This window comes from Pelophylax lessonae, assembly GCF_965119305.1.
Source record: "Pelophylax lessonae genome assembly, chromosome: 1".
In the NCBI taxonomy this organism is placed as follows: Eukaryota; Metazoa; Chordata; class Amphibia; order Anura; family Ranidae; genus Pelophylax; species Pelophylax lessonae.
The window spans coordinates 746,078-814,664 of record NC_138768.1 but is presented as its reverse complement, the minus strand read 5'-3'; the positions used below and the strand labels follow the sequence as shown (position 1 = coordinate 814,664).

The window sequence follows — 68,587 nt, the reverse complement described above, 5'->3', positions numbered from 1 at the left end:
ATGGGATTGTATGGTTGGGGAGGGTATAGGATTGTGTATATGGGATTGTATGGTTGGGGAGGTATAGGATTGTGTATATGGGATTGTATGGTTGGGGAGGGTATAGGATTGTGTATATGGGATTGTATGGTTGGGGAGGGTATAGGATTGTGTATATGGGATTCTGCAGGTATGGTTGGGGTGGGTATAGGATTGTGTATATGGGATTTATGGTATATGGGATTGTATGGTTGGGGGTATAGGATTGTGTATATGGGATTGTATGGTTGGGGAGGGTATAGGATTGTGTATATGGGATTGTATGGTTGGGGTGGTATATGGATTTATTATTGTATGGTTGGGGAGGGTATAGGATTGTGTATATGGGATTTGTATGGTTGGGGAGGGTATAGGATTGTGTATATGGGATTGTATGGTTGGGGTGGGTATAGGATTGTGTATATGGGATTGTATGGTTGGGGTGGGTATAGGATTGTGTATATGGGATTGTATGGTTGGGGTGGGTATAGGATTGTGTATATGGGATTGTATGGTTGGGGCGGGTATAGGATTGTGTATATGGGAGTGTATGGTTGGGGTGGGTATAGGATTGTGTATATGGGATTGTATGGTTGGGGAGGGTATAGGATTGTGTATATGGGATTGTATGGTTGGGGTGGGTATAGGATTGTGTATATGGGATTGTATGGTTGGGTGTGTATATGGGAGTGTATGGTTGGGGTGGGTATAGGATTGTGTATATGGGAGTGTATGGTTGGGGTGGGTATAGGATTGTGTATATGGGATTGTATGGTTGGGGAGGGTATAGGATTGTGTATATGGGATTGTATGGTTGGGGTGGGTATATGGGATTGTATGGTTGGGGTGGGTATAGGATTGTGTATATGGGAGTGTATGGTTGGGGTGGGTATAGGATTGTGTATATGGGATTGTATGGTTGGGGAGGGTATAGGATTGTGTATATGGGATTGTATGGTTGGGGTGGGTATAGGATTGTGTATATGGGATTGTATGGTTGGGGTGTGTATATGGGAGTGTATGGTTGGGGTGGGTATAGGATTGTGTATATGGGATTGTATGGTTGGGGAGGGTATAGGATTGTGTATATGGGATTGTATGGTTGGGGTGTGTATATGGGATTGTATGGTTGGGGCGGGTATAGGATTGTGTATATGGGATTGTATGGTTGGGGAGGGTATAGGATTGTGTATATGGGATTGTATGGTTGGGGAGGGTATAGGATTGTGTATATGGGATTGTATGGTTGGGGTGGGTATAGGATTGTGTATATGGGATTGTATGGTTGGGGTGGGTATAGGATTGTGTATATGGGATTGTATGGTTGGGGTGGGTATAGGATGGTGTATATGGGATTGTATGGTTGGGGCGGGTATAGGATTGTGTATATGGGATTGTATGGTTGGGGTGGGTATAGGATTGTGTATATGGGATTGTATGGTTGGGGAGGGTATAGGATTGTGTATATGGGATTGTATGGTTGGGGTGGGTATAGGATTGTGTATATGGGATTGTATGGTTGGGGTGTGTATATGGGAGTGTATGGTTGGGGTGGGTATAGGATTGTGTATATGGGATTGTATGGTTGGGGTGGGTATAGGATTGTGTATATGGGATTGTATGGTTGGGGTGTGTATATGGGAGTGTATGGTTGGGGTGGGTATAGGATTGTGTATATGGGATTGTATGGTTGGGGAGGGTATAGGATTGTGTATATGGGATTGTATGGTTGGGGTGGGTATAGGATGGTGTATATGGGATTGTATGGTTGGGGTGGGTATAGGATTGTGTATATGGGATTGTATGGTTGGGGTGGGTATAGGATTGTGTAGATGGGATTGTATGGTTGGGGAGGGTATAGGATTGTGTATATGGGATTGTATGGTTGGGGTGGGTATAGGATTGTGTATATGGGATTGTATGGTTGGGGAGGGTATAGGATTGTGTATATGGGATTGTATGGTTGGGGAGGGTATAGGATTGTGTATATGGGATTGTATGGTTGGGGTGGGTATAGGATTGTGTATAGGGGATTGTATGGTTGGGGTGGGTATAGGATTGTGTATATGGGATTGTATGGTTGGGGAGGGTATAGGATGGTGTAGATGGGATTGTATGGTTGGGGTGGGTATAGGATTGTGTATATGGGAGTGTATGGTTGGGGTGGGTATAGGATTGTGTATATGGGATTGTATGGTTGGGGAGGGTATAGGATTGTGTATATGGGATTGTATGGTTGGGGAGGGTATAGGATTGTGTATATGGGATTGTATGGTTGGGGAGGGTATAGGATTGTGTAGATGGGATTGTATGGTTGGGGAGGGTATAGGATTGTGTATATGGGATTGTATGGTTGGGGAGGGTATAGGATTGTGTAGATGGGATTGTATGGTTGGGGAGGGTATAGGATTGTGTATATGGGATTGTATGGTTGGGGTGGGTATAGGATTGTGTATATGGGATTGTATGGTTGGGGTGGGTATAGGATTGTGTATATGGGATTGTATGGTTGGGGAGGGTATAGGATTGTGTATATGGGATTGTATGGTTGGGGAGGGTATAGGATTGTGTATAGGGGATTGTATGGTTGGGGTGGGTATAGGATTGTGTATATGGGAGTGTATGGTTGGGGTGGGTATAGGATTGTGTATATGGGAGTGTATGTTTGGGAAGGGTATAGGATTGTGTATATGGGATTGTATGGTTGGGGTGGGTATAGGATTGTGTATATGGGATTGTATGGTTGGGGAGGGTATAGGATTGTGTATATGGGATTGTATGGTTGGGGAGGGTATAGGATTGTGTATATGGGATTGTATGGTTGGGGAGGGTATAGGATTGTGTATATGGGATTGTATTGTTGGGGTGGGTATAGGATTGTGTATATGGGATTGTATGGTTGGGGTGTGTATATGGGAGTGTATGGTTGGGGTGGGTATAGGATTGTGTATATGGGATTGTATGGTTGGGGTGGGTATAGGATTGTGTATAGGGGATTGTATGGTTGGGGAGGGTATAGGATTGTGTATATGGGATTGTATGGTTGGGGAGGGTATAGGATTGTGTATATGGGATTGTATGGTTGGGGAGGGTATAGGATTGTGTATATGGGATTGTATTGTTGGGGTGGGTATAGGATTGTGTATATGGGATTGTATGGTTGGGGGTGTGTATATGGGAGTGTATGGTTGGGGTGGGTATAGGATTGTGTATATGGGATTGTATGGTTGGGGTGGGTATAGGATTGTGTATAGGGGATTGTATGGTTGGGGAGGGTATAGGATTGTGTATATGGGATTGTATGGTTGGGGAGGGTATAGGATTGTGTATATGGGATTGTATGGTTGGGGAGGGTATAGGATTGTGTATATGGGATTGTATGGTTGGGGTGGGTATAGGATTGTGTATATGGGATTGTATGGTTGGGGAGGGTATAGGATTGTGTATATGGGATTGTATTGTTGGGGTGGGTATAGGATTGTGTATATGGGATTGTATGGTTGGGGTGTGTATATGGGAGTGTATGGTTGGGGTGGGTATAGGATTGTGTATATGGGATTGTATGGTTGGGGTGGGTATAGGATTGTGTATAGGGGATTGTATGGTTGGGGAGGGTATAGGATTGTGTATATGGGATTGTATGGTTGGGGAGGGTATAGGATTGTGTATATGGGATTGTATGGTTGGGGAGGGTATAGGATTGTGTATATGGGATTGTATTGTTGGGGTGGGTATAGGATTGTGTATATGGGATTGTATGGTTGGGGTGTGTATATGGGAGTGTATGGTTGGGGTGGGTATAGGATTGTGTATATGGGATTGTATGGTTGGGGTGGGTATAGGATTGTGTATAGGGGATTGTATGGTTGGGGAGGGTATAGGATTGTGTATATGGGATTGTATGGTTGGGGAGGGTATAGGATTGTGTATATGGGATTGTATGGTTGGGGAGGGTATAGGATTGTGTATATGGGATTGTATGGTTGGGGAGGGTATAGGATTGTGTATATGGGATTGTATGGTTGGGGAGGGTATAGGATTGTGTATATGGGATTGTATGGTTGGGGAGGGTATAGGATTGTGTATATGGGATTGTATGGTTGGGGTGGGTATAGGATTGTGTATATGGGATTGTATGGTTGGGGAGGGTATAGGATTGTGTATATGGGATTGTATGGTTGGGGAGGGTATAGGATTGTGTATATGGGATTGTATGGTTGGGGAGGGTATAGGATTGTGTATATGGGATTGTATGGTTGGGGTGGGTATAGGATTGTGTATATGGGATTGTATGGTTGGGGAGGGTATAGGATTGTGTATATGGGATTGTATGGTTGGGGAGGGTATAGGATTGTGTATATGGGATTGTATGGTTGGGGTGTGTATATGGGAGTGTATGGTTGGGGAGGGTATAGGATTGTGTATATGGGATTGTATGGTTGGGGAGGGTATAGGATTGTGTATATGGGATTGTATGGTTGGGGAGGGTATAGGATTGTGTATATGGGATTGTATGGTTGGGGAGGGTATAGGATTGTGTATATGGGATTGTATGGTTGGGGAGGGTATAGGATTGTGTATATGGGATTGTATGGTTGGGGTGGGTATAGGATTGTGTATATGGGATTGTATGGTTGGGGAGGGTATAGGATTGTGTATATGGGATTGTATGGTTGGGGAGGGTATAGGATTGTGTATATGGGATTGTATGGTTGGGGAGGGTATAGGATTGTGTATATGGGATTGTATGGTTGGGGTGGGTATAGGATTGTGTATATGGGATTGTATGGTTGGGGAGGGTATAGGATTGTGTATATGGGATTGTATGGTTGGGGAGGGTATAGGATTGTGTATATGGGATTGTATGGTTGGGGTGTGTATATGGGAGTGTATGGTTGGGGAGGGTATAGGATTGTGTATATGGGATTGTATGGTTGGGGAGGGTATAGGATTGTGTATATGGGATTGTATGGTTGGGGTGTGTATAGGATTGTGTATATGGGATTGTATGGTTGGGGTGGGTATAGGATTGTGTATATGGGATTGTATGGTTGGGGTGTGTATAGGATTGTGTATATGGCATTGTTTGGTTGTTTTTTATTGGTTGAGCCAATGATGGACTTGTGTCTTTTTTCAACTTGACTAACTACCGTGTTTCCCTGAAAATAAGACCGGTCTTATATTCATTTTGGCTGCAGAAAACACACTAGGGCTTATTTTCAGGGGATGTCTTATGTACGGTATATATAATGATGATCCCAAAGTGATTGTAACCCTAAAATAAATAAATATTCCGATCCTCGGATAGACAGCACAGTGTGTGTTGTGTCATTCAGCCCTCTCTATGTTCTAAAAACCTGGAATAAAACAATAGAATTAAAAAAAAAGTTCTCTCCCTGTCAGCTCAGGATCGGCATTATGACAATCTGTAATCCCAAAAATAAACCTTGGATAAAGTCCTTGTAAAATGAGGTCATCGATTTTGTAAAAAGATTTAATGTGCAGCGTGTCTCCTTTTTGTAACTTTATTGTGGAAAATACTTTTGTTTACCGCGCGCCGGGCGCTCACGTGACCCTCCGGAGCTCTACTTTCCCTCTCCAACTACTGCAGAGGGAGGGGCTGAGATCAAGGATTTTACTAGGGCTTATTATCAGGGAAACAGGGTGTGTAATATTCCACCACAGGGACAGCCTAGTCCTCCCCTGGAAGACCTTGGTGGAAAAGACTGAGGGAAGGGAGAATCTGACATCCTATTCATCCCTCTTCCATTCCCTGTAGGCTTCTGTGGACGGATCTTGCCAGGAAGGTTGAAGGTTGAGATGGATGGAATTTGGTGGACATTTATCTTATTTTTTCTTTATCTGCTAACCTGGAAGATTTCTATAGAGACCTCAGACATGATTAATGAAACGTCTGATCACCACCATAGCCCAGCCAGTGGTTCCCAGTGTTCCAGGAATCTTCTCCTTCTGGGTCGCCTGCATCATCTACTGACCATATAAACCCAGTGCAAGCATCTATCCTAAAATCTTCATTTACAAGACGAGGGAAAGAAGGAGAACCATAGAGTGGAGAATACAGATTTATTAAGAACAAAGGGGTAAAGTACCCTTATAAAATATGGAGTGGGTGTGCAGTGTCAGGGCGTCACACCTAAAGAAATCCTAATCATCCATGGGAAGAAACTGCATTCACTGCCATTAAGGGCATTGGTCTGGCACTGAGTGCCCCCAAAATATGGTTCTGCCCATTTACATCAACAGGTCACAGGAACACATTTCTGGGATAACGTCTTCTTCCTCACCCTGAACCTGCTGGATTACCCTATGGGACCCTATATTACCCTAGATTACCCTATGGGACCCTATATTACCCTAGATTACCCTATGGGACCCTATATTACCCTAGATTACCCTATGGGACCCTATATTACCCTAGATTACCCTATGGGACCCTATATTACCCTAGATTACCCTATGGGACCCTATATTACCCTAGATTACCCTATGGGACCCTATATTACCCTGGATTACCCTATGGGACCCTATATTACCCTATGGGACCCTATATTACCCTGGATTACCCTACGGGACCCTATATACCTGGATTACCCTACAGGAACCTATATTACCCTACAGGACCCTATATTACCCTAGATTACCCTATGGGACCCTATATTACCCTACAGGACCCTATATTACCCTGGATTACCCTACGGGAACCTATATTACCCTACAGGACCCTATATTACCCTGGATTACCCTACGGGACCCTATATTACCCTACGGGACCCTATATTACCCTGGATTACCCTACGGGACCCTATATTACCCTGGATTATCCTATGGGACCCTATATTACCCTGGATTACCCTACGGGACCCTATATTACCCTGGATTACCCTACGGGACCCTATATTACCCTACAGGACCCTATATTACCCTGGATTACCCTACAGGACCCTATATTACCCTGGATTACCCTACAGGACCCTATATTACCCTGGATTACCCTACGGGACCCTATACACCTGGAGTAACCTGGTAGTCTCAGGGTGAAGAAAGGAAGTCATGCCCAAAATGTGTCCCTGTGACCCTAAACAGAACTGGATGAAGGCAGAGCTGAGATCACTATTCACCTAGCCAAGGTTTCTATATCTTCTGTGCCTGTGGCTTGTGTGTGGACGAGCGTTTCTCCAGCCTCTGAACACAACAGAAAGAAGACTTTTCATAAGGACTCTGCACTCCCAAATCAGACTTTGTAATTCTATTCCTAATACATTTCTGACACCACAAGGCTCTGCTCTCCCTCCCTCTCCACATGGACAGCTGGTGGAGTCATTGGGTTCCCCTCCTGTGAGCTGGCTGCAGTACATAGTAACAGTGTCTATTATGTCTACATCGATCGGTATTAGAGGTACAGATAGTTACAGTGTCTATTATGTCTACATCGATCGGTATTAGAGGTACAGATAGTAACAGTGTCTATTATGTCTACATCGATCGGTATTAGAGGTACAGATAGTAACAGTGTCTATTATGTCTACATCGATCGGTATTAGAGGTACGGATAGTAACAGTGTCTGTTATGTCTACATCGATCGGTATTAGAGGTACAGATAGTTACAGTGTCTGTTATGTCTACATCAATCGGTATTAGAGGTACGGATAGTAACAGTGTCTATTATGTCTACATCGATCGGTATTAGAGGTACGGATAGTAACAGTGTCTATTATGTCTACATCGATCGGTATTAGAGGTACAGATAGTAACAGTGTCTATTATGTCTACATCGATCTGTATTAGAGGTACAGATAGTAACAGTGTCTGTTATGTCTACATCGATCGGTATTAGAGGTACAGATAGTTACAGTGTCTATTATGTCTACATCGATCGGTATTAGAGGTACACATAGTTACAGTGTCTATTATGTCTACATCGATCGGTATTAGAGGTACAGATAGTTACAGTGTCTATTATGTCTACATCGATCGGTATTAGAGGTACAGATAGTTACAGTGTCTATTATGTCTACATCGATCGGTATTAGAGGTACAGATAGTTAGTCTGATTCCCTCTAATATGATCCTTCTAGTCTTCCTTCTCACGTGTTCTCTTACTCTTCTCCTCTCTACACCCCATAGCTTATATGTATCACCCTCACTCCTACCTCTCCCTATTACTGCATCATCACCTCCTGCAAATACCGAGCCCACATGCTGACCTGAAGATACACTTGCAGAATCAGGCCTGATCATTACAGCCTTGACTAGCTGATGACACCAGAAACCTCAAGAGTCTTTGTCGTGCTCTTGAGTGACTGTTATGTAAAACCAAATCCCTGCAGAATTTTACCCTATACAAATCTGCCCCCCCCCCCCCCCAATTCCTGCCTCCATGCTACCAAATAAACCTACTTTGTCACTCCCATTAGCACTCTGTCATCCAGTCCTTGCTGGCACTTCTCTACCTTTAACTCTACTTTCTTCCCCACCACCTTCACCCACTGACTCACCCTCTGCCCAAGAGATTGGCAATCACTTCAAAAACCAAATGGATGCAATATGTGAGAAAATCTCCACTATACAGATCTCTTCCCCACCTAACAGCACATTCAACACTTCTCTCTTCTGACCCGGCTCTACTCAAGAGGTTTCCAAACTTTTCCCAGATGCCCACCTAAGCAATTGTCCCCTAGGTCCTGTTCCCTAAGAATTACTACAGTCACCCTCTTCCTCTGTCCTATGCTTTCTCCCTCCAATATTCAATCTCTCCCTATCTACTGGCACCTTCCCCTCCCCTCTCACCCCCATCCCTACTCCCATTTACCCATCCCACATTTCCCATTTACCCAACCCACATTTCCCATTTACCCATCCCACATTTCCCATTTACCCATCCCACATTTCCCATTTACCCATCTCACATTTCCCATTTACCCAACCCACATTTCCCATTTACCCATCCCACATTTCCCATTTACCCATCCCACATTTCCCATTTACCCATCCCACATTTCCCATTTACCCATCTCACATTTCCCATTTACCCATCCCACATTTCCAAAGACCCATCTCCTCGCTCCCATTTACCTCTAAACTTTTAGAATGTGAAGTCTACAACTGTCTGGGCTCCTTTCTCATTGACAACAACCTTCTTCACCCCTTACAGTCCGGCTTTTACTCACAACTCTCTGCAGAGGCTTCCCCACTAAAACTCACTAACAATTTTATAACTGCTAAATTCAATGGCCACTACTCCATACTTTTACTGCTAGACCTTTCTGTGGCCTTTGATACTGTTGATCACCCGTTCCTTCTCAATAAGCTCCACTCCCTTGGCTTCCAAGATTCAGCTCTTTCCTGGTTCTCCTCTCCCAAGGCTCTGCTCTATCCTGGTTCTCCTCTCCCAAGACTCTGCTCTATCCTGGTTCTCCTCTCCCAAGGCTCTGCTCTATCCTGGTTCTCCTCTCCCAAGGCTCTGCTCTTTCCTGGTTCTCCTCTCCCAAGACTCTGCTCTATCCTGGTTCTCCTCTCCCAAGGCTCTGCTCTATCCTGGTTCTCCTCTCCCAAGACTCTGCTCTATCCTGGTTCTCCTCTCCCAAGGCTCTGCTCTATCCTGGTTCTCCTCTCCCAAGACTCTGCTCTTTCCTGGTTCTCCTCTCCCAAGGCTCTGCTCTATCCTGGTTCTCCTCTCCCAAGACTCTGCTCTTTCCTGGTTCTCCTCTCCCAAGGCTCTGCTCTATCCTGGTTCTCCTCTCCCAAGACTCTGCTCTATCCTGGTTCTCCTCTCCCAAGACTCTGCTCTATCCTGGTTCTCCTCTCCCAAGGCTCTGCTCTATCCTGGTTCTCCTCTCCCAAGGCTCTGCTCTTGGACCCCTTCCCTTCTCTATCTACACCTCCTCTCTCAGTCACTTGATAACCTCCCTCAGCTTCCATTACCATCTCTACTCCTCATCCTCACCTAACTCCTTCTGTCTCCTATCGCAATACTTGTGACATCAAAATTGTGTGATTTCCATTGCAACTTCACAGTGTGACTTGAAGTGACTTTGATGCGACTTTGGATGAGTGCGACTTTGCTTCGACTTAATGGAAGAGAAAAAAGCACAGCGCCTTCTTAGTGCAGCAGTAGACAAATTTAATATAAATGTGATAAAAACGTACTCACAAGGGTAAGCTTGGTAAAAAGCTTTTAAAATAAATGTGGACGTCTGTGCATCTCAGTCCTGGGGGTCCTGGATGGTGGTGTCCTCGCTGGCTGGCACAGTAAGAAGATTCCTGGGAGGTAGTACAAAGCTTCCCTGGTCTGTGGAACGCAGGGGAACAGCTCCAACAGGCCGTGATGTCACTTCCTGGTCACGAGGCACAGACATAAACAGCAAAGCTTTGCGGAGCATGCGCTCCTTCTTCAGGCCTGAAGTCACCCCAGGACTGAGATGCACAGACGTCAACATTTATATTAAAAGCTTTTTACCAAGCTTACCCTTGTGAATACAGATTTATCACATTTATATTAAATTTGTCTACTGCTGCACTAAGAAGGTGCTGTGCTTTTTTCTCTTCCTTTATCTCCAGAGTTGCTTCTACCTCCTCCACCAGCAGACGCTATAGTGAGCAGCATTCAGATTAACTCTCTTGACTGCCCCCCCTCCCCATTATACCCACCAGTTATTAAGGTGACATTGCAAACTCCTTTTTTGCACCAATTATTTTGTTGTTGTTGCTTCGACTTAATGACCAATGATAACATACATGGTGTGACACAAGTTATTTTCCTGCCGCAGTGTTGGCTATGGTTAGGTCAAGTGTTAGGCTAGGGTTAGGGTTATGGCTATGGTTAGGACAAGTCTTAGGTTAGGGTAAGGGTTATGACTAGGGCTAGGGTCATGGGTTAGGGTCATGGCTAGGGTTAGGCAAGGGTCACAGCTAGAGTTAGACTAAGGTTAGGGTTATGGCTAAGGTTAAGGTCATGGCTAAGGTTTTGGCCAGAGTTAGGGTTAGGGCTAGGGCAAGTGTTAGGATAGTGTTAGGGTTATGACTAGGGTTATGGCTTAGGTTAGGGCAAGTGTTATGGCTAGGGTTAGGCTAGGGTTAGGGGGTATGGATAGGGTTGGGTTATGGCTAGGGTTAGGCTAGGGTTATGGCTAGGATTGGGCTAGGGTTAGGGTTATGTCTTGGGTTAGGACTAGGGTTAGAGTTTTGGCTTGGGTTAGGCTAGTGTTATTGTTATGGCTAGGGTTAAGCTATGGTTAGGGTTTTGGCTAGGGTTAGGGCAAGTCTTAGGTTAGGGTAAGTGTTATGGCTAGGGTAAGGCTAGGGTTAAGCTAGGGTTAGGCTATGGGTAACGTTATGGCTAGGGTTATTGCTTGGGTTAGGCTATGGTTAGGGTTATGGCTAGGGTTAGGCTATGATTAGGGTTATGGCTAGGATTGGGCAAGGGTTAGGGCTAGGGTTAGTGTTTTGGCTTGAGTTATGGCTAGGGTTAGGGTTATGGTTAGGGATAGGGTTATGGCAAGTGTTAGGCTAGGGTTTGGGTTATGGCTAGGGTTAGGGTTCTGGCAAGTGTTAGGCTAGGGTTTGGGTTATGGTTAGGGTTAGGGTTCTGGCAAGTGTTAGGCTAGGGTTTGGGTTATGGTTAGGGTTAGGGTTATGGCAAGTGTTAGGCTAGGGTTTGGGTTATGGCTAGGTTTAGTGCTAGGCAGATTAAACCATATACTAGCGAACACATACACAAAAAAAAGGTTGCTTTCAAATCTTGTAAGGCTATTTAAAAACAGCTGCTCTGCGCCCCGAGCCCACCCTTTTCTGAAGCCTATTAGAGCCTCTGGCTCTAATCACGTGCTTCATAAAAAAAAACCCATTGAACTCCCTGCATCCGGCGCCCCGCATGTAGATTAGGGGGCCGAACGCATGGATAGGGGGGGGGCCGCACCCCTGCGCCCCATATGCACCAGCCGCCACTGGTCAAAAGCTTGTAGGCTTTACCTCCGTAACATATCTAAAATATGTCCCTTTGTAACCAATGATCCCACGAGATACTCATTCACTCCCTTGTTAACTCTTACTCTCACTATTGACTCATGAATGCTGCTGTCACACTCATCTACCAACCAAATGGTAAGTGTGTGCCACCCCTCTCTGCCAATCCCCCCATGGGCCTCCATTCAGTGTCCTCCACCCTTCTCCGCCAATCCCTCCACTGGCTTCTGATTGTCCAGCGAATTTAATTAAAAAAACTAACAACATACAAAGTCAATCGTAATTTTGCTCCGAGCTACATCGCCAAGCTTGTCTCCAAATATCACCCAAACCATCCTCTCCATTCCTCTCGAGACCTCCTGCTCTCAAGCTTTCTTGTCGCCTTCTCCCATGCTCGTCTCCAGGACTCTCTACCTGAATCTGCCTATCTACTCTCTTCAGGGAAGCCTATCCCACCTCCATCCAACAACTGAACTATTAATTCTTCCATCAGCTCATTCCCCACAGTTATTACCTTATTCTACCACTTGCCCCACCCATTTAGATTGCAAGCTCTTAGGAGCAGGGCCCTCTAGTATTTTATTGTATTTTAACAGTACTGTCTCCCGTCATATTGTAAAGTGCTGTACAAACTGTTGGCACTTCTATAATAGAAGTAATCTGTCAGTGACACCATATGGGCCCTGTGTTGTCACTCACCTGGTTGATGTAGGCTCTGGCAGGCAGAGGGTAGTTCCTCCCATTAATGGATATGATAATGTCTGGAAGATGGCTGATGGTGTCACAGTTCACATGATACTAAAACAAAAAGTTCAACATATTTGTGGCAATCGGTGCCGAATTCAAGAAAGTCAAAAGCACTTCACATCCTCTCTTCCACCATCCATGGCCATGTTCTCTGGTACTGAGGAACCCCCTCTATATCTCCTCTCTTCCACCATCCATGGTCATGTTCTCTGGTACTGGGGAACCCCCTCTATATCTCCTCTCTTCCACCATCCATGGCCATGTTCTCTGGTACTGGGGAACCCCCTCTATATCTCCTCTCTTCCACCATCCATGGTCATGTTCTCTGGTACTGAGGAACCCCCTCTATATCTCCTCTCTTCCACCATCCATGGTCATGTTCTCTGGTACTGAGGAACCCCCTCTATATCTCCTCTCTTCCACCATCCATGGTCATGTTCTCTGGTACTGGGGAACCCCCTCTATATCTCCTCTCTTCCACCATCCATGGTCATGTTCTCTGGTACTGAGGAACCCCCTCTATATCTCCTCTCTTCCACCATCCATGGTCATGTTCTCTGATACAGATGAACCCCCTCTATATCTCCTCTCTTCCACCATCCATGGTCATGTTCTCTGATACAGATGAACCCCCTCTATATCTCCTCTCTTCCACCATCCATGGCCATGTTCTCTGATACAGATGAACCCCCTCTATATCTCCTCTCTTCCACCATCCATGGTCATGTTCTCTGATACAGATGAACCCCCTCTATATCTCCTCTCTTCCACCATCCATGGTCATGTTCTCTGATACAGATGAACCCCCTCTATATCTCCTCTCTTCCACCATCCATGGCCATGTTCTCTGATACAGATGAACCCCCTCTATATCTCCTCTCTTCCACCATCCATGGTCATGTTCTCTGATACAGATGAACCCCCTCTATATCTCCTCTCTTCCACCATCCATGGTCATGTTCTCTGATACAGATGAACCCCCTCTATATCTCCTCTCTTCCACCATCCATGGCCATGTTCTCTGATACAGATGAACCCCCTCTATATCTCCTCTCTTCCACCATCCATGGTCATGTTCTCTGATACAGATGAACCCCCTCTATATCTCCTCTCTTCCACCATCCATGGCCATGTTCTCTGATACAGATGAACCCCCTCTATATCTCCTCTCTTCCCCCATCCATGGTCATGTTCTCTGATACAGATGAACCCCCTCTATATCTCCTCTCTTCCACCATCCATGGTCATGTTCTCTGGTACTGGGGAACCCCCTCTATATCTCCTCTCTTCCACCATCCATGGCCATGTTCTCTGATACAGATGAACCCCCTCTATATCTCCTCTCTTCCACCATCCATGGTCATGTTCTCTGGTACTGGGGAACCCCCTCTATATCTCCTCTCTTCCACCATCCATGGCCATGTTCTCTGATACAGATGAACCCCCTCTATATCTCCTCTCTTCCACCATCCATGGTCATGTTCTCTGGTACTGGGGAACCCCCTCTATATCTCCTCTCTTCCACCATCCATGGTCATGTTCTCTGGTACTGAGGAACCCCCTCTATATCTCCTCTCTTCCACCATCCATGGTCATGTTCTCTGATACAGATGAACCCCCTCTATATCTCCTCTCTTCCACCATCCATGGTCATGTTCTCTGATACAGATGAACCCCCTCTATATCTCCTCTCTTCCACCATCCATGGCCATGTTCTCTGATACAGATGAACCCCCTCTATATCTCCTCTCTTCCACCAACCATGGTCATGTTCTCTGATACAGATGAACCCCCTCTATATCTCCTCTCTTCCACCATCCATGGTCATGTTCTCTGATACAGATGAACCCCCTCTATATCTCCTCTCTTCCACCATCCATGGCCATGTTCTCTGGTACTGAGGAACCCCCTCTATATCTCCTCTCTTCCACCATCCATGGTCATGTTCTCTGATACAGATGAACCCCCTCTATATCTCCTCTCTTCCACCATCCATGGTCATGTTCTCTGATACAGATGAACCCCCTCTATATCTCCTCTCTTCCACCATCCATGGCCATGTTCTCTGATACAGATGAACCCCCTCTATATCTCCTCTCTTCCACCATCCATGGTCATGTTCTCTGATACAGATGAACCCCCTCTATATCTCCTCTCTTCCACCATCCATGGCCATGTTCTCTGATACAGATGAACCCCCTCTATATCTCCTCTCTTCCACCATCCATGGTCATGTTCTCTGATACAGATGAACCCCCTCTATATCTCCTCTCTTCCACCATCCATGGTCATGTTCTCTGGTACTGAGGAACCCCCTCTATATCTCCTCTCTTCCACCATCCATGGTCATGTTCTCTGATACAGATGAACCCCCTCTATATCTCCTCTCTTCCACCATCCATGGTCATGTTCTCTGATACAGATGAACCCCCTCTATATCTCCTCTCTTCCACCATCCATGGCCATGTTCTCTGATACAGATGAACCCCCTCTATATCTCCTCTCTTCCACCATCCATGGTCATGTTCTCTGATACAGATGAACCCCCTCTATATCTCCTCTCTTCCACCATCCATGGCCATGTTCTCTGATACAGATGAACCCCCTCTATATCTCCTCTCTTCCACCATCCATGGTCATGTTCTCTGATACAGATGAACCCCCTCTATATCTCCTCTCTTCCACCATCCATGGTCATGTTCTCTGGTACTGGGGAACCCCCTCTATATCTCCTCTCTTCCACCATCCATGGCCATGTTCTCTGATACAGATGAACCCCCTCTATATCTCCTCTCTTCCACCATCCATGGTCATGTTCTCTGGTACTGAGGAACCCCCTCTATATCTCCTCTCTTCCACCATCCATGGCCATGTTCTCTGGTACTGGGGAACCCCCTCTATATCTCCTCTCTTCCACCATCCATGGTCATGTTCTCTGGTACTGAGGAACCCCCTCTATATCTCCTCTCTTCCACCATCCATGGTCATGTTCTCTGGTACTGGGGAAACCCCTCTATATCTCCTCTCTTCCACCATCCATGGTCATGTTCTCTGATACAGATTAACCCCCTCTATATCTCCTCTCTCCCACCATTCATGGTCATGTTCTCTGGTACTGGGGAACCTCCTCTATATCTCCTCTCTTCCACCATCCATGGTCATGTTCTCTGGTACTGGGGAACCTCCTCTATATCTCCTCTCTTCCACCATCCATGGTCATGTTCTCTGGTACTGGGGAACCCCCTCTATATCTCCTCTCTTCCACCATCCATGGTCATGTTCTCTGGTACTGAGGAACCCCCTCTATATCTCCTCTCTTCCACCATCCATGGTCATGTTCTCTGGTACTGAGGAACCCCCTCTATATCTCCTCTCTTCCACCATCCATGGCCATGTTCTCTGATACAGATGAACCCCCTCTATATCTCCTCTCTCCCACCATTCATGGTCATGTTCTCTGGTACTGAGGAACCCCCTCTATATCTCCTCTCTTCCACCATCCATGGTCATGTTCTCTGATACAGATGAACCCCCTCTATATCTCCTCTCTTCCACCATCCATGGCCATGTTCTCTGGTACTGAGGAACCCCCTCTATATCTCCTCTCTTCCACCATCCATGGCCATGTTCTCTGATACAGATGAACCCCCTCTATATCTCCTCTCTTCCACCATCCATGGCCATGTTCTCTGGTACTGAGGAACCCCCTCTATATCTCCTCTCTTCCACCATCCATGGTCATGTTCTCTGGTACTGAGGAACCCCCTCTATATCTCCTCTCTTCCACCATCCATGGTCATGTTCTCTGATACAGATGAACCCCCTCTTTATCTCCTCTCTTCCACCATCCATGGTCATGTTCTCTGGTACTGGGGAACCCCCTCTATATCTCCTCTCTTCCACCATCCATGGTCATGTTCTCTGGTACTGAGGAACCCCATCTATATCTCCTCTCTTCCACCATCCATGGTCATGTTCTCTGGTACTGAGGAACCCCCTCTATATCTCCTCTCTTCCACCATCCATGGTCATGTTCTCTGGTACTGAGGAACCCCCTCTATATCTCCTCTCTTCCACCATCCATGGCCATGTTCTATGATACTGAGGAACCATCTCTATATCTCCTCTCTTCCACCATCCATGGCCATGTTCTCTGGTACTGAGGAACCCCCTCTATATCTCCTCTCTTCCACCATCCATGGCCATGTTCTCTGATACAGATGAACCCCCTCTATATCTCCTCTCTTCCACCATCCATGGCCATGTTCTCTGGTACTGAGGAACCCCCTCTATATCTCCTCTTTTCCACCATCCATGGCCATTTTCTCTGGTACTGAGGAACCCCCTCTATATCTCCTCTCTTCTACCATCCATGGTCATGTTCTCTGGGACTGAGGAACCCCCTCTATATCTCCTCTCTTCCACCATCCATGGTCATGTTCTCTGGGACTGAGGAACCCCCTCTATATCTCCTCTCTTCTGTCATTGTTGATCATTATCCCACTCCACCTCCATTTTAACCCCCCTCTACCTCCCTTTAACCCCCTCTCTATTACCCATGTTTACGAAAAGCTCCCTCTCTGCCTCCCCTACTCCACGATCAGCACCCCCTCTGCCTCCCCTAAAACCCCCATGTCCATTAATGGTACCCCCTCATCTCTCCCCCAAAAAAACTGTCTATGGTAAGCTCCTTCTCTGCCTCCCCTAAGAAACCCCAGTCTATGATCAGCACTCCCTCATCTCCCCTAAAACCCCCCAGTCCATGATTATTGCCCCCTCTGTCTCCCATGAAACCCCAAAGTCCATGACCATCACCTCTTCTGTCCCCCCTAAACCTCCAGTCAATGATCATCACCTCCTCTGTCCCCCCTAAACCCCCAGTCCATGATCAGCACCCTGCCTCCCCTACACTTTACCCCACAATCCATTCTCCCAATCATCAACTTTTAATCAGTTTCCTTCCATTTAATTTTGCAGCCCACCTATCCCCCCCCCCCCCCCAAAGTCTATGATCCGATGATAATCTGCCCATGATATAGAAGGTTCCGGGTTTAGGTATTTTCCATATGGGACCATATGGTACTAAGAATATATGCTGGGTTAATGGCCCTGAATGGGCATTCATAGAAGAGATACAAGAAGTGGATTCATTCATGCAGGGAGATATGAGAAGGGTGTTCATTCATGTAAGTAGAGATATGAGAAGGCTGTTCATTCATGCAGGGAGATATGAGAAGGGAGTTCATTCATGTAAGGAGATATGAGAAGGCTGTTCATTCATGGAAGGAGATATGAGAAGGGTGTTCATTCATGGAAGGAGATATGAGAAGGGTGTTCATTCATGTAAGGAGATATGAGAAGGGAGTTCATTCATGTAAGGAGATATAAGAAGGGAGTTCATTCATGTAAGGAGATATGAGAAGGGTGTTCATTCATGGAAGGAGATATGAGAAGGCTGTTCATTCATGGAAGGAGATATGAGAAGGGTGTTCATTCATGGAAGGAGATATAAGAAGGGAGTTCATTCATGTAAGTAGAGATATGAAAAGGGTGTTCATTCATGTAGGGAGATATGAGAAGGTTATTCACCAGTCCGTATGTATCCGGTGTTGCTCCGATAGCTCTTTGGATCCCACTGATGGCGTCTGGATGACCAGCGATGACAGATGTCCCCGTGTCCACTATAGCTTGACATCCCTCTAGACAGGCCACCACCTGACCATCCATGGTAATACTGAGAGAAGGGAAAATGGCTTTACTCTGTATAACGATCAATGGACATTACATTGGCTCATACTAAGCTGTCTATAAGGGGTAGTCCAGGCTCATACTAAGCTGTCTATAAGGGGTGGTCCTGGCTCATACTAAGCTGTCTATAAGGGGTAGTCCTGGCTCATACTAAGCTGTCTATAAGGTGTAGTCCTGGCTCATACTAAGCTGTCTATAAGGGGTAGTCCTGGCTCATACTAAGCTGTCTATAAGGGGTGGTCCTGGCTCATACTAAGCTGTCTATAAGGGGTGGTCCTGGCTCATACTAAGCTGTCTATAAGGGATGGTCCTGGCTCATACTAAGCTGTCTAAGGGGTGGTCCTGGCTCATACTAAGCTGTCTATAAGGGGTGGTCCTGGCTCATACTAAGCTGTCTATAAGGGGTATTCCTGGCTCATACTAAGCTGTCTATAAGGGGTGGTCCTGGCTCATACTAAGCTGTCTATAAGGGGTAGTCCTGGCTCATACTAAGCTGTCTATAAGGGGCAGTCCTGGCTCATACTAAGCTGTCTATAATGGGTAGTCCTGGCTCATACTAAGCTGTCTATAAGGGGTAGTCCTGGCTCATACTAAGCTGTCTATAAGGGGCAGTCCTGGCTCATACTAAGCTGTCTATAAGGGGCAGTCCTGGCTCATACTAAGCTGTCTATAAGGTGTAGTCCTGGCTCGTACTAAGCTGTCTATAAGGAGTAGTCCTGGCTCATACTAAGCTGTCTATAAAGGGTAGTCCTGGGTCATACTAAGCTGTCTATAAGTGGTAGTCCTGGCTCATACTAAGCGGTCTATAAGGTGTAGTCCTGGCTCGTACTAAGCTGTCTATAAGGAGTAGTCCTGGCTCATACTAAGCTGTCTATAAAGGGTAGTCCTGGGTCATACTAAGCTGTCTATAAGTTGTAGTCCTGGCTCATACTAAGCGGTCTATAAGGGGTAGTCCTGGCTCATACTGGTTGTCTATAAGGGGTAGTCCTGGCTCATACTAAGCTGTCTATAAGGGGTAGTCCAGGCTCATACTGGTTGTCTATAAGGGGTAGTCCTGGCTCATACTAAGCTGTCTATAAGGGGTAGTCCTGGCTTATACTAAGCTGTCTATAAGGGGTAGTCCAGGCTCATACTGGTTGTCTATAAGGGGTAGTCCTGGCTCTTACTAAGCTGTCTATAAGGGGTAGTCCTGGCTCATACTAAGCTGTCTATAAGGGGTAGCCCTGGCTCATACGGTTTGTCTATAAGGGGTAGTTGTAGCGGAGTAGCAGTATGATCAATGATATTTCCACTAGTAGTCAGACACAGCATACAATAATTCTGGTAGCGTATAATATTCCCAACCCTCCAATAACCAGACGACACATAGCTTGGAGGTCAAACACTAGAATGCCTTGTTTATTGAAAACACAAGGGATCTACACTCTCCCAAAACCCCTCCCTCTTCGAGACATTCCACACACAAAGCTGAACATCCCATAATAACCTTACTCTGCCAGACAGAAACAATAGGACAATAGAAGGCAGGTATTTAACAATAACAAACCCCAACCCATCTCCTGAGGGACACTGCTCAGAAATATGATAGTCCCAAGTGAAAGAGTTCTCACTCTCTCCACACAACCCACACTACAAACACTTGGTTCTTAAAGGTATACACATGCAATAAACATAATGCATACACGAAGGACAATATACAGTGGCTGTGTTTGCCACAATGCTCCCCCAGAACCAAACCGGCATATACAGTCTGATCCTAACGGATCGGCTTGGGGATGTCCGGGGAATACTCACAGGTCATTTTTCCAGTTCAGTCTGTCACGATAACCCGTCAGCATTGCCATTCTGTTTTCCGGGGCGGTAGTGAATAGTAAAGTCATACGGTTGTAACGCCAAACTCCAGCGCAACAATCGGGCCTTGTCCCCTGCCACTTGGTTTAGCCATACCAATGGGTTGTGATCCGTGAGTAGGGTGAACTGTTGTCCATACAAGTAGGGCTGAAGCTTCATTCCCTGGGGAGAAGCTCTCTGCTCAAGTAGGTTACGGGTTGTTCTCTGCCATCTTCTCCAACCGGGCTCAATACTGTTCTTAACTGTTCCAAACATTGAAGCGTCTGGACCTCAGAAGGCCATTAGGTCTCCGGGATGTTGGCCTGGGATCTAGACTGGCCGGAACGCTGAGGGCAACTGGCCTAGATCGTTCCCCAGTAAGATGTCGGTGGGGAGCTCCCGTATCAACCCCACATCAATCAGACCTGACCCGGCACCCCAATTCAAGTGGATCCTTGCAGTGGGTAGTCGGTGTACTGCTCCCCCTGCCATCCATACCACTGCTGAGCCTCCGGTTCGGGCGGCATCTGGAACCAGGTGTCGCTTGACCAAGGTGATAGTGGCTCCCGTGTCTCGGAGACCTTGAGCGGGCATTCCATTTAACTGGACCGATTGTAGATGATGCTGTTGGTTCTCCGTAGCGGCTTGCACCGGGTTAGCTTCATGAAGGGTACCCCATTGCTCCTCGGTGTGTTTGAACCTGGGTACGACTGGGGAAACCTCTGTGGGATAGTAGGGGACCGTTGTCCGTGCTGAAGGGGGAACAAAAGCTGGTCAGCTCCCACAGGTCGTTGCCCAAAATAACGTCTGCGGGTAAATCCTGCATCATGCCCACCTCCACATTCCCTGACCCAGCTCCCCAATTCAGGTGTACCTTGGCAGTGGGAACTTTTAAAATGGCTCCCCCTGCTACTCGCACAGCTACAGAATCCCCAGTGGATTGTCTAGATGCAATAAGGTGATTCCGGACCAACGTGATGTTAGCCCCAGAGTCATGTAACCCTTCTAGTTGTCTCCCCTCCAGGTGAACAGCTTGTCGGTGGTTTTGTCAATTGTCCGATGCCGCTTGGATGGGGTTAACCTCGTGTAGGGTGCCCAGGGGTTCCTCCATTTGGATTGCTGTGGAGGGTTGTAATGCAGGGGCTGCTTGGTAACAGTGTACAGCGGCTCAAGGTGCTGGTGTGTAGCCCTGATTCGGCCAGGGCTGACGAGGCCGATTTCGGGGACAGTCTTTCTGTATGTGCCCCATTTGGTTGCAGAGATGGCACCGGGTATGGGCTCGTGGTTGGTACCTGGGGTACTGACTGTTACCTCCTCCTGAACGCGGGTGTGCTGGTTCGGTGACTGCTGGTCGGTGATAAGGTTGCTGGGCAGGCAACTACCCTAGGTGGTGGTCATTGTTCCCGTCTAGTGTCTTGGTGCTCATCTGCTAATTTAGCAGCCTCTGGAAGGGTGCAAGGTTTACGGTCCCTTATCCAGAGCTGCATTTCTTGAGGTAGTCTCCGGAAAAACTGCTCCAACTATAATTGCAAGACATCCTCTCGTGAAGTGGCTTGTGCTGCATCTAACCATCCGGTGGCCGCCCTGTGCAAACGATGGGCAAACTCAGTGTGGGAATCTTGGTCCTGCTTTTTAAGATGCCGGAATTGGAGTCGGTATGCCTCGGAGGTGATGGCATACCTGGTCAAAATCGCCTGCTTAACTTTCTGGTAGTCCCGGATGTCGGCATTAGGGACTGCCCAATACGCATCAGCCGCCCGGCCAGACAATTTCCCAGCCAATATCTGTACCTGATCCTCTGGGTCAATGTTATGTAACTGGCACAGCCTCTCGAAGTCTTGCAAATACCCATCTATTTCTCCCTCCGTGTCCGTGAAGTTTTTAAATGCCTGGTACGGTATTTTGGGTTTACCTTGCAGCATGCTGAGTGGAGTTGGATGTACTTGGAGAGGTTGTGGCTGGGGCCCCCTTATGGCCATGATGTATTCATGTACGTCCGCTGCAACCCGTTCATGGGTTTCCATTGATGGGGTACTTGGATACAACGCTATCCTGCTGAGAAATTCCAGTTCAAATTCTCGGTCTGTTTCTGGCCTTGCATCCATGGCTGCTCTGTCTTCTTCCATGAGTTCTTCGATCAGTGTCGCCTTGGTTTTGTTGCTGGCTATCTTGCCTCTTGCCTCCAGCAATGCTTTCAATGTCTGCCGCTTTAGCCGTGTATAATCCGTTCCTATTCACCAGCCTTTCGTGTAGTTTTACGTACTGCCGAACTCCGGTTTCATCTGAATGGTTTCTTTTCTCTTTGTTCGCATGAATACTGCCGAACGCTGCTTTGCTGTGTGGATAAAGATCCCATCGCTTTCCACCAATTGTAGCGGAGTAGCAGTATGATCCACGTTATCTCCACTGGTAGTCAGGCACAGCATACAATAATCCTGGTAGCGTATAATATTCCCAACCCTCCAATAACCAGACGACACATAGCTTGGAGGTCAAACACTAGAATGCCTTGTTTATTGAAAACACAAGGGATCTACACTCTGCCAAAACCCCTCCCTCTTTGAGACATTCCACACACAAAGCTGAACATCCCATAATAACCTTACTCTGCCAGACAGAAACAATAGGACAATAGAAGGCAGGTATTTAACAATAACAAACCCCCACCCATCTCCTGAGGGACACTGCTCAGACATATGATAGTCCCAAGTGAAAGAGTTCTCACTCTCTCCACACAAACCACACTACAAGCACTTGGTTCTTAAGGTATACACATGCAATAAACATAATGCATACACGAAGGACAATATACAGTGGCTGTGTTTGCCACAGTAGTCCTGGCTCATACTAAGCTGTCTATAAGGGGTAGTCCTGGCTCATACTAAGCTGTCTGTAAGGGGTAGTCCTGGCTCATACTAAGCTGTCTGTAAGGGGTAGTCCTGGCTCATACTGGTTGTCTATAAGGGGTAGTCCTGGCTCATACTAAGCTGTCTGTAAGGGGTAGTCCTGGCTCATACTGGTTGTCTATAAGGGGTAGTCCCGGCTTACACTGACTCATGTATTAGGAATAGGCCGCTCATACTGATAGCTCTGCCAGGAATAGGCCTTATGATATCGAGTTTTCTATAGGAGTTGGGTCTGGCATATAAAAGAGATATGATTGGCTTATACTGACCTGTGTAGTAGGGAAGGGCTTAAGCTTACCTGTCTATTGTAATCTGCCAGTATTTCTGATGTGTGATTGGCACCCAGTGCAGATTTCCGGAGTACAGAGAGTCATCAATTCCGCCAAACACAACACTTCCACTTCCACTGAAAAACAGCAAACCCAAATTTCATTCATCGCCTCCTCATTCACTGGGTGGAGCTCATGGAATAATAAGGGTGGAGGTGATAGACTAATATGGGTGGAGCTAATGAGAATATATGGGCGGAGCCCATGGAATAATATGGATGGTATTCCACACCTCCTCATTCCTGAATTTACATTCTCTCTTCCCCTCTGCCTTATTCCAGTGCCCAGGCAAAGATCGGAAATTGTTCCCCATCCCTGCCCCCCCCCCTGGCACCCGGCTCCCCGGAGGTGTCACTGAAAAGAAAAAATTGTCTCTGTGTTAATGATGTGACTGGCCACAACCCAACTACAATGCTCCTCTCCCACCCCCAGTACAGAGCTTTCCCTTCCTTCCACACTCCGCCTTATACAGAGCTCCTCTCCCACATCACCCCAACTCCCATACCCCAGTACAGAGTGTCCCCCTCTTCCCACCTCCACCCCCATACAGAGTTCCTCTCCCACATCACCCCAACCCCCGCTACAGAGCTTTCCCCTCCTACCACACTCCACCTTGTACTGAGCTCCTCTTCCACATCAACCCCCATCCCCAACTACAGAGCTTCCCCCTCCTCCCACACTCCACCCTTGTTCAGAGCTCCTCTTCCACATCAACCCCCACCCAAATCCCCCAGTACAGAGCTTCCTCCTTCACCCCCCCCCCCTGTACACAGTTCTTCTTCCACATCCCCCCAACCCAGTTCAGGCGTCCTGTGCAAGCTAATCTTGTGCCCCCCCCCCCCCATCCTCACTCCTCGCCCCCTGGTCACCTAAACATACACAAATATTCTCCCGCCGCTTGTAAGAAGAATTAAGTGGCTGAACTGCCACTATGATTGTTCTAATGGTGAAGGGAATAATGATATCTGAATGATGCCTTAAGCTGCAGGCATCATTCAGATATACCCAGCCCAGGACGATGCAGGGTCTGCAGGCATGGTGTATGAGATGCAGGGCTGTGGGCAGGGTACAGAAGATGCAGTGCTGTGGGCATGGTACAGAAGATGCAGTGCTGTGGGCAGGGTACAGAAGATGCAGTGCTGTGGGCATAGTACAGAAGATGCAGGGCTGTGGGCAGGGTACAGAAGATGCAGGGCTGTGGGCAGGGTACAGAAGATGCAGGGCTGTGGGCAGGGTACAGAAGATGCAGGGCTGTGGGCAGGGTACAGAAGATGCAGTGCTGTGGGCAGGGTACAGAAGATGCAGTGCTGCGGGCAGGGTACAGAAGATGCAGTGCTGTGGGCATAGTACAGAAGATGCAGGGCTGTGGGCAGGGTACAGAAGATGCAGGGCTGTGGGCAGGGTACAGAAGATGCAGTGCTGCGGGCAGGGTACAGAAGATGCAGTGCTGTGGGCATAGTACAGAAGATGCAGGGCTGTGGGCAGGGTACAGAAGATGCAGGGCTGTGGGCAGGGTACAGAAGATGCAGGGCTGTGGGTAGGGTACAGAAGATGCAGGGCTGTGGGCAGGGTACAGAAGATGCAGTGCTGCGGGCAGGGTACAGAAGATGCAGTGCTGCGGGCAGGGTACAGAAGATGCAGTGCTGTGGGCATAGTACAGAAGATGCAGGGCTGTGGGCAGGGTACAGAAGATGCAGGGCTGTGGGCAGGGTACAGAAGATGCAGGGCTGTGGGCAGGGTACAGAAGATGCAGGGCTGTGGGCAGGGTACAGAAGATGCAGTGCTGCGGGCATAGTACAGAAGATGCAGTGCTGCGGGCAGGGTACAGAAGATGCAGGGCTGCGGGCAGGGTACAGAAGATGCAGTGCTGTGGGCAGGGTACAGAAGATGCAGTGCTGTGGGCAGGGTACAGAAGATGCAGTGCTGTGGGCAGGGTACAGAAAATGCAGTGCTGCGGGCAGGGTACAGAAGATGCAGTGCTGCGGGCATAGTACAGAAGATGCAGTGCTGCGGGCATAGTACAGAAGATGCAGTGCTGCGGTCAGGGTACAGAAGATGCAGTGCTGTGGGCAGGGTTTCAGAAAATGCAGTGCTGCGGGCAGGGTACAGAAGATGCAGTGCTGCGGGCATAGTACAGAAGATGCAGTGCTGCGGGCAGGGTACAGAAGATGCAGGGCTGTGGGCAGGGTACAGAAGATGCAGTGCTGTGGGCAGGGTACAGAAGATGCAGTGCTGCGGGCAGGGTACAGAAGATGCAGTGCTGCGGGCAGGGTACAGAAGATGCAGTGCTGCGGGCAGGGTACAGAAGATGCAGTGCTGCGGGCAGGGTACAGAAGATGCAGTGCTGCGGGCATAGTACAGAAGATGCAGTGCTGTGGGCAGGGTATAGGAGATGCACCGTGTACCTATCGGGCCAGCCGCGGCCATTTTTTTTTTCAGGTGCCGGTACCGCGATGCTGCGTTGATCTTCAGCCAGCCCCAGGGCAGGGGTACTTGTCCTAGCAGCGCCTGCTGTAACTCGTCGGATGAATCTCGTCCTGTGAGTAACAGACTGCGAGCTGTGATGGCCGCATGGTGCCCCTGTTGCCCATGGCGCACAGCTCGCACACCCCAAAGGCTGGCCCTGCCCCCAGTACAGAGCTTCCCCTCCTCCCACACTCTCCCTTGTACAGAGTTCCTCTCCCACATCACCCCACCCCATCCCCCAGTACAGAGCTTCACCCACACCCCCCATGTACAGAGTTCCTCTCCCACCCCCACCCCTCAGTACTGAGAGCTTCCTCCTCCTCCCAGACTTCCCCTTGTACAAAGCTCCTCTCCCACATATTACCCCAACACCCATCCCCCCCAGTACAGAATGTCCCCCTCTTCCCACCCACATCCTCCTTGTACAGGGTTCCTCTCCCACATCACCCCACCCCCAACCCCAGTACAGAGCTTCCCTCTCCTCTCACATTCCAACTTGTACAGAGCTCCTCTCTCATATCAGCCCACCCCCTCCCGCAGTACAGAGCTTTTCCTTCCTCACACACTCCACCTTGTACAGAGCTCCTCTCCCAAATCCCCCCATCCCCCAGAACAGAGCTCCCCCCCTCCTCCCACACTCCCCCTCGTGTGGAGTTCTTCTCCCACATCATTCCTACCCCCGTCCCCCAGTACAGAGCTTCCTCCTACACTCCCCCTTATAAAAAGCTCCTCTCCTACATAACCCCCCACACTGATTTCCCAGTACAGCGCTTGCCCCTCTTCCCACACACCCCTTTGTACTAAGCTCCTCTCCCACTTCATCCCCTGCCCCCATCTCCCAGTACAAAGCTTCCCCCTTCACCTCACCCCCCCGTACAGCGTTCCTCTCGTACATCACCCTAACCCCAGTACAGAGCTTTCCTTTCTCCCCACACTTCCCCTTGTACAGAGCTCCTCTCTTCAAATCCCCCCCATCCCTCAGTACAGAGCTTCCTTCTCCTCCAAAATGCCCCCCCCCCCTCATACGGAGTGCTCTCTGCACATTCCCCCCTTGTACAGAGCCCCTCTCCCACATCATCCCCATCCCCCATTAAAACGCAGCCCCATCCTTCCCCACTACCCCCAGTACAGAGCTTTCACCTTTTCCCACACTCCCCCTTGTACAGTGCTCCTCTCCCACATCACCCCCACCCCCATCCCCCAGTACAGAGCTTTCACCTTTTCCCACACTCCCCCTTGTACAGAGCTCCTCTCCCACATCACCCCCATCCCCATCCCCCAGTACAGAGCTTTCACCTTTTCCCACACTCCCCCTTGTACAGAGCTTCTCTCCCACATCACCCCCATCCCCTTCCCCCAGTACAACTCTTCCCCATCCTTCCCCACTACCCCTTGTACAGAGCTTCTCTCCCACATCATCCTCTGCCCCCATTCCCCAGTACAGAACTTTCCCCTCCTCCCACACTCCCCCTGAAACACATCCGGGTTTAGATTCATCAAAGGCCATGTGATTGCTTTAAATGTCTAATGGGTGGGTTCCACCTATGGAAAACAGCATTACCCAAAAGTCCTTTCTGGTTTTAAGGAACAGCCTGTGACCCTTTACTTACCTGCTGAGATAAACAGAGAAGATATCTTCTGGAATTAAGTCTTGACTCCACATGTTATCGAACACAGGAGGCGTCCCAGATACTGAAAGACTGGGATACCCCAATCCCAAGATCCCATCAAAGTGAGAGTAGAAGAGGAAAATGGACTCTGTCTCAGTTAGAACCAGAGCTTGTTTCTGGACCGCAATATTCGCCACCTTATAGAGGAGAGAAAGTGTGATGTGATATATCAGAGATCACAATTTATAAATAATACCCTGGCCAGAGGGACTAACAACGGTCCACCTAGAACTTGCCACACTACAGTGTCCTGAAAAAGTATTCACACCCCTTGACATTTTCCACATTTTCTCATGTTACATCCAAAAACGTAAATGTATTTTATTGGGATTTATGTGATAGACCGACACAAAGTGTCCATAATTGTGAAGTGGAAGGAAAATGATAAATGATACAAATAAATCTGTGAAAAGTATAGGGGGGGATTTTTATTCATCCCCCCTTTACTCTGATACCTCTAACTAACATCTAGGGGAACCAATTGTCTTCAGAAGTCACCTAATTAGTAAATAGAGTCCCCCTGTGTGTAATGTAATCTCAGTATAAATACAGCTGTTCTGTGAAGTCCTCATAGGTTTGTTAGAGAACCTTAGTGAACAAACAGCATCATAAAGGCAAAGGAACCCCCCAGACAGGTCAGGGATAAAGTTGTGGAGAAGTGTCAACAGGTTAGGTTCTAAAAGATATCCCAAGCTTTGACCATCTCATGGAGCGCTGATCAATCCATCATGGGAAAATGGAAAGAGTATGGCACAACTGCAACCCTACCAAGACATGGCCATCCACCTAAACTGACCGGCCGGGCCCCTACCAAGACATGGCCATCCACCTAAACTGACCGGCCAGGCCCCTACCAAGACATGGCCGTCCACCTAAACTGACCGGCCGGGCCCCTACCAATACATGGCCGTCCACCTAAACTGACCGGCCAGGCAAGGAGAGCATTCATCAGAGAAGCAGCCAAGAGGCCCATGGGAACTCTGGAGGAGCTGCAGAGATCCACAGCTCAGGTGGGAGAATCTGTCCACAGGACAACTATTAGTCGTGCGCTCCACAAATCTGCCCTTTATGGAAGAGTGAGAAGAAGAAAGCCATTGGTGGAAGAAATCCATAAGAAGTCCTGTTTGCAGTTTAGGAGAAGCCATGTGGGGGACACAGCAAACATGTGGAAGAAGGAGCTCTGCTCAAATGAGACCAAAATTCTACTTTTCCGCCTAAAAGAAAACACTATGTGTGGCAGAAAACTAACACTGCCCATCCCCCTGAACACACCATCCCCACTGTGAAACATGGTGGTGGCTGCATCATGGTGTGGGGATGCTTTTCTTCAGCAGGGAAATTATAAGTGATGTGTAGAATCAAATTTTGTCAATCCAGACTCCCAATGGTAATGTGCTTACCAAAACACAAATTGAGTGAAGCAAGGAATCCAAAACAGGGATCTTGACAGCTTATCTGTAGGTATCCATGATGGGACTCAAAAATATGTAGCGTGGAATCATAAATCAAAAAAAAGGAAAAAACCCCATAGCGTAAAACCCCACAACACATGGATTGTACTGATAATACAATGGCATTAAAAAATAAAAAATAAATGATAAAATCACCAGTGAATTCAAACACCAGTGAAAAGCAAAAAACCAAAAAAAAAAAAATCCTTATTGTGCCAAGGTGATAGGAAAACTGAATAAATCCACCACCAATAATCACACTGCTTACCAGAACAAGAAACTAAGTGAGCAAAGAGAATAAGGGGAGTGGAACCCAGTGGAAGAGAGGCACTTGTGGGTACTCCTTACCAAAAAATTGACAAGGTAGACTTAAAGCGGTAGTATACTCCAAAAAAAAAAACCCCCTGCAAGACAAAGGCATAATGAGCTAGTATGCATCGCATACTAGCTCATTATGAAAAACTTACCTTAGAACGAAGGCCCGACATGGACCCCCGGACACCGCTGTGGGAGCGGACATGATCCCTCGGCGTCTCTTCCGAGTTCGGTGGCTCCGGTGCTGTGAGTGGCCGGAGCCGTGATGACGTCACTCCCACGCATGCGCGCGGGGGATTAACTTTCCGGCAAGGAACTCTGAAGGTCCACCGGACCTTCAGAGCGCATGCGCCGCTCACGTCAGCAGCTGCATGCAGTGCAAATATCGAAGGCCTTATTATAGGCTTACCTGTAGGTAAAAGTCACAAAAAGCGGTATACTACCGCTTTAAGGTCACACTGACAGACAGATAAGCAATCCACCACCGATATAATCGCCCCTTACCAGACTGCAATCATAAACACTTGTATGGTATCCTGAAGCCGGGAGGAGGACTTGTGCTCCACACGATAAACTCCAGGGAAGAAAGCCCCAATATGTATCACCAACATGAAAGGGAGAGAGGCGCCATAGTGTACAAACATAACTCATTTTATTAAATATGTCAACTTCTCACGTACCTGACTGATGAGCCCGATAGTGCAGAGGAAGACCTCCCTTACATATCTGACTCGCGGCCCCTGGTAGAGCAGAATGGTATGAGGGCCTGGCGGGTCAGCTGTTGGACGGGCAGCTCCAAGGTCCCAGATGCTTTAAGAGGAGACAACCAGCAGGTAGGAGGATCCCAACAGCAGGCAGGCAGAAGGACGGAACACCCGAGTCCACACTCACTCTGGGGGTTCACAGGCCGGGTCAACAACAGGCGGGCGGCGTGGAATCCAAAGGAGCATGCAGGTTCAAGGTCAGAGGGGAGCCGAGGTCAGGTGCAGGCAGAAAGCAAGGGAAGTCCAAAGTCAAGCCGGGTCGTACAGGAGATCAATCACAGAAGCAGGTAAACAGGAGCAGGGGTCACAGGAAGCTGCGGATCAGACAGCAAGGACATAATGCTGCTGCAGAGTTTAAATAGAGCAGCCTGCTGCCAATCACTGCAATTAGGCTGCAGACTCTGCACTAAGTTAACCCCTTAGGTAGCAGACCCATGACAAAATAAAAGGTTAAAAACTCACATGCAGGAATAGTAAATTCATCCGCCGGCCATACGGCTGCGCACGTCCGCACTAGCTGGACGCTCCAGGAAATGACGTCAGCACGCCGTGACAATTATGGCCACTTTGTGTCGGTCTATCACATAAAATCCCAATAAAATACATTTACATTTTTCAGTGTAAAATTACAAAGTGTGGGAAATTTCAGGGGGTGTGAATACTTTTTGAAGGCACTGTAACGGATTTGACGTGACCCCCTAAGCCTGACCTCGAAGCATTCACTACCATGGGTGCTGGTAGAAATTGCGGGGCCCCGTACAGACTACCTGACAGGGCCCCCCCCCCCTCAAAAAACATTAAAGCTATATTTAGATAAAAACACAATAAAATCCTTATTAGCAGACACAAATACAACATAACTCATAGAATTCCTGCTTAATCTAAAAGATGAAACTGAGATGACAGGTGTGGGGGTGCGGTGTACGGGGATCTGTATGAACACAGCCGCAGGTCCTAATCTGACAGGTGTGGGGGGAGGGGGAAGCCCAGCTACATAAAGTTGCATAGATCAGGAAGCAGTCTGGGGGAGAGGAGGGGGAAGCCCAGCTACATAAAGTTGCATAGGTCAGGAAGCAGTCTGGGGGAGAGGAGAGGGAAGCCCAGCTACATAAAGTTGCATAGATCAGGAAGCAGTCTGAAGGAGAGGAGGGGGAAGCCCAGCTACATAAAGTTGCATAGGTCAGGAAGCAGTCTGGGGAGAGGAGGGGGAAGCCCAGCTACATAAAGTTGCATAGATCAGGAAGCAGTCTGGGGAGAGGAGGGGGAAGCCCAGCTACATAAAGTTGCATAGGTCAGGAAGCAGTCTGGGGAGAGGAGGGGGAAGCCCAGCTACATAAAGTTGCATAGATCAGGAAGCAGTCTGGGGAGAGGAGGGGGAAGCCCAGCTACATAAAGTTGCATAGGTCAGGAAGCAGTCTGGGGAGAGGAGGGGGAAGCCAAGCTACATAAAGTTGCATAGGTCAGGAAGCAGTCTGGGGGAGAGGAGGGGGAAGCCCAGCTACATAAAGTTGCATAGGTCAGGAAGCAGTCTGAAGGAGAGGAGGGAGAAGCCCAGCTACATAAAGTTGCCTAGTTCAGGAAGCAGTCTGGGGGAGAGGAGGGGGAAGCCCAGCTACATAAAGTTGCATAGATCAGGAAACAGTATGGGGGAGAGGAGGGGGAAGCCCAGCTACATAAAGTTGCATAGATCAGGAAACAGTGTGGGGGAGAGGAGGGGGAAGCCCAGCTACATAAAGTTGCATAGATCAGGAAGCAGTCTGGGGAGAGGAGGGGGAAGCCCAGCTACATAAAGTTGCATAGGTCAGGAAGCAGTCTGGGGAGAGGAGGGGGAAGCCCAGCTACATAAAGTTGCATAGGTCAGGAAGCAGTCTGGGGAGAGGAGGGGGAAGCCCAGCTACATAAAGTTGCATAGATCAGGAAGCAGTCTGGGGAGAGGAGGGGGAAGCCCAGCTACATAAAGTTGCATAGGTCAGGAAGCAGTCTGGGGAGAGGAGGGGGAAGCCCAGCTACATAAAGTTGCATAGGTCAGGAAGCAGTCTGGGGAGAGGAGGGGGAAGCCCAGCTACATAAAGTTGCATAGATCAGGAAGCAGTCTGGGGAGAGGAGGGGGAAGCCCAGCTACATAAAGTTGCATAGGTCAGGAAGCAGTCTGGGGAGAGGAGGGGGAAGCCCAGCTACATAAAGTTGCATAGGTCAGGAAGCAGTCTGGGGAGAGGAGGGGGAAGCCCAGCTACATAAAGTTGCATAGATCAGGAAGCAGTCTGGGGGAGAGGAGGGGGAAGCCCAGCTACATAAAGTTGCATAGGTCAGGAAGCAGTCTGGGGAGAGGAGGGGGAAGCCCAGCTACATAAAGTTGCATAGATCAGGAAGCAGTATGGGGGAGAGGAGGGGGAAGCCCAGCTACATAAAGTTGCATAGATCAGGAAGCAGTCTGGGGGAAAGGAGGGGGAAGCCCAGCTACATAAAGTTGCATAGATCAGGAAGCAGTCTGGGGAGAGGAGGGGGAAGCCCAGCTACATAAAGTTGCATAGGTCAGGAAGCAGTCTGGGGAGAGGAGGGGGAAGCCCAGCTACATAAATTTGCATAGGTCAGGAAGCAGTCTGGGGAGAGGAGGGGGAAGCCCAGCTACATAAAGTTGCATAGATCAGGAAGCAGTCTGGGGAGAGGAGGGGGAAGCCCAGCTACATAAAGTTGCATAGGTCAGGAAGCAGTCTGGAGAGAGGAGGGGGAAGCCCAGCTACATAAAGTTGCATAGATCAGGAAGCAGTCTGGGGGAGAGGAGGGGGAAGCCCAGCTACATAAAGTTGCATAGGTCAGGAAGCAGTCTGGGGAGAGGAGGGGGAAGCCCAGCTACATAAAGTTGCATAGGTCAGGAAGCAGTCTGGGGAGAGGAGGGGGAAGCCCAGCTACATAAAGTTGCATAGATCAGGAAGCAGTCTGGGGGAGAGGAGGGGGAAGCCCAGCTACATAAAGTTGCATAGGTCAGGAAGCAGTCTGGGGAGAGGAGGGGGAAGCCCAGCTACATAAAGTTGCATAGATCAGGAAGCAGTCTGGGGAGAGGAGGGGGAAGCCCAGCTACATAAAGTTGCATAGGTCAGGAAGCAGTCTGGGGAGAGGAGGGGGAAGCCCAGCTACATAAAGTTGCATAGATCAGGAAGCAGTCTGGGGAGAGGAGGGGGAAGCCCAGCTACATAAAGTTGCATAGGTCAGGAAGCAGTCTGGGGAGAGGAGGGGGAAGCCCAGCTACATAAAGTTGCATAGGTCAGGAAGCAGTCTGGGGAGAGGAGGGGGGAAGCCCAGCTACATAAAGTTGCATAGATCAGGAAGCAGTCTGGGGGAGAGGAGGGGGAAGCCCAGCTACATAAAGTTGCATAGGTCAGGAAGCAGTCTGGGGAGAGGAGGGGGAAGCCCAGCTACATAAAGTTGCATAGATCAGGAAGCAGTATGGGGGAGAGGTGGGGGAAGCCCAGCTACATAAAGTTGCATAGATCAGGAAGCAGTCTGGGGGAGAGGAGGGGGAAGCCCAGCTACATAAAGTTGCATAGATCAGGAAGCAGTCTGGGGGAGAGGTGGGGGAAGCCCAGCTACATAAAGTTGCATAGATCAGGAAGCAGTCTGGGGGAGAGGAGGGGGAAGCCCAGCTACATAAAGTTGCATAGATCAGGAAGCAGTATGGGGGAGAGGTGGGGGAAGCCCAGCTACATAAAGTTGCATAGATCAGGAAGCAGTCTGGGGGAGAGGAGGGGGAAGCCCAGCTACATAAAGTTGCATAGATCAGGAAGCAGTCTGGGGAGAGGAGGGGGAAGCCCAGCTACATAAAGTTGCATAGATCAGGAAGCAGTCTGGGGAGAGGAGGGGGAAGCCCAGCTACATAAAGTTGCATAGGTCAGGAAGCAGTCTGGGGAGAGGAGGGGGAAGCCCAGCTACATAAAGTTGCATAGGTCAGGAAGCAGTCTGGGGAGAGGAGGGGGAAGCCCAGCTACATAAAGTTGCATAGATCAGGAAGCAGTATCGGGGAGAGGGGGGGAAGCCCATCTACATAAAGCTCACTAAACTGCATTGGGACAAGATAACAGGCAGCTATGGAACCGGTGTAACAGTAAATTCCTCCCCCCATGGGAATGATCAGCGGTGACTGTATCAGGAAGACAGAGCAATGAGGGAGAGAGATGAAAATTACAGAGATAACATTAGAGCCAGGGCTGGATGAGGAGGGGGAGGGGGATTAGTGAGGGACAACTGTCTCTTTCTCAGCAGATGAAAGCTGGCAGCAGGGAGAAGGGGAGAGATCAGCTTTCAGCTGCTGGAGGAAGATTTCTGTAAAAGTTATTCATCACGAATCCCCATCCCTGTGTGCGCCCCCCTGTGTGATCGGGCCCCCTACAAGAGGACCAATGTTCTGCCCAAAACTCCAACTTGCCGAGATCCCCAATGACGTTATTTCCGGTGAGTGTACACCAGGAATAATTGGAGATTTCCACAACTTGGTGTTTTCACACAACACCGGCAGCCTTTACATTACAGTCCGGTAGATGCTATAATTAGTGCAGATTGTTAGTCTGCCCGCTAGTTGTTGCCGCCTTGGAGGCGGCCATGTTTTTAGTTACTAGCGGGAGGACTAACAATCTGCACTACCAGGGTGTAAAGGCTGCCGGTGTTGTGAGAAAACACCAAGTGGTGGAAATCACCAATTATTCCTGGTTTACAATCACCGGAAATAACGTCGTTGGAGGTCTCAACAAGTTGGAGTTTTTGGCAGAACACCGGTGGTCCCCCCCTATCAGCGGCCCTGTCCATTACCCCTAAATACTGAACGGTGCTGTCCTCAGGCTTTGCACAGACTCCCGAAGAGACAGAAGGACATCGGTCTCTGGAAGCCTCACAGAGGGATGAAGGGTTAGGGAACACTTTTATCGGACATTTCTATAGTGAATTTTCTGCCGCAGAGCTCTTCAAAGGAAAAAAGAAACCTCTCTAAATGCCTCTCTTATGGCGCTTTTCCACTGCAAGTAGCGGCTCGGCTCCACTCAGCCCTGCTTGGCCCTGCTTGGCTCGGTTTGGTTTTCCACTGCATGGCACCGCATGGTACGGTGTTGGAACGGTTCGGTACAGTTTGCTTTTCCACTAAAGTAGTAAGTGGGTGGGATAACAACGATTCTCTGACCAATCAGTGGCTAGTAGTGACAAACAGTCAAGGCTGCATGCAAAGGATTGTGGGATATGGTATCGGTACGGCCCTCTTGGAACCACAACCGAGGTGGTACTGTGTAAGCGAGCGTACCGTTCGGTTCCATGTAGTGGAAAAGCGCCGCCGTACCGTACCGAACCATTCCTACACCGTACCATGCGGTACCATGCAGGGGAAAAGCGCAAAAGCGAGCCAAACCGTTCGGTTCCATGCAGTGGAAAAGCGAGCCGAACCGTTCGGTTCCATGCAGTGGAAAAGCACCAATATTCTTATATCTAACTTGCCTAATGAAGGTTTCTGAGCCCACTCACCATCCTCCTTGTGCTCTCAGGACCCAACCAACACACACAGAGTGCTTCCTGGTACCAATACCATCGTTCTCAGTAATACTCCCTCTATTAATACACAGAATATAGCCGACTACGCCAGGAATATTCATCAGTCCATGCTTCACCTAGCACATAGGGCAGGGATACCCCAATGGTCAAAGCATTGAAGAAGGATCCCAAGGATGGCCTTTACCCCGGGTGCATTATATCAATGTGGAAGTTCATCGCTCATAACACATTCGGATGCTCCTACCTGCACCGTGTCAGATGCCAGAGCTCCATTTATCTTGCCTGTGCCATAGAAGATGGAGACTTCCAGATTGGATGGTTGAAAGCTGGAGGAAATGTGAGGATTAAACCTATGATGATTCGCTGGAGAGAAAAAGACAAAAGATTGATATACTTGTCATTTTATTGCTGTATGATGTGTCATTTACTATAACAACTGGCTTATTTTTACCTCTCAAAGTAAAAATGAACAATAGTTCTAGATTAGGGAACTAAACCTTATAAATATATATATATATATAGCAGCCCTCAAATTTTTCACTCGCCTTCTCACATTTTGCGAGTGAAAAATGACTGAATGCGAGCAAGGAGAGGAAGAGACAGAACACTGTCTGGACGTGCAGGGGTGGGCAGTGTCCATATCTGTGATGAGGGGGGGACGGACGCACTAGGAGCTTTTGCCTTCACCTGCCTGACAGGAGTCAATGTCATTCTCCCTCTTGTTATTGCAGCAGCACAATGCATGATTTCTGGACTCCTCCGTTCAGGCCACTTATCTCTCCTGCAGCCGTTAATCACTTCTCTCCTTCCAAGCTCCCCTCCCCTGTTGGTTTGTTCTACTCGGCCAGGTTACTTTCACTTTGTCCTGTCTCCTAGCACTTGTCTTTATCTTCCCTGCACAATCGTAAGTCCTCTGTTCACATTAACCCTTCATCTACTTCTCTCTTTCAGCTGTCCTCTTCATAAATCTTTACTGAATGTCCTGCAGCCTCTGGTCCCAGCTCCGAGCATTCCAAGCAGCCATTTAGCTGACCCTGTCCTGTCCCAAAATACAGCCTTAGCACTTTCTCTACAGTCCTTCACTCTGCTCTTCATTAACATATATTCTTACAACCCAGACCCCCCAGCCCCCCCCCCCATTCACTCTCTTATCCCTAATAACTGGTGACTGTGGTTTGGCCAGTGTAATTGTATGTGCGTTTTACCTGGATTTTAGGTGCATTTCTATTGAATTTCTATTACAAAGTGCGTTTTCATGAAATCGCTTTAAAGTCCTGCATGCTGCATCTTTGATGCGGCTTCAGAAAATGCACTGTGTAATAGAATTCAATAGAAATGCACCTAAAATCCAGGTAAAACGCACATACAATCACACTGTTGTTATTAATATTTATTTGTGCAACTTCTGCAGTCATGCAAAAACATTTAACAGTGTAATTTTATAAAATAATTTTTTGAGGGCGCATTTAGGGGCGGGGCAGGGTAGGGGTTAGGTGGGGCAAGTAGTGGCGAGTAACCCTTAAGGCCTGGCTAGTAGTTCAGGACTTGAAATTTTGAGCCCTGTATATAGCACCCTCCTAGCGTAGCGCAGGCTGCTGGGTACATTTAGTTCAGCTCTTCGGTAATCGGTGGTATAGGGGATGATTGTTTAGGTCTGCTCAGTGCTCGTTGCTTCTGAGTGTAGCACTACTCCCTTGGGAGCTGCTGGTTACCGGTTCCCCTGGGTTACCATTAGCAACAGCATGACAGTTCAACATTTTCCCAAGGAAACAGTCTAGAAGCTTTGGTTTTTGTGTTTTTATTGAGAATTTGGGTAGGAGAAGGGAATGAGTGGGATACTCCAACTTATATAACTATGCACAATCTGCTGGGACGACTGAATATTGCTGAATGCGGCAAGGCCGCTGCTTCACCTTGGCAATAGCAATGAAGAAGTGATAAATGGACCGCTTTAGATAAGCGGTACTGTACTGCAGAACACACTTCAGGGCCCTTCCTTGCCCCCCTCACAAGATCTGAGAAGTTAAAGGCCTGTAAGATGTCCTGTGTGAACGTCAACTTGTCCTCTGGTCACGGCAGGGTGCAGAATAGGGGGTCCGTGCTCCGTGTTGTAACGGCCGGCAGTGGAGAGACTTCCAGACTGATGCTGGCTGGTTGGTGGACAAGCCGAGATCGAGGCCTGTAACGCAAACACCGGGCTGGAGGAGGAAGTGATGTCACAAAAGCGTGACGCGTTTCCAAGCTGGCAGGCTGCGATGGCATACTGTATGCAGCGATGCTCCTTCTTCATTCTTCATAGTCCTCGTTAATGAAGAAGGAGCGTCGCTGCATATGCCATCGCAGCCTGCCAGCTCGGAAACGCGTCGATCGATCTCGGCTTGTCCACCAACCAGCCAGCATCAGTCTGGAAGTCTCTCCACAGCCGACCGTTACAACACGGAGCACGGACCCCCTATTCTGCACCCTGCCGTGGCCAGAGGACAAGTTGACGGTTCACATAGGACATCTTACAGGCCTTTTAACTTCTCAGATCTTGTGAGTGCTTTTAATGCATATTTTCCAATAAATCTTGTATTATTACACTTAGAGGCGCCTCTTTTCTTCTCTTTTTCCTCTGCAGGGCTTTATACTTGGCACCCCCTTTACTGTCATACTCTCTGTGTGAGCCAGCTCCTTGATCCCCTAAATTCACTGGAGTGGTCCCCCTTCCTGGGCCAGACCCTTTGCCAGGTTCCTCAGTACTCACAGACAGTTTTCCCTAAGAGACTCTTCCAGCAGCTCCACCGTCAGTACTCTGGATGCTCTGCAGCTCAGCTCCACACTCGGTTCACTAGGCCGACTGCCTAAGACCACTTTCCTCTCACACTGTAAGAGGGGAGACAGCCGTCCAACTCCTCCTGAGACTCTGCTTCCCGCCAAAGATGCCATGTCACATGTCCCCTCCGTATTCATGGTCAATCCTAGGATGCATTGCAGGAATGCCCTCCCACTGGGACTGCCATAAAACGTGATGTGCCACTGGCTAGGTTTCCTCCACTGTCCAACAAGCTCCCTCATTGGATGCAGTGGGGACACTCCCTCAGACCCAGTGAATCTTACCTGGAAACATGTGACAGGCAACCTAATAGATCAGCTCCCCTGATAAGCAGCAGGAGCAATAAATGCTTTACCTAGCACCTACCTTGTAGGGTGCTACATGAGGATTCTAGAATTATAAAGGAAGGAAGAAGAGTGTAGGTATTCTGAATAGTTATGGGTCTCCAGCCAATCCCTGGGTAGGTGTGCCCAGAAGATGGTGGAAGAGCCCATAAATTGACTGAGGGAGAGAAGCAGAGTTCCTGGGTCCAGTCCTGCTACAGGAGACCCCTGTGCCGGGGGTTCTTCCCCAGGGGCAGATTTCTGGAAGGATCCATCAGGAAGACACTGAGGTCCCAGCTAGGCTTAGTTGAGGGGCGAATTTGAAAGCGTATTGGGAGTGAAGAAGCTCACTGGAGAAAGCCAGGAGGAAGTTGGTGGGAGAGAGTTCAGCTTTCCTAAGGTAGTGTGAGCCAGCATCTCCCTCACTAGGAACAGCCTGGTGGATATCGGCAGTGGGCAACTGATGATCCTGGGGCTAAGTGAGTATTCAACCCCATTGCTGAAGAGCCAATGACTGTGTGTAGCTTTTCCTCTATAAACTTTTATTGAAAATGTTTTCCAATACAAAAATACAATATATAAGTAAACTTTTATAAATTGTGAATGAACATCTCACAAAACTTGAGATAATACGTTGGATATAACTGTAATATAACATAGAGTATCACACAAGTAAAATAATACAAAAATAAAGTATTGGGCTGTAGTTTACATTTATACAGCAAGAGAGGCTTTGTATGTAAAGCATGGATCCCATCTGAGGTCCTATAGATGCTTATTATTATTAATGGTATGGTGTAAATATTCCATATGCTTTATTTCTTCTATTCTGGACTGTTCTCCTTCCAGTGTAAAGCTATCGTCCCGTGCGCTGCCACACAAATTCTGTGAATTAGCTGGGGTGTATCTTGTACAGGGGAGGACTGGGCCAGGGGGCAGGGAGGCAATTGCCCCCCGGGCCGCTCTGATGCCCCATAAAAAGGCTGCACCGCTTCTGCCACAGACATGCCTAATGGATTCCTGGTGAAGAGAAGTGAGAAGTTCCCACCGCTGACATACTGAGTGTGGGATAAAGACAACGACAGAGCGCAGCCCTCCCCCTAGCATGGATGGTGCCATGCCCCACTGGAGACTCTCCTCCTCCGGCCAGCCCCGACCAAACTGTCCCAACTCACCCCAACTGCCCCTGCTGACCAGGTTGGGAAACCGGATTCAGCTTGTGAGTAGAGAGTACCTGGATCGTTGCTTCAGCCTGGAATGGGGGTCAGGAGGAGGCCGGAAAGAGAGAGAGTGGGAGGGGGGCCGAGTCGCTGCACCATGGGCCTATGGTTTATACTTGCCCCCTGGGCTGAAAGTTGTCAGTCAGCCCCTGATCTTGTATGTTATGAAATATTATACAATGGTAATGAGATAACCTCAGCTCTTTATCTGACATTTTATCTATGATTTTAACCGCTTGCCGACCGCCGCAAGTAGATAAACTGCAGCGGTCAGCCCCGGCCAGGCAAAGTGATGTATATATACGTCACTAGCCTGTGACCGGTTTGTGAGCCAATAGCGGGCGAGCGCGCTCCCGCCTCGGCTCGTTCACACAGGAGTCCGGGCATGTGACTGGCGGACCCGATGTCTCCGGTCACACTACGATCGTCGGTGGAGCGGGAGAAAGGCGGAGCGGCTGATGTAAACAAGCCGCCTGTCATTCTCCCTGTGTAAGATTGGAGATCAGACGGTTCTGCTATGTAAGATCATTGATCTCTGTTTTTACAGTAGTAGCCACAGCCAATCACAGTTAGAAGCACGCCCCTAGGACACACTTAACCCCTCCCTCTCCAATACAGTTAACCCCTTCCCTGCCAGTGTCATTATTACAGTGACAGTGCATATTTATAGCACTGATTACTGTAGTAATGTCACTGGTAACCCCAAAAGTGTCAAAAATGTCAGTCAAGGGTCCGATCTGTCCGCCGCAATGTCGCAGTACCGCAAAAAAAATCGCAGATCACCGCCATTACTCGTTAAAAAAAAAACAACAAAAATGACAGAAATCTTTCCCGTAGTTAGTAAACGCGATAACTTTTGCGCAAACCAATCAAAATACGCTTTTTGCAATTTTTTTTACCAAACATATGTAGCATAAAACAAATTGCCCGAAAATGTTAAAAAATTTTGATTTTTACATTTTTTTTTTGGGGAATTTCATATAAAAAAATGTGAAAAATATTGTTATTTTTCCAAAATTGACGCTGTTTTTTTGTTCATAGCGCATGATCAAAAAATCGCACATGTGATCAAATACCACCAAAAGAAAGCTCTGTTTGTGGGGAAAAAAAAAATCTATTCAATTGGATTGGTGTATAGTACCGTCTTGTAAATAATTTTACTGCTGTCTCCCTGATCGACAGCGACCTTGTACATTTACGCAAATTTAACCACATCAGGCTCCAATCGTTTATGGAGATATCAGTGTCCAAATCTGCTTCCCAGTTCAACATTTAGGCTGCATTCACACTTGAGCGTAGGGTTTTAACGCGTTTTTTACCACGATTTTTACCACGATTTTACCGCGATTTTCAGGCGTTTTTGGAGGCAGGCATTGACATCTATCAAAAACGCTGGTAATCAGCCCAAAAAGAAGCTCATGTACTTTTTTCAGCTACAGGAGTTTTGCAAAAACGTTTTTTTTTAGCGTTTTTGGAGCTGAAAAACACTCAAAAACGCCCAGGTGTGAATGGAGCCTTAGGATGGTTTCTTATCTGGGGGTTGTGAGTTAATGTCTTTATAAAGGAAGGTAATAAGACCTTTTCCCTTAGGTGTTGTAAAACAGATATGTTCAAATACCGTTACCGGTGATCCAGGGGGTGTCGGGTAAAGCGACTCAAAGAATTGTTTGACCACTTCAGCCCCGGAGGATTTGGCTGCTCAAAGACCAGGGCCTATTTTGCGATTCGGCACTGCGTGAGTTTAATTGACAATTGCGCGGTCGTGCGACGCTGTACCCAAATTCATTTGACGCCCTTTTCTTCCCACAAACAGAGCTTTCTTTTGGTGGTATTTGATCACCTGTGCAATTTTTACTTTTTGCGCTATAAACAAAAAAAAGAGCGACAATTTTGAAAAAATAACAATATTTTTCACATTTTTTTATATGAAATTCTCTCAAAAAAATATAAAAATTAAAATGTTCTAACATTTTCGGCCGATTTGTTTTCTGCTACCTATTTTTGGTAAAAAAAATCACAATAAGCGTATTTTGATTGGTTTGCACAAAAGTTATTGCGTTTACTAACTACGGGAAAGATTTCTGTCATTTTTATTGGTTTTTTTTAATGAGTAATGGCGGCAATCTGCGATTTTTTTTTTGCGGGACTGCGACATTGCGGCGGACAGATCGGACCCCTGACTGACATTTTTGACACTTTTGGGGGTACCAGTGACATTACTACAGTAATCAGTGCTATAAATATGCACTGTCACTGTACTAATGACACTGGCAGGGAAGGGGTTAACTTTATTAGAGATCCAGGGGTTAAGTGTGTCCCTAGGGGCGTGATTCTAACGTTAAAGGGGTGTGGCTTGTGATGTAACCACAGAGACATACGATCCTACATAGCAGGATCGCATAGCCTCTGCAGTTACACCAGGGAGAATGACAGGCGGCTTTGTTTACATCAGCCGCCTGCCTTTCTCCCTCTCCAGCGGGAGATCGCCAGTGACTGGAGGACACCCCGGAGCCACCGGTCACTCGCACGGGGATGTCAGGGAACAAGCGGGGGCATGTGCTCGCCCCCTATTGGCTCGTGGGCGAGTGGCGTACCGGTACGTCACTTTGCCCAGGAGGGGCTGACCGCCACAGTATATGTACTTGCGGCGGTCAGCAAGTGGTTAATAAGTAAGTAATTTGGTCTTTCTGTAGCAGGCAATTGATAAGTGTTGAGAAGATTATCAAATGGGAGAAAATCCTCCGTTATAAAAGTCTGAAAGCCGGATAATGTTTCTCCTAGACCTCAAAACTGGATGGTGAAGTAAATGCATCCCTAAATCTGGGGTCCCCAAGAGACGAGGCTCCCGGAGGGGGAGGGGGGTTAGAGACTGGGATCCTATCTTTTTTCACTTTATTCCATAGTTTAATATATATAATGTTTAATATATGTTTAGAATAGTTTAATTTTATTTCTTAGACTGTGTGTAGCTTTTAAACTCTGGGTGGAGTAATAGTCACTGTCACTATCAGCATAGAGATCCTGGGGGACTTTCACTCTGTGCAGCCAGAATATAGAAAATCCTCAAGTTCTCCAGTTCTGTCTTTTTTAGGGGTATCCCCTGCTCCCTCACCCCATCCCAATTCATCGTTCCCAATAAAAACCCTAAAAGAACCCCCAAGGCCTAGACTATTTTTGATCAAATAGAAGAATGAATGAATGAAGAAAATGCTGTGTACCTGGCTGTGTGTGCAATAAGTGGGGGAAATAGGACTGTATTCACCAGTGGGTCCTATAGGGGTGCAGTACATATCACAGATTGACTGGCATGGCCCCCCCCCCCCCCCCGCCAGGAAATGCCTAGTGTTCATTTCAGGTCAGTCCATGTTGTAGAATTATCTATATGGCAACTGAAATGAAAGTCAGATATGGGGAATTAATAAAGCCTTGGCTTATTTCCTCTCCTATAAGTCATTCAATTTTCCCTACCAAACCATTGTAGAGTTACTTACTCCTTCCATATACTGGAGTCAGCCAACATTCGGACCATCCCAGCTACCTGGGCCAAGTATAAGGAGGCCTTTTTCCTCTAAGGGGTCTCCATAGTGTTTGTAGAATTTTAGAGATGGAAGTGTCACGGGATGGAAGGCCAGGCAATCAGAAGCTCCATCCTTTCACATGTCAGGTCCATGTAATCTAGTTAGGAATGTGTGATGGAAGAGAAGATATGGATACTGTAAGAAGACCAGCATGTAGTATGCAGGGTATTGGCGGAAGGTAAGGGGGTCGCTAGGCACTGGGGGCGTATACCATTGGTCTCCTCCTTTGTGACTTGCGTCAGTAATGCCCTTTAATTTGCCAGTATGTGGATGTCCCGGTACCATCACCGGTCACAGAGACTCTTTCATAGTGGCACAGCGCCCCCTGTGGTTGCAGTGGAGGGAAACTCTCCTAGGTTCCTAGGGTGGGGGGGGGGGGGGTGAGGGGAGAATCTGGTATTGGGAGAAATTTGTATGTGGGAGGGGATATTTATGCTGGGAGAATGTGTTTCTTAACAGGGAGCAAAGTTACAACATGTATTAGTTACATACTCCTTACCCCTGCACTCTGGACACCTGCCAATCCATGACATAATCTGACCCCTGCACTCTGCCCTATATATAATATACACTTCTGACCCTTGTACACCATACGTTACTAACACCTGACCCCTGCACTCGGTGTGTTACACCCCTCTGACCCCTGAAATCTGAAAACTGGTTTGTACATTACATACTTTAATGCCTTAACTCTGTGTTACATGCTCCTAAACTATATTACATACTCCTGACTGCTGCACCCAATATATTCTACTGTACATTACATACCCCTGACCCCTGCACTCTGCATGTTACATACTCCTGACTGCTGCACCCAATATATTCTACTGTACATTACATACCCCTGACCCATGCACTCTGCATGTTACATACTCCTGACTGCTGCACCCAATATATTCTACTGTACATTACATACCCCTGACCACTGCACTATGCATGTTACATACTCCTGACTGCTGCACCCAATATATTCTACTGTACATTACATACCCCTGACCCCTGCATTCTGCATGTTACATACTCCTGACTGCTGCACCCAATATATTCTACTGTACATTACATACCCCCGACCACTGCACTATGCATGTTACATACTCCTGACTGCTGCACCCAATATATTCTACTGTATATTACATACCCCTGACCCCTGCACTCTGCATGTTACATACTCCTGACTGCTGCACCCAATATATTCTACTGTACATTACATACCCCTGACCCCTGCATTCTGCATGTTACATACTCCTGACTGCTGCACCCAATATATTCTACTGTATATTACATACCCCTGACCCCTGCACTCTGCATGTTACATACTCCTGACTGCTGCACCCAATATATTCTACTGTACATTACATACCCCTGACCACTGCACTATGCATGTTACATACTCCTGACTGCTGCACCCAATATATTCTACTGTATATTACATACCTCTGACCCCTGCACTCTGCATGTTACATACTCCTGACTGCTGCACCCAATATATTCTACTGTACATTACATACCCCTGACCCCTGCACTCTGCATGTTACATACTCCTGACTGCTGCACCCAATATATTCTACTGTACATTACATACCCCTGCACTCTGCATGTTACACACTCCTGACTGCTGCACCTAATATAGTTCTTTTACTACAAGCTCTATCCCTTGTGCCCCTGAGGAAGCGGTTTCTACCGCGAAACATGTTGGGTAGTGGGACATGGATCTATTAGAGAGATACATATTGGTACCGGTTTACCCTGGCCCAGCTGTAACCTCTGATGATTCCACCCACATATTCAAGGATGTGATTTTGCTTTGATATTTTAATAAGTGTATATGTCTGTCAGTGATATATATGTTTATATGATTTTTTGTAACAATTTCTGTCCATTTTCATCCCCCCCCCCCTTTTTGGGGAATATATGTAATTAATAAAATATATTTTCAAATATAAATGATCTACTATATTTATTAGTTTCATGACGGTACCCCTTAAAATCCCAACCTATGCCCCAATTCCCTACAATTTTTCTAATATATTCTACTGTACATTGCATACCCCTAACCCCTGCACTCTGCATGTTACATACTCCAGACTGCTGCACCCAATATATTCTATTGTACATTACATATCCCTGACCACTGCACTATGCATGTTACACCCTCCTGACTGCTGCACCTAATATATTCAACTGTACATTACATACCCCTGACCCCTGCACTCTGCATGTTACATACTCCTGACTGCTGCACCCAATATATTCTATTGTACATTACATATCCCTGACCACTGCACTATGCATGTTACACCCTCCTGACTGCTGCACCTAATATATTCAACTGTACATTACATACCCCTGACCCCTGCACTCTGCATGTTACATACTCCTGACTGCTGCACCCAATATATTCTATTGTACATTACATACCCCTGACCACTGCACTATGCATGTTACATACTCCTGACTGCTGCACCCAATATATTCTACTTTACATTACATACCCCTAACCCCTGCACTCTGCATGTTACATACTCCAGACTGCTGCACCCAATATATTCTATTGTACATTACATATCCCTGACCACTGCACTATGCATGTTACACCCTCCTGACTGCTGCACCTAATATATTCAACTGTACATTACATACCCCTGACCCCTGCACTCTGCATGTTACATACTCCTGACTGCTGCACCCAATATATTCTATTGTACATTACATACCCCTGACCACTGCACTATGCATGTTACATACTCCTGACTGCTGCACCCAATATATTCTACTTTACATTACATACCCCTGCACTCTGCATTTAACACACTCCTGACTGCTGAACCCAATATATTCTACTGTACATTACATACCCCTAACCCCTGCACTCTGCATGTTACATACTCCAGACTGCTGCACCCAATATATTCTATTGTACATTACATATCCCTGACCACTGCACTATGCATGTTACACCCTCCTGACTGCTGCACCTAATATATTCAACTGTACATTACATACCCCTGACCCCTGCACTCTGCATGTTACATACTCCTGACTGCTGCACCCAATATATTCTATTGTACATTACATACCCCTGACCACTGCACTATGCATGTTACATACTCCTGACTGCTGCACCCAATATATTCTACTTTACATTACATACCCCTGCACTCTGCATTTAACACACTCCTGACTGCTGAACCCAATATATTCTACTGTACATTACATACCCCTGACCCCTGCACTCTGCATGTTACATACTCCTGACTGCTGCACCCAATATATTCTACTGTACATTACATACCCCTGACCCCTGCACTCTGCATGTTACATACTCCTGACTGCTGCACCCAATATATTCTACTGTACATTACAGACCCCTGCACTCTGCATGTTACATACTCCTTACCCCTGCACTCTGTATGTTACATACTCCTTACCCCCCTGCTCTGCATGTTACATACTCCTTACCCCCATGCTCTGCATGTTACATACTCTTTACCCCTGCGCTCTGCATGTTACATACTCCTTACCCCCGCACTCTGCATGTTACATACTCCTTACCCCCGTGCTCTGCATGTTACATACTACTGAGTCCTGCAATCACTGAGTTGTGTACTTCTAAGGTCTGTTACCACTCTGAGGCACCTCCATCTCCTGCTGTATACAGTATATACTATGAGTACGCTTCATGGTGTATCAGACTGCAGCACATAGAACACATTTCTGTTACATTGTTTCAAGCAGAACTTATAAAAGGAAGTCCAAGAAAGAGGAAGATGAGAGGAAGATAATGATCTCCTACATTTCCATATGTGGTGTCACCAGACGGACTTACTGCACGCTGCACTGGAGCAGGAGACGGAGGGTACCCACAGATCTGCAGATCCCGTGTCAAACACAACCAAGAAGTCTTGGGGAGGAGTTCCAATGGAAATGGTGCCAAAGTATTCATTCTATTGGTCAGAGAAAAGGAGAGAATGATACAGAGATTTGATTATTTTCGTGTCTGTTATCCTGTAAATACGGAGAACAATGGAGAATAATGGAGAACAATGGAGAATAACAGTGAATAATGGAGAACAATGGAGAATAACAGTGAATAATGGAGAACAATGGAGAATAACAGAGAATAATGGAGAACAATGGAGAATAATGGAGAACAATGGAGAATAATGGAGAATAACGGAGAACAATAAAGAATATTAGTGAACAATGGAGAATAATGGAGAACAATGGAGAATAATGGAGAATAACGGAGAACAATGGAGAATATTAGTGAACAATGGAGAATAATGGAGAACAATGGAGAATAGTGGAGAACAATTGAGAATAATGGAGAATAATGGAGAACAACGAAGAATAATGGAAAACAATGGAGAACAATGGAAAATTGTAACGACACCCCAAAGTATGAAAGGGGTTACAGTCGTCTAGGATAATCCGCTCCCGAACACCAGGACAGCTATCGACCACTCCAATCCGCCATACATGAAGCCCATATAAATAATTACCCCCCCCCCCAGTACAAGACAAGGCTCCGTATTGAGGTAAAGTGAGAATAACTCTCTTCTGCTCCTTTATTGAAAGAAACGCAGCATTTATATACACTTTGAGAATACCACATGAACAATGACTGTGTAATTACATCCCTTAGTAGACAGCCAGGTGAGCTCATTAACATACTTATCAATAGTCTCAGACCCAATTAACATACTGTCCTATTTTAGACAAAAGCACTTAGTTAATCAGTAGAAATTCTTTAGGAGGGGCTGCTGGAAACAATCCCCCCCTCTCTCTGCAGATAATACCCATTGATTAGCAGACATGGTGTCTCTCATAGTTCCTGGACGCCCAAATTAGGAGCTGCACTTCCTGTGCCTTACAGTGTATATGAATAAGGTAGATCTCCATATTTCCTGAGAGATACTGGTAATGCATATTACTGTCCCATTTGAAATAGTCCAACCCATATTCTCAGTGTACACCACCCTCTCGCTCACCCTACATCCATAAAAGATGCAGGGTGACTTAAACATAAGAAAGCCACACAAGGCTGGACATGGTGCCTCCCAACCTCTTTAAAGGAATTTGGGGTCCACAACCCTGATGCCCAAAGTGATTCCTATCACAAAAATAATGGAGAATAATGGAGAATAATGGAGAACAATGGAGAATAACAGAGAATAATGGAGAACAATGGAGAACAATGGAGAATAATGGAGAATAATGGAGAATAATGGAGAACAATGAAGAATAACAGAGAATAATGGAGAATAATGGAGAACAATGGAGAACAATGGAGAACAATGGAGAACAATGGAGAATAATGGAGAATAATGGAGAACAATGGAGAACAGTCAATGGAGAATAATGGAGAACAATGGAGAATAATGGAGAATAATGGAGAATAATGGAGAACAATGAAGAATAACAGAGAATAATGGAGAACAATGGAGAATAATGGAGAACAATGGAGAACAATTGAGAATAATGGAGAATAATTGAGAATAATGAAGAATAATGGAGAATAATGGAGAACAATGGAGAACAATGGAGAATAATGGAGAATAATGGAGAATAATGGAGAACAATGGAGAATAATGAAAAATAATGGAGAATAATGGAGAATAATGGAGAACAATGAAGAATAACAGAGAATAATGGAGAATAATGGAGAACAATGGAGAACAATGGAGAATAATGGAGAATAATGGAGAATAATGGAGAATAATGGAGAACAATGGAGAACAGTCAATGGAGAATAATGGAGAACAATGGAGAATAATGGAGAATAATGGAGAATAATGGAGAACAATGGAGAACAATTGAGAATAATGGAGAATAATGGAGAATAATGGAGAACAATGGAGAATAATGGAGAACAATTGAGAATAATGGAGAATAATGGAGAATAATGGAGAATAATGGAGAACAATGGAGAACAATTGAGAATAATGGAGAATAATGGAGAATAATGGAGAATAATGGAGAACAATGGAGAACAATTGAGAATAATGAAGAATAACAGAGAATAATGGAGAACAATGGAGAATAATGGAGAACAATGGAGAATAATGGAGAATAATTGAGAATAATGAAGAATAATGGAGAATAATGGAGAACAATGGAGAACAATGGAGAATAATGGAGAATAATGGAGAATAATGGAGAACAATGGAGAATAATGAAAAATAATGGAGAATAATGAAGAATAATGAAGAATGGTTGTCATTTTCCTTTTTGTCCTCCAGGAAGGATTTTTTTTTAGCTCCGGTTGGATGGACACAGAAAGTAAACCGACCACTCACATCCATATAGTTCACTAAAGGCTCCCTGGCTGCTTCCTGCAGGACTGCAGAATATTGGAAAAGTCCATGTTCCAGTAATGTCCTCCTGATGGATTTCCTTCTGCTCAGGGGGACCCTAAAATGGAAAGAAGGAGGTCCACTTCACAAGAGAACGCAGAAATAATGCATATTATTTTATTATGGGTCTATAGATAGCGCCAACAATGCAGGTAGAGCTTTATGTACTGCACCTTCACATCAGCCCCTCATCCAAGGAGCTTACAATCTAAGGTCCTTATCTCACACACATACACCTACTAGAGCGGTCATTGGTCTCTGCAGACCTGGAACTTCTCTGTCTACAAATTCTGTACAGAAATCCAGATAAATCCCCGTAACCACAAAAACTATGGAAACTGACCGCAAGATCGGGGGGGGGGGGGGCTGTAATCATTGTGACTCCCCTAAATCAGATAAACGTCATGGACATTTCACCCACTGTGACATCAGCACTGACATTCACTATCATTGGTAAATCAGAGAGTCTAACTGCACCTGGACATTAGAGTGTAAGCTCCTCTGGTACAGAGACTGATGTGACTGTGGGGGAGGGGACATTAGAGTATAAGCTCCTCTGGTACAGAGACTGATGTGACTGTGGGGGAGGGGACATTAGAGTGTAAGCTCCTCTGGTACAGAGACTGATGTGACTGTGGGGGAGGGGACATTAGAGTGTAAGCTCCTCTGGTACAGAGACTGATGTGACCTTGGGGGAGGGGACATTAGAGTGTAAGCTCCTCTGGTACAGAGACTGATGTGACTGTGGGGGAGGGGACATTAGAGTGTAAGCTCCTCTGGTACAGAGACTGAAGTGACTGTGGGGGAGGGGATATTAGAGTGTAAGCTCCTCTGGTACAGAGACTGATGTGACTGTGGGGGAGGGGACATTAGAGTGTAAGCTCCTCTGGTACAGAGACTGAAGTGACTGTGGGGGAGGGGATATTAGAGTGTAAGCTCCTCTGGTACAGAGACTGAAGTGACTGTGGGGGGAGGGGACATTAGAGTGTAAGCTCCTCTGGTACAGAGACTGAAGTGACTGTGGGGGAGGGGATATTAGAGTGTAAGCTCCTCTGGTACAGAGACTGATGTGACTGTGGGGGAGGGGACATTAGAGTGTAAGCTCCTCTGGTACAGAGACTGAAGTGACTGTGGGGGAGGGGATATTAGAGTGTAAGCTCCTCTGGTACAGAGACTGAAGTGACTGTGGGGGGAGGGGACATTAGAGTGTAAGCTCCTCTGGTACAGAGACTGATGTGACTGTGGGGGAGGGGATATTAGAGTGTAAGCTCCTCTGGTACAGAGACTGATGTGACTGTGGGGGGAGGGGACATTAGAGTGTAAGCTCCTCTGGTACAGAGACTGATGTGACTGTGGGGGAGGGGACATTAGAGTGTAAGCTCCTCTGGTACAGAGACTGATGTGACTGTGGGGGAGGGGATATTAGAGTGTAAGCTCTTCTGGTACAGAGATAGATGTGACTGTGGGGGGAGGGGACATTAGAGTGTAAGCTCCTCTGGTACAGAGACTGATGTGTCTGTGGGGGAGGGGATATTAGAGTGTAAGCTCTTCTGGTACAGAGATAGATGTGACAGGCTCAGTGATCTCTGTACAGTGCTGAAGTATATGTCAGCACTATATAAATGTATAATAATAATAGTGTGTGACTGTGGGGGAGGGAACATTAGAGTGTAAGCTCCTCTGGTACAGAGACTGATGTGACTGTGGGGGAGAGGACATTAGAGTCCTCTCTGGTACAGAGACTGATGTGACTGTGGGGGAGAGGACATTAGAGTGTAAGCTCCTCTGGTGCAGAGAATGATGGGACTTACCTGAGTAAAGCATGGGACAGTGCGGCAGTTAGAAGAAGTAGTAGTAATCTCATGGTGTGTGAGATGGAAGAATGAGGTGGGTGACGACGTTGGCAGTGGGTTATAAATGCTCTTGTTTGCTGGGTACATAGACTCGCCCTTTCTCTGCTCCTACCTGGAAATATTTCTGATCCTTCTAATTCCAATAACGATATAACATATTTATCAGGATTGAACTGTGAGGTGATAATAATTGTGTGTAGGGGGATGGGGGGTCATTATCTCATGATACAAATATCTTCAGCACTTGGACAATACCCATTTGTTACGGATGGTGAATCTGCCCGGGAATGACCCAACCTCAGCAGGGAATCTGCTATTGAAGACATTGCAGTCTATGGGGGTGAATCTCGGGGAAAGACAAGGGACCTCAGCTATGGGTGATGGAGGACTTCAGCTATGGGTGATGGAGGATCTCAGCTATGGGGGATGGAGGAGCTCAGCTATGGGGGAGGGAGGACCTCAGCTATGGGGGATGGAGGACCTCAGCTATGGATGATGGAGGACCTCAGCTATGGGGGAGGGAGGACCTCAGCTATGGGTGATGGAAGACCTCAGCTATGGGTGATGGAAGACCTCAGCTATGGGGGATGGAGGACATCAGCTATGGGGGATGGAGGACCTCAGCTATGGGGGATGGAGGACCTCAGCTATGGGGGATGGAGGACCTCAGCTATGGGGGATGGAGGACCTCAGCTATGGGGGATGAAGGACCTCAGCTATGGGTGATGGAAGACCTCAGCTATGGGTGATGGAAGACCTCAGCTATGGGGGATGGAGGACCTCAGCTATGGGGGATGGAGGACCTCAGCTATGGGTGATGGAAGACCTCAGCTATGGGGGATGGAGGAGCTCAGCTATGGAGGAGGGAGGACCTCAGCTATGGGGGATGGAGAACCTCAGCTATGAGTGATGGAAGAGCTCAGCTATGGGGGATGGAGGACCTCAGCTATGGGGGGTGGAGGACCTCAGCTATAAGGGATGGAGGACCTCAGCTGTGGGGGATGGAGGAGCTCAGCTATGGGGGAGGGAGGACCTCAGCTATGGGGGATGGAGGACCTCAGCTATGGGTGATGAAGGAGCTCAGCTATGGGGGATGGAGGACCTCAGCTATGGATGATGGAGGACCTCAGCTATAAGGGATGGAGGAGCTCAGCTATGGGGGATGGAGGACCTCAGCTATAAGGGATGGAGGAGCTCAGCTATGGGGGATGGAGGACCTCAGTGTTGTGGAAATGTTATAAATATTTATGGGGACATTTTTTTAGGATGTATTTTTAGTTAAATTGCCATTCTGTCTCCCAGTGTCGGTTTACCGGTAATCGCTATGCACAGCGAATATTGCCTTACCTGGCATTGAGGAAAGACCTGTAGATGTGGAAACCTTACATTAAATGGAAACTGCAGGCTACTTGTAGCCTGAGCACCCCTATCGGCGGTGCCGATCTGGATCTATGGCAGTGCGAGGAGAACTCCAACACACAAATGTATATCAGCCAGCCGGAGCCCCGGTATTCACTGCGGAGATATGTTTGTGATGTGGAATTCTCATCGTCTTGATAATATCTGCCCTTTACCAGGATAAATGGCTGGCACCTTTCTCTCATATTTGATCCATATGAAATACTGCTGCTATTGTCTTTTCCAGATATAATAAAGTCCAATCATTGGAACAATAGCATGATCACTATCAAATATGGTTTACATGAACTATATTATATAGGATTCACTCTAACAGCTTATGATTTGAGTGCATGTTTGTGAATTAGTGTGGCCGAGTCCATGAGAATCCATGTGGCAGCCATGTTGCTTTCACTTGGCAGTTGGAGTCTCTGCACACGGCCGTGTTTGTCCATAAACATTCACCCCCCTTTTCTATTGTACTTTTGAATGTATACATGTCTGTGATTGGTGGTGTTGACGCCACTCCCCTGTAACCCCCTTTTGTTCTCTGACTATAAATAAACCTGAGCTCTGCTCTAAAGGCAGAGAATCTTCAGTTGGCATCGAATTGACACAGCATGCGTCTGTTTCTTTCTTTGTCGCCGAGCGCACTGGGATAACCTTATACAAAAGAGCTGTAGATTGTACTTTCCAGTACAAGGGATTAATGGCGGTTGGCTCGTATTAATATCCACAAGTGCGCTTTTCAGCACAGCAAAGTTTTCAGTGCACTGAGCGAATTTCTATGCACCAACCTCCATTAATTTCCACTACAGTAATGGCGAGTCAGGAAGTTGTAACCAAACGTTTCTAAACGGAAAAACAGAGGGGAGTGAGTCGGGTTGGGTGCAACAAAGGCCGGCCGTGTGGTAAGACGCTTCATTTCAGTTTTTGAAAATGTATTGCTTTAGACAGAGTAGAGATCGACCGATTATTGGCAGTGCCGATATATCGGGGGCCGATATGCACTTTCCCCGATATATCGGAATCGGCCCCGGAGGTTACCGATATTGCCGATATTTTGGGAAAGTGCTGTGTCGGAGTGATTCCTGCAGCTAGAGGAATCACCCCTGTACCGGCATCCATAGCCGACGGTCGGCTGTCTTGTAATTACAACCGATGCAGCTGAGAAGTCGCTTATCTGTCATTACAAGGAGCGGGAGGGGAGGTCCACCCCCCTCCCGCCTCCTTCCGCGGCTCGCCTGGGTCTCCCCTATCCCACCGGCCGCATCCTACCTGCACGGCCGCCGAAGAGAAGACCCGATCAAAGCCGCATTTGGCTCTGATCGGGTCTCTATGTAAAAACCCAGAAGTGATATCATGACATCACTTCCAGGTACACGGCGGCAAATTTAAAAAAATGCGACCATTCAAAAAGCCAAACTTGACGTTTTGAATGCCTTTAAGTGCAGAGGAGGGGTTTTGCGTTTGGGGTTTGGGGTCTTTTAGACCCCCCAGATCCCTCCACCAGAGTACCTTTGAAAAATAAAAAAATATATATTTTTTAAAATTCCTGCAATTATCAGCCAATATCGGCCGATACCGATATCCGATGACCAAAATATCGGTATCGACACTAAAAAAAAACGATATCGGTCGATCACTAGACCGAGGCTTACTTTCTTGGTCCGCTGTGGAAGTTAGAAGCACAGCTTAGCAAAGGACCTTTTCATTTGCAGCGTTCGCTCTTTTGTATAACGATGGGGTGTTTAGTAATAATATTTGTGGCTGGGGATCAGGTCTATTAATTGGGGGAGAAACCTATATACAAGGTTACCAGTTAATACAACCTGGGGTTGTGATATGTGTGTTAAATATTTCCTTCTAGCATCTCTGTTGTAATATCAGTTTTGTTTGATAGGATAGCAATAGATTATCAGTTGGTGTTGGTTTTGGCGGCAGATACCGCGTTTCAGTATAGCAACTGGTTTGTGTATGTGCTGGAATTGGTTTTTGGCGGGAACTCATTTATTGGTGAAACTGGTGGTTGCTTTAGACGCTGAAGTTTAAGTTGAGCACAGACATCCCGGTTTTGGACTGAGTTTCTGTTTTAAGTGGCAAATTGCGTTGCGCAGCTGAAAATCAGCATTCCATGAGGATAGCTATTGTCTACACTAAATTTTGAATACGGTTGATCATAAATCCTGTTTTTTCTGTTTTTAGTATCATCTTTTTGTTTTATACCAAGATACACATGTCTTCTATTGTGGCTGGTGGTTCTCAGTGCCACCATTTTGTGTCAACCATGTGTGTGACCACCATTTTGTTTTAGCATTGAGACCCACGTGGTTGTAACACAATTTCCTTTGTGTGACGGCCATTTTGGGTTCTACATCTCCATTTTGTTTGGTGGTGTTAAAACCCACGTGGCTGAGACGCCATTTTGAATTTTAACAATCACGTGTTTGGTCACCATTTTGTTTTTGGTTTATGGTGTTGAAACCCATGTGGCTGAGCCGCTATTTTGAGTTTTAACAAATCACCTCTTCTGTTTCTGTTTTTGGTGTTTCTAAACCTTTTATTTTCTCTTTTTTAAACAGAAACACGTTTAAAAGGGCAACTTTGTTATAGAGTTATTATGTGATTTTTGGACTGTATTTCAGTTTAAAGTGGGGTTTCTTCTTTTTAATTGAAATTCAACATGTAGGAAGATTTTTACAGGATCATTGTGGTTGTTTTCCTAGCTAATCTTGTTTGTCTTTATGTTCATATTTAGTATATATATTTATATATATATATATATATATATATATATATATATATACAACCCATCTATTTTGAGTTTTATGATAACTACCATGTTTTATAACTGTTCTCAGTCTTTTTGTAAGCATTTGTGTTTAAGCTGTTTTTGTAGTGAACTTTGTCCCATTTTTGTTGTAACTGTAAGTTTTTCAATGATAGACTACATTGTGGAGTGTGACTGATCCATTTTTTTATTGGGTTCAGTTTTCGGTTAGAATCGGGTTTGTTTTGTGCTGAGTAGCGGTTGTTTTTCACAGATGTAGTGTTTTCAGTACTGCAGGTTGGGTTTTAGGTAGAGAGGTTATACCTTCCAGTGTGCAATCAGTAACCGGCATCTCAATTTAATTTTTAATGCAACATCAAGAAATAGACTGAAGCCAAGGTTTGTATAGAGAGGACTTTCATTGTGCTTTCGGGATTGTTTGGCTGCACGGGTTAGGTCAACATGAACATGTGTACTTTGAGTCGTCTACGTGAAACGGGTGATAGCGACACGCTTGTTTGAGCCTTCAACGTGTGAGGAGTAGATACAGAAACCCGCCCCTCATTTGGCCGTGTAAAATAATCGGAGCTGGGGAGCGAGTGGGGGTTGCTGAGCTATATAGCCATACAAAGCCACCGGGTTGAGGTCTTCTAGCTGACCGGCGGAGGGCCGTGTAGAATAATCGGAGTCTGGAAGCAAGCCGACACTGTCAATGCAGGCCCCCTCAGGAGGCCAAACAACTTTAGCGGTACATGAAGACTGCATTTGGGACTCAGGCCATAAGACCCCTCAGGAAGTGGCATAACCAAGGGAAACAGTTGGTGCATGCCTTTTGAAGGTACCTTTGATGTCTGAAGATGGGAGGAGTTCTTTATTGAATTTAGGATTAGGCTCCACGCAACAAAGATGCTAGGCGTAGCGCAATTGTGGCTTCAGAGATCTATTATGGTCAATCAGCAAGGTATACATGGGGCGGTTTCTGTCCGGAAGAACCACATTATGTACACTTGGACTGATGAGATAGCCGAGTCCAGCGATCTGGTGAGAGAAGTGGAGGAAGCTCTTCCTGGGCTAACCTTACTGAGACAAGCCAGATCCGCTGACACTGAACCTGTTACTGTCTCTCCTAAATCACGGCTTGTTATTGACTCCACTGTCTCTGAACTTTAATGTCCGTTTTCTTCAGCTCATGGTGCAGACCTCGATACTGGTAACGCCCTCCCACCTCACAGTGTCTCTATCTCTCAATAGCTTGTCATAACACCTGAACCCTCTCCTTCTAACTCTGTGACAAACTATGAGTTTTTAACAGGTCTGCTATGGATGTGGAAAGTCAGGGCACATCAGGCATAATTGTCTGACCAACCCGGCTGGTCCGCGGGGTAAGTGGCAATTTATTCCGGAGTATCCCGAAACTTCAAAGGTAGGTATGATCAGTAACGACTATGACTTATCATAGGGCGTTGGTAATCCGGTGTCAGCCAACATCAATCTATTCCTAGAGGAATTAAAATAGCCCCTCCCTTGCCTCATTGACACCGATGCAGCTAAATCTGTTCTAAGATCTTAAGATCCTAAAAGGAAACGTTCCCCTTCCAAGGGAGACAACTCCCACCATAGGTCTCACGGGCCAGACAGTGTCTTTACGAATGACTGAACCTCTTTATTGCAGGCTAGGCCAGTTCTGCAAGGAGAAGGTTGTTGTTTTTTTTGGTCATTGCATTTCTCTGGGTACCCAACATCTAACCACTCAGAGAATACAGACATTGAAGGACCTCCAAAGACCTCGTAACCTTAAACAATGCACTATTTTTGAACCCTGCGTCTCTTCTCCCTGTTAAGGAGGTAGAGAAGGGGGGAGAAGGTCGTGCGGAAAATGATCATTTTCAAAACTTTACTAATCTCTCTCTCTCTCTCTCTCTGATCAATTTCCAACTTTATTAGGACATAAGGAACAACACGATTGCCTTTCTGTCAGTCCGGTGAAGGAGACCCCCATTCCAGACGCTAACCTTTTTGTCGATGGTTCCAGGTACCACACCCCAGATGGTAAGACACACACGGGTTATGCGGTAACTACAACTGGTGAAATTGTGGAAGATGGTTCTTTAGGTTTCCTTAAGTCCACACAGGAATCTGAGATGTGGGCACTAGCAAAAGCCTGTGAGATGCATAAAGATCAGATGATCAATTTCTATACAGATTCGAGATATGCTTTTTGGGTTGGCACATGATTGTGGTCCTATCTGGAAGGCAAGAGGGTTCTTGACTAGTTCAGGGAAGCTGGTGAAACATGCAGGGTTTTATAGACAGACTGTTCATTGCATTTTGCTTGCCACATGAGTCATTCTGATGGTAAAGGCTCATACTACTGAGACGACTATGGAAGCTAATGGAAATGCCTTGGCAGATAGAGCTGCTAAGGAAGGTTCTCTGAGCCCTGTGGCAGAGACCCCGATGCTAGCCATCCCCTCTGATGTGTCGCTAGAGGAATTTAGGAAACAGCAGTCCAAGGTGGAAATACAGGAAAAGAGGAGATGGACAGTCTTGGGGGCTACACAAGGTCCAGTCGATATCTGGGGTCTTGATGGTAAATGGTAGTTATCCAGATAACTTTTTCCATTGATGGCCCACTCGGCTCATTACCGTGGGCATCAGTCAAAGATGGTTTTGTGTGCATAGGTGGAGGAGCATTGGATTAGCCCTGGCTTTACTACCTCAGCTGAAAAAAGGTAACGGTACCAAGAAGGCACTCCCCCAAACCGGAATATCTCTTTCAGCGCATTCAGATAGACTATATCACTTTGCCAAAGAACGAAATGTACAAGCATGTCTTGGTCTGTCTGGATGTGTTTTCTGGGTGGCCAGAGACTTGGCCTGTTCACAATGCCAATGCCACTACCACCGCAGAAAATATCCTGTCTCAGATAGTTTGTTGCTAGGGGCTGCCTGGAACGATCGAGTCGGATCGCGGATCACACTTCACTGGTCAGACCTTTGCAGAGGTATGTAAGGCGCTTCAGGGATACATCCTCAAAGTAGTGGTAAGGTTGAATGGCTGAATAGAAAAAGCCATGACCCGAATGTCTTTCCATTGCTCTTTACCCCATCAGGAATGCCCCATGGGTTATCACCCTACAAGGTTTTGTTTAGGAGTCAACCAGAGACTTTCTTTCCTAAGTGTACATAATATAAATGGGTACTAAAAATTTTTTTTTACGTAAAGTGGATCCAGGTAATATCCAATTGCCTCTCGGGGGATCAGGAAGGAATTTTTTTCCCCTGCTGTAGCAAATTGGATCATGCTTTGCTGGGGTTTATTTTCGCCTTCCTCTGGATCAACAGCAGGTATATGATTGTGTATATGGGATTGTATGGTTGGGTTTTCAATACTTTACAGTATTTTTCAGGAAGGTCTGAAACGTTCACTGGACAAATGTAAGTTTGCTCGTTCTTCAGGAAACTTTGTGGGTCACATCGTATCTGCAGAAGGGGTAGCAACTGATCCTGCTAAGGTGGAGGCTGTGGTAACCTGGCCCCGTCCCACAAATCTGACAGAACCAGGGCCGGACTGGCTTGCCGGGATAGCGGGAAATTCCCCGGGAGGCCGGCTGCCCTGGGGCTGCTATCGGCTATTGAGCTGCTGAGGGATGTTTTTTTTTTCTCACAAGAGCAGCGGCCGCCGGCCGGGTGCCGCCCACTTCATTAGAACGGCTGTCTGGTGTAGTGATATGCTTTTGCAGTGCAGCCACGCCTCTTTTTGTCAGCTGGCTGAGTCGGGGCTTTCACGGAGCTCCAGTACAGGTGGGCGGAGCTAGAAGAAGTTACACAGACAGCAGTCCCGATCATTGCTTCCTGCCCAGCACATATCTCTCCCTGAATGAAGATCTGAGAGGACAGATGGATGGCAGCCTTCATCTTCTCCCCGTGAGTCCTGACCTTCTCTGCCTTCTACCCTCTACTATGCTGTGTGTAAACCTGCCCTGCACCTTACATTGCAGCTTTACTAAGAGAGACAGACAGAGAGAGACTTTCTTGAATAGGTTAGGGATATACTGGGACATCTGAGGTGATTTATAGATGTATTCCACACACATCTTATATAATAAGTTATAGTATGTAAATGGAATACATCTATGTATCATCTCAGATGTCTAAGCATATTCCTAACCTATTAGAAAAATCGAAGTATAAACAGAAATGAATGTAATTACATAACAGAGTCAACTATAGGAAAGTATAAAAAAAAGTCCACCCATGCAGTGTGGGGAGGGGGAGGGGGAGAAATGCCTCTTTTACCTTATTCCATGTTGCAGACAGCTCCAGTGCTCTCTTCCTCCACACAAAGACCTGACATCATCACATATAATACAAGGACATTAACCCTGTATAGGATGATTGGGAGGCTGGAGTGTGACCACAGCCAGTACTCTACATAGAAGCTGAAGGGGACAAGTTACAGCACTGGAGGAAGCCTACAGGAGGAAGGAATAAGGTAAAGCTGGCTACTCATACATTGAGATTTCTTTAGTTCAGCAGGGAACAGATGAATTTCAATCTGAGTGTAGCTCCCCCAATATTCAGGGTGTAACATGTTCTAGTTGCCCCCCTCTCCTCTTCAGGCACCTGTACCATGTCCGCAACCTCTGATCACCTCCTGTACCATGTCCGCAACCTCTGATCACCTCCTGTACCATGTCCGCAGCCCCTGCATCTCCTGTACCATGTCCGCAGCCCCTGCATCTCCTGTACCATGTCCGCAGCCCCTGCATCTCCTGTACCATGTCCGCAGCCCCTGCATCTCCTGTACCATGTCCACAGCCCTTGCATCTCCTGTACCATGTCCGCAGCTCCTGCATCTCCTGTACCATGTCCGCAGCTCCTGCATCTCCTGTACCATGTCCGCAGCCCCTGCATCTCCTGTACCATGTCCGCAGCCCCTGCATCTCCTGTAACATGTCCGCAGCCCCTGCATCTCCTGTACCATGTCCGCAGCCCCTGCATCTCCTGTACCATGTCCGCAGCCCATGACATCTCCTGTACCATGTCTGCAACCTCTGATCATCTCCTGTACCATGTCCACAACCTCTGACAAGCTCCTGTACCATGTCCGCACAGCCTCTAACGAGCTCCTGTAACATGTCTGTAGCCTCTGACCATCTCTTGTCTTTTATCGTGTCTGCAGTCTCTGAGAGGGAGCCTGGAAAGAAGTTTGCTCTTATATTTATAAAGCCCTATGTGCTTTCATGTCTGTCTTATCTATATATAATACACTCTTCAAATGTGCTTTAAAATGCATGGTTTTCCCTATTATGAACAAGAAAATAATGGCGTTATGCTGTTGGGCCGGTATAATAATGCTATGGGGCTGGTATGAAATTATTTCCAGGGCTAAATTGTATTCCCAGTCCGGCCCTGGACAGAACTGAGGTCCTTCTTGGGATTTTGTGGCTATTATCGTCGATTCATTAGAGGCTATTTCAAGACCGCTCGGCCTCCTAATGACTTGCTCAAAGAAACCCCTGGCATGGACACAAACCGCAAAACTCATTTCAGTGAGAGATGGAGTTCTGCTTGTGAGGAAGCTTTTCTACAGCTTATGAAAAGTCTTACAGCAGCACCAGTGTTGGCTTATGCAGACCCACAAAAGCCATACATTCTGCATGAGGATGCCAGCTATGATGGATTGGGAGGAGTCTTACATCAAGAGTACCCAGGAGGACTAAGGCCTGTTGCTTATATCAGTCGCAGTCTAAGCCCAGCAGAAAAGAATTATCCTGTTCATAAACTGGAATTTCTTGCCCTGAAGTGGGCTATTGTTGAAAAGCTGCATGATTACTTGTATGGAACTCAGTTTGAGGTGAGAACCGACAACAACCCCCTGACTTATGTTTTGACTACAGCTAAGCTAGATGCCACTGGTCATAGGTGGCTTGCTGCTTTGTCTAATTATTAATTCACTCTCAAGTACAAGCCGGGTCCCAAGAATATTGGGGCTGATGCTCTTTCTAGGCGCCCTGGATTACCCATGAACTTGGAAGAAAGTGACTGGGAGGAAGTACCTGGGCCTATTGTGGCTGCCTATTGTGCTACAGCTGCTGTACAAGGAGACAATATTGTTTTCTCTGACCTATGAGCTATTGATTCCCTGGGAGCTGGTGAAGAGTGTATTCCAAACATGTATTGCTGCCCCACTGCTTTAGGGGTGCCAGAAAACATCCAGCTGCAAAAGAAAGATATGATCCTTCTACAAAAAAGAGATCCAATAATCAGACATGTCAGAGAGTCTGTTTTCCGCAAAGATCCTAACTACATGAGAAGATACCTACCTGAGCAGAGTACCTACTATCTGAAGGAATGGGATAAGCTCAAAATAATTGATGGACTTTTATACAGGGTATATTTGTTTCATGATCATCCTGGAAGGAGACAGCTAGTGCTCCCTCGAGTCTACAGAAAATCTGTTTTGAGAAGTTTGCATGATCAACATGGGCATCTAGGAGTTGAAAAAACCTATGGATTAATCCAAGACTTATTCTTTTGGCCACGAATGAGGGAAGCTGTTGTGGACTATTGCCGCCGTTGTGTGAGATGTCTGCAACGGAAAACTCTGCCTACTCCAGCTGCTCCTATGGAACACTTGAAAAGTTCTGGTCCCATGGATTTAGTGTGCATGGACTTTTTGTGTATTGACAATGACAGCAGTGGTGGGGGAAATATTTTGATTGTGACTGATCACTATACTCGCTATGCTCAAGCCTATCCCACCAAAGATCAGAAAGCAGTAACTGTAGCCAAAGTGCTGTGGGAGAAGTTTTTTGTTCACTATGGATTGCCAAATCGACTTCACTCTGACCAGGGGCGGGACTTTGAAAGTCGCCTAATTAAAGAGCTGTTAACATTGCTTAACATCAACAAGAGCCGCACCACCCCTTATCATCCAGAGGGTGATGTTCTCCCTGAACGTTTCAATCGTACCTTGTTGAACATGTTGGGTACCCTCCCTAATGGTGCTAAGCAGACCTGGAGCCGACATGTTGGAGCTATGGTACATGCCTACAATTGTACCCGACATGAATCCACTGGCTTTTCTCCTTATTTTCTCATGTTTGGGAGAGAAGCTCGTCTCCCTATTGACATTAAGTTGGGCGTGTCTACTGATGGAGTGGAACAGAGGAATCACTATCTGTATGTGGCACGACTCAAACAGAGTTCGAAAGAGGCCTATCAGATGGCTGAGGAAAATGCTGCGAAATTAAATGCTGCCAATAAAAGGCGTTTTGATTCCAAAGTTCGTTACAAAGACTTACAACCTGGTGATAAAGTGCTTCAGCCAAACATAAGTTAGCTGATCGCTGGAGAAATGAGTTGTTTGAAGTTGTAGAAAAACTGCCTAGGATTCCAGTATACAGGATTCGAGGACCTGAGGGTCAGATCAAAGCCTGGCATAGGAATCATTTGCTTCCGGTACCACAATTTGCTACTGTTGATGAGGAGCCACAATCTGACATTGCTACAGATTCTAATGATGTGCCTTGTGCCGACAGTGGAGACCAGAGTGATAACAGTGACTGGTTTACACCTCCACCAGAGTCTCCTGTACAGGTTCCTTCACCTAGTACAGATGGGGGCCTCCACCAGTCTCCTGTACAGGTTCCTTCACCTAGTACTGATGGGGGCCTCCACCAGAGTCTCCTGTACAGGTTCCTTCACCTAGTACTGATGGGGGCCTCCACCAGAGTCTCCTGTACAGGTTCCTTCACCTAGTACTGATGGGGGCCTCCACCAGAGTCTCCTGTACAGGTTCCTTCACCTAGTACTGATGGGGGCCTCCCTCGGAGGGGAGGTTTGAACCCAGCTACTCCTGCTTTTGAACCAACAGCCCAAAATGTTGTGCCTACAGTTCCAGGCATGGTTGGAGCACCAAGTTTCCCCACTAATGCTGTCCCAGAGTTCTCTGGATTTATGCCTGAGGGGCTGAGGAGAGGAGATCGTGTTCGACGTCCTCCACCGGTGTTTACTTATGACACTTTGGGAAGACCATGCTATGCTGTACAGAACTATGTACAACCTCATGTTCTGACGGACATGATTGCAGCTCATTCTAGACTGGTTAGCATGATGCCTATTTGTTACTAACCATGCTTTCTATGCAGCTAAGCTCTGTAATAGATTGCTTCTGGAGAAGTGGTCTGCAGAAGGCGACAACGATGTTAATTTTTGTTGTTATTTTATGTGTATATCCTTGCTGGGCCGGAAGGATTTTCAGCAGGGGGAGAATGTAGTGATGTGATAATTTCTTTGCCCATCTTTCAAGTGTGTATTCCTGTTATGCAGTGTTTGTTTTGCCCTTTGTCAATATGGCTGCTGTGCTTTCTTTCTCTCTGCAAGAATGATGAGGTCATCAAAAAGGGCAGAGCAAGGATTTCTGGGTAAGACTGGGGGAAAAGAGAGACATGAGGAGACACAGAAATGTCCTGCTGAAAGAACAGACTGTAAGTGCTGTAACATCCCCTCACTGAGACACACAGAGACACTGCTAATGATTTCATGTTCCTATGAGGAAAAATCTTATGTTGTATGGTTGTAATGTTCTGGTACCTCTGGTACCCATATTCCACTTTCCACTTCAGTGTATGCGTCCCACCATTCTCTTCTGGTAGGTGCGCATACACCTTTAAGACCGATGCTGTCATCACTGAGCGCCGCAGAGCGGCTATTTCAACCGCCGGCGTTCTCACTCACATGTTCGTTCAATGTGCCTTGTTGCTGACCTGCCTTGAAGCTCATATGCTTGCAAGCGTACCTCGCTGTCGGAACCTCGCTACTGATCCCTGTATCCCGCTACCGGATCACTCGCTCATACCGAACCTCTCTACTACTGCTTGCTATTAGTGATAAGTACCCCGCAGGGGAATCCTCCATAAACCTTCCTACTAAGCTTACACTATCTAGCTCTGCATATTAAGGACTGTTACTATCATCTGCACTGTTGTTTAGATTGCTAGCTCTTGAGCCTACTAACATCTATCCTTGCACTGGGTTAGTCTCTCCTGTATGTCATCTGCTATCCTACCACCTACTACCATACATGATTGCTAACCTATCTGCATCCTACCTGTTACCATCTATACTCTCATGAATATTTCTCTCAACTGCTGTTCACCTATTGTCACTGTTCATACCTGTCTCTTCAGCTCATCCCCACTATACTGCTATATACATCTATCACTCCAGGAACATCTTATTGAGTGTGTATATTTGTATGCTGAATCAGACAGACCACAGTGATGAGTCTTGGGAGTTGGAATTGGTATTTCAACATATCTCTACATGACTGCTGAGTGGAGTTTTTCTGCAGCTGCAAATCCATCTTGTTTCAGAAAACGCAGGAGCGTTACAGATTGAACGAACCTAAAATGGATTCAGCAGATTTACCCACTCAAGTGACACAATTAAAACAACAAGTGACTGCGTTAATACACGCTCTTACTGAATTAAAAGAAGACAATCAGGCTCTGAAGCAGCAGGTAACCCGTCTATCACAACTTGCCGCTGCTCAGCCCCCTGAACCCAAAATAAATCCTCCTCTAGTGTTTACAGGTGATCGCAAAAAATTTGGTGAATTCAAAAACGCCTGTCAGTTACTTTTCTTGCTAAAACCTCGTACCTACCTTACTGATCATATCAAAGTCTGTACTATTATTTCATACCTAACGGGTGATCCACGGGCCTGGGCAGACTCTCTTTTTGAGAAAAATGATCAGCTTCTCAACTCCTATGCTTTATTCCTAGCGGAACTCGCTAGTCTATATGATGACCCCAATAGGCAGAGTACTGCCGATATTCAATTGAGGTCCTTGAAACAAGGTAGGAGACCTGTAGAAGAATTGGTAGCAGAGTTCAAAAGATGGACCCTTGATTCAGGGTGGAATGATACATCTCTGAGAACTCAATTTAGACTCGGCCTATCAGAAGCCGTTAAAGACGAGCTCGCCTGAGCGGATTTACCGGACACCCTGGATGCTTTGATACAACTCAGTATCAACATAGACAGGAGGCTGCGAGAAAGAAAGGCTGAAAAAATGGGAATGCCATTGTCCAGTCCTTCTCGAATTTCGGCCGTTGACCCTACTCCTATGGAGGTAGGAACCATACGCCCACCTTTATCAACTGCTGAAAGAGCCAGGAGACGATCTAGTAATCTTTGCTTGTACTGCGCATCCCCGGATCACATGATAAGCGTCTGTCCCCTTGTCCGCAAAAAAGAGGGTGAGTGTTCACATGTCCTCCTAGGGGGATTGACAACTTCATTTACTAACCCTTATCTTTTTGTTCGTTTGACATTGCAGTGGGACCAGACTAGGATTACCACTAAAGCCATGATCGACACAGGATCTTGCGGAAATTATATCGATATACGTTTTGCTACTTTAAATAAAGTACCTATTTTTTCAAAACCTAAGCCTGTCTCTGTGAGTCTTATTAACGGTATTCCGTTATCTTCTGGCCCAATCACTAATCAGACACAAGCACTCCTAGTCACCACTAACGAGTCTCATACGGAGACCACTACCTTCGACCTATTATCTTCGCCCCATTTTCCCATTGTTTTGGGACTTCCCTGGTTACACACACATCAACCAACCATAGATTGGAAGAAACGGACCCTGGCCTTCCTCTCTTACTATTGCGAGAGTACGTGTAACCTCCCGTCTTATGGAAAGATCCTGTCTGTGGTGTCAGATGAGATTGCACCACTATGCTATCAGGATCTGTCCGAAGTTTTTCTTGAGAAAAATGCTCAAGTACTGCCTCCCCATAGGGATTATGATTGCACTATTGATCTACTCCCAAATAGTAAATTGCCTTTTGGTCATGTTTATCCTCTTTCGCAGGATGAACTTTCCCATCTCAAGGAATACTTGGATGAGAATTTGACAAAAGGTTTTATTAGACCTTCCACTTCTTCCACACCTGCAGACAAGAATAAAAAAGCGGATGCGCTATCACGATTAACTGAAGATAATTGCTCCGAAATCCCTTCCGTTCCTATAATACCCTACAAGCGTATTATTGGGGTTTTTCCGTTCCTTGAAGGAAGAGATTCTACACAGTATAGGTTTGGATTCACCTCCACCACAACTAAGTGCTGATGCAGAAGGCTTCCTCTACTACAACGACAAACTCTACATACCCCCTACTATGCGCACCAAGATCTTGGAATTATCACATGATGCGCCTATGGCAGGACATATGGGTATGACAAAGACCCTTAATTTGCTTACCAGGCAGTTTTGGTGGCCTGATATGAAGACATCTATACAAAAATTTGTCTCTTCATGCAATGTCTGTGCCAGGTCCAAAATTGACACTACAAAACCATCCGGTCTACTATGCAGTCTACCAATACCCCAGACTCCATGGGAAGTTGTGTCCTTGGACTTTATAGTAGAACTACCACCTTCCAAAGGATTTAATACCATTTTAGTGTCAGTGGACCATCTGACAAAGATGGCACATTTCGTTGCTATTCGCAGACTACCTTCGTCCAAACAAACAGCGGAACTACTGATGAAACATGTCTTTAAGTTACATGGAATTCCAAAAACTCTTTTGTCTGACCGTGGATCACAATTCATCTCCAAGTTTTGGCAAGAACTATGTCACATACTACGAATTGAGCCAAAGCTCACTTCTCCCTACCATCCTCAGACCAACGGACAGACTGAAAGAGTCAACCAGTGCATCGAGCAATATTTACGTTGCTACACATCATACCTACAGGATGATTGGGTGGATCTCCTCCCTCTGGCAGAATTTGCCTACAACAACGCAACCCACAGTACGACCAAACAGAGTCCGTTCTATTTGAACTATGGGTTTCATCCCACTATTCTTCCACCACGCATCCTTCCATCAAGTAACCCAGTAGCCTCAGACTATCTTACCCAAATAAAAGACTCTCTGGGTTTACTTAATACTACCATTGCACACGCTCATAGTCAACAAAAAAAGTACTATGACCTTCGTAGAAGACCTTCTCCTCAGTATGCTATTGGGGACCTCGTTTGGCTATCAACAAAGAACTTAAGATTAAAGATCCCTAGCAAAAAGCTTGGGCCTCTGTTCTTGGGACCCTTCCCAATCAGGAAACTTATTGGAAAGGCTGCAGTACAGCTCACATTACCAACAGACCTCAAGATACATCCCATCTTCCATGTGTCGCTACTGAAGCCCCATGTTCCTGACCAAGGAATAAGGCCTACCATCCCACCTCCACCTCCTGTACAAGTTGAAGGCGGAGAAGAATATGAGATAAAGGAGATTCTGGATTCTCGTATCCACAGAAGAAGACTCCAATATCTAGTACGATGGAAGAACTATGGGCCCCAAGACGACACCTGGCTGGATACCTCTGATATACATGCCCCTAGGCTGATTCGCCATTTTCACGCGAAATACCCGGAAAAACCAGTTCTAGAGGCCTTCCGGAGCCGGCCTTAAGGGGGGGGTACTGT

General features: G+C 46.7%; 1 protein-coding gene across 1 annotated transcript; it reads right to left on the bottom strand.

Annotated features, from left to right (window-relative positions):
• Positions 1-10,242: 10,242 nt before the first annotated feature.
• LOC309550013 (pepsin A-like) lies at positions 10,243-50,314 on the bottom strand (the record flags this gene model as incomplete). The annotated part of the gene is made up of 10 exons (XM_082250485.1): positions 50,225-50,314; positions 49,989-50,103; positions 47,516-47,633; positions 35,998-36,116; positions 27,638-27,834; positions 23,531-23,638; positions 18,338-18,482; positions 12,701-12,799; positions 10,506-10,627; positions 10,243-10,453 (listed from the first exon to the last, which is right to left on the bottom strand). Coding segments are annotated over exons 1-10 (1,236 nt in total). The 5' UTR covers positions 50,227-50,314.
• Positions 50,315-68,587: the final 18,273 nt, after the last annotated feature.